General features: G+C 42.8%; 10 protein-coding genes and 1 pseudogene across 14 annotated transcripts; 7 read left to right on the top strand and 4 right to left on the bottom strand.

The window, feature by feature from the left end:
- Window positions 1-4,335: 4,335 nt before the first annotated feature.
- Window positions 4,336-5,302, top strand: LOC133896706 (RING-H2 finger protein ATL80-like). Its single transcript, XM_062337303.1, has one exon. It carries the CDS (start codon window positions 4,356-4,358, stop codon window positions 5,133-5,135), a length of 780 nt encoding a protein of 259 aa, XP_062193287.1. The 5' UTR covers window positions 4,336-4,355; the 3' UTR covers window positions 5,136-5,302.
- Window positions 5,303-12,220: 6,918 nt separating this feature from the next.
- LOC133897941 (transcription factor DIVARICATA-like) lies at window positions 12,221-17,699 on the top strand. 3 transcript variants are annotated; one of them, XM_062338776.1, is made up of 6 exons: window positions 12,221-12,511; window positions 12,590-12,663; window positions 12,912-13,013; window positions 13,247-14,452; window positions 14,540-14,980; window positions 16,690-17,699. In XM_062338776.1, exons 5-6 carry the CDS (start codon window positions 14,562-14,564, stop codon window positions 17,372-17,374), a joined length of 1,104 nt encoding a protein of 367 aa, XP_062194760.1. In that variant the 5' UTR covers window positions 12,221-12,511; window positions 12,590-12,663; window positions 12,912-13,013; window positions 13,247-14,452; window positions 14,540-14,561; the 3' UTR covers window positions 17,375-17,699. The 3 variants fall into 3 exon arrangements, with proteins under 3 accessions (XP_062194760.1, XP_062194758.1, XP_062194757.1); XM_062338774.1 differs by having other exon boundaries at window positions 12,221-12,663; window positions 13,272-14,452; XM_062338773.1 differs by having other exon boundaries at window positions 12,221-12,663.
- A 2,251-nt stretch (window positions 17,700-19,950) lies between these two features.
- On the top strand, window positions 19,951-23,644 carry LOC133897344 (mitochondrial phosphate carrier protein 1, mitochondrial). The gene is made up of 6 exons (XM_062338045.1): window positions 19,951-20,188; window positions 20,585-20,934; window positions 21,059-21,102; window positions 21,541-21,755; window positions 21,844-21,968; window positions 22,657-23,644. The coding sequence occupies exons 1-6, from the start codon at window positions 20,006-20,008 to the stop codon at window positions 22,703-22,705; spliced, it is 966 nt and encodes a 321-aa protein (XP_062194029.1). The 5' UTR covers window positions 19,951-20,005; the 3' UTR covers window positions 22,706-23,644.
- On the bottom strand, window positions 23,294-26,230 carry LOC133897343 (protein PLASTID MOVEMENT IMPAIRED 1). Its single transcript, XM_062338043.1, has one exon. It carries the CDS (start codon window positions 26,123-26,125, stop codon window positions 23,513-23,515), a length of 2,613 nt encoding a protein of 870 aa, XP_062194027.1. The 5' UTR covers window positions 26,126-26,230; the 3' UTR covers window positions 23,294-23,512.
- A 425-nt stretch (window positions 26,231-26,655) lies between these two features.
- LOC133897346 (uncharacterized) lies at window positions 26,656-29,371 on the bottom strand (annotated as a pseudogene).
- A 4-nt stretch (window positions 29,372-29,375) lies between these two features.
- LOC133897345 (uncharacterized) lies at window positions 29,376-30,738 on the top strand. The gene has a single exon (XM_062338046.1). It carries the CDS (start codon window positions 29,621-29,623, stop codon window positions 30,365-30,367), a length of 747 nt encoding a protein of 248 aa, XP_062194030.1. The 5' UTR covers window positions 29,376-29,620; the 3' UTR covers window positions 30,368-30,738.
- A 4,036-nt stretch (window positions 30,739-34,774) lies between these two features.
- LOC133897093 (nudix hydrolase 23, chloroplastic-like) lies at window positions 34,775-38,075 on the top strand. 2 transcript variants are annotated; one of them, XM_062337666.1, is made up of 7 exons: window positions 34,775-34,974; window positions 35,795-35,926; window positions 36,195-36,271; window positions 36,724-36,859; window positions 36,958-37,098; window positions 37,195-37,253; window positions 37,634-38,075. In XM_062337666.1, the coding sequence occupies exons 1-7, from the start codon at window positions 34,912-34,914 to the stop codon at window positions 37,692-37,694; spliced, it is 669 nt and encodes a 222-aa protein (XP_062193650.1). In that variant the 5' UTR covers window positions 34,775-34,911; the 3' UTR covers window positions 37,695-38,075. The 2 variants fall into 2 exon arrangements, with proteins under 2 accessions (XP_062193650.1, XP_062193651.1); XM_062337667.1 differs by having other exon boundaries at window positions 34,895-34,974; window positions 35,764-35,926.
- A 516-nt stretch (window positions 38,076-38,591) lies between these two features.
- LOC133897092 (UTP--glucose-1-phosphate uridylyltransferase-like) lies at window positions 38,592-44,526 on the bottom strand. The gene is made up of 21 exons (XM_062337664.1): window positions 44,342-44,526; window positions 44,194-44,241; window positions 44,009-44,100; window positions 43,799-43,889; window positions 42,424-42,484; window positions 42,259-42,336; window positions 42,112-42,162; window positions 41,937-42,010; window positions 41,670-41,742; window positions 40,888-40,945; window positions 40,742-40,788; window positions 40,602-40,667; window positions 40,357-40,389; window positions 40,190-40,242; window positions 40,045-40,120; window positions 39,858-39,914; window positions 39,679-39,762; window positions 39,501-39,599; window positions 39,207-39,311; window positions 38,923-38,994; window positions 38,592-38,833 (listed from the first exon to the last, which is right to left on the bottom strand). The coding sequence occupies exons 1-21, from the start codon at window positions 44,413-44,415 to the stop codon at window positions 38,807-38,809; spliced, it is 1,419 nt and encodes a 472-aa protein (XP_062193648.1). The 5' UTR covers window positions 44,416-44,526; the 3' UTR covers window positions 38,592-38,806.
- Window positions 44,527-50,139: 5,613 nt separating this feature from the next.
- LOC133897901 (histone H4) lies at window positions 50,140-50,747 on the top strand. The gene has a single exon (XM_062338728.1). The coding sequence runs from the start codon at window positions 50,230-50,232 to the stop codon at window positions 50,539-50,541; it is 312 nt and encodes a 103-aa protein (XP_062194712.1). The 5' UTR covers window positions 50,140-50,229; the 3' UTR covers window positions 50,542-50,747.
- Window positions 50,748-53,160: 2,413 nt separating this feature from the next.
- Window positions 53,161-56,540, bottom strand: LOC133897383 (inositol-tetrakisphosphate 1-kinase 6-like). 2 transcript variants are annotated; one of them, XM_062338104.1, is made up of 9 exons: window positions 56,197-56,540; window positions 55,580-55,615; window positions 54,810-55,005; window positions 54,571-54,659; window positions 54,415-54,486; window positions 54,118-54,320; window positions 53,709-53,862; window positions 53,505-53,618; window positions 53,161-53,294 (listed from the first exon to the last, which is right to left on the bottom strand). In XM_062338104.1, exons 1-9 carry the CDS (start codon window positions 56,344-56,346, stop codon window positions 53,226-53,228), a joined length of 1,083 nt encoding a protein of 360 aa, XP_062194088.1. In that variant the 5' UTR covers window positions 56,347-56,540; the 3' UTR covers window positions 53,161-53,225. The 2 variants fall into 2 exon arrangements, with proteins under 2 accessions (XP_062194088.1, XP_062194089.1); XM_062338105.1 differs by having other exon boundaries at window positions 53,164-53,294; window positions 55,580-56,066; window positions 56,197-56,338.
- An 8,047-nt stretch (window positions 56,541-64,587) lies between these two features.
- On the top strand, window positions 64,588-67,321 carry LOC133896691 (uncharacterized). The gene is made up of 3 exons (XM_062337283.1): window positions 64,588-64,749; window positions 64,994-65,098; window positions 66,842-67,321. The coding sequence occupies exons 1-3, from the start codon at window positions 64,681-64,683 to the stop codon at window positions 66,881-66,883; spliced, it is 216 nt and encodes a 71-aa protein (XP_062193267.1). The 5' UTR covers window positions 64,588-64,680; the 3' UTR covers window positions 66,884-67,321.
- The last annotated feature ends 869 nt before the right edge of the window (window positions 67,322-68,190 follow it).

Here is a 68,190-nt window from a genome sequence, read left to right as displayed (position 1 = left end):
TATATGTTTAGTGGTAGTATACGTTCTCACGGACTAAAAATATTGGGCATTCTAATCCCTTCTAACGTGCGCATGTAGAATGTGTGGTGTGTACTTAGTGTACGTCTTTATATCTAAAAAAGTGAAGAAGCCAAAAAAACGTAGAGACAGGACAAGCATCTTTATCGGAAGACGACGAAGTCTCCAATGCCAGCAGGACAGCAGAAAGGCCACCCAAGAGCTGAGCAAAAGGCCCCCATATGATGGTCGTTTTGACCGCTGAGGCAACCCAAAAGCATGACGCGCCACTAACTTCCGCTCAAGCGTTTCTTGACCTCGCGTGATTCCCGTATCTAATTTTTTTTTTAATGGGATATCGTGAATCCGATTCAGATTTTAATGTCTGTATTGTATTTAGAGTTGTATTTTGTGTGTTAATTTTTTTCTGTTAAATCATATATTTAAATCTAAGTTAGATTTTGATATCCGTGTTTAAGTAATTAGCTCAACCGATCAGCAAACCAATCACCCACTCAATCAGCTAACCACAGCACAGTGTGACTGACTGTTGACCATGGGGATGGATGAAACAGCCAAATCACAACCTTATCCTGCTCGCACTTTATCCCGTCCTTTGCTGCCCCTTTCGATTTCTAATCGTCACGATTGCCATCCAGAATTCCAGATTGCGATGACAGAAAGAAAGAAAGGTGATCGACCAACTTGGGCTCGGCAGCCACCGTGATTTGGGGCTGTTTGTTTTTTAGCCGTAACAACCAAATTAAAATTTGGTTAGCGCAAATCAAAGATACTGTCAAATTTTATCTGTCACAATATCATTTGGTTTGAGACCAAATAATAATTTGGCTAGTCAAAGAATTTAGCAGACAATTTAATCATCTAAGATTTGCCAAAAACACTCTAGAAAAACTTTAGCCGGTTAAATTTTTTTGATACATGACTAAATTATAACCTTAAACCAAATAAAAACCAAATTTTAAAACACAGCTAAAAATTAACTTAACTCGCTCCTAACCAAACAGCCGTTGAGCCGAACTGGGGCCGGCCGGCACTCGAGCTAGCTGAGCACCACCAGGCACCAGCTTCGCCAGCCCACTCCGCTTTAGTTGCCGCCGCCTGTCCGCCATCGGTGTTCGTACGGCGCACTCAGGCGAGGGGGCCAATGGCCGCCGGCGCCGTTGCTTTCGGATCACGACCACTTGCTCCTCCGGCGTTGGTGAGGGATTTAGGTAGCCCGCGGCCGTGCCGTGAGCCAGTCTTTGCCCACAAAAGCAATGCTTATTTCCAATGCCATCGTTGCCTGGCCTGATATACTTGGCTGCTCCAATGGAGCTCTCCGGATGTCCAGCATCAAGTGAAATACTAGCACTCCTCCTAGGTTGTTTCTGGGCTGGCTGGGGAGAAGTGATCCTCGTACATTGATTGAATCTAGACAAGTTTAGTATACACATACGGTTGTAAGAATCTGACTCAAATTCAGATATTTAATTTGGCAAAGAAAATTGTGGCATGCGGAACCCAACTCGAAATTGAAATGTCTAATATTATCTAGGTAACATTAATAATATTAGATAACATTATAGTCGATTAACTAAGTCATGTCTACTAAACCGGTACGAGATCCGCTATTATAGACACGGCTCAAGGATTAGATAGGCCAGACCGACACGACATATCTAGCCAGGTTGTGCTAGGCTGACGTGTCGACACATAGTACCGGCCTCACCACCCTGCCATGACCACCCTAGATCCAGATCCCCTGACTTCAGGGTATGAAGTCACAAGAAAACAGTAAATTGTGAGTAGATGAACAGTTACATGACGTCAATTACTGTAATAAAGTATTGTAGTAACAGTTACGTTAATTTACTGTATCGATTTTATTGTTCCCATTACATTGTAGCAGTGCATCTGATCCATCCACAATCCAACGGTTCACAAAAGTTTAAAGTCAGCTAACTTTACCCATCGGTAAAGTCAGAGGATCCAATTCCGATCACCCTCGCGCCACCACCTAGTCATCCCACCCCGCTCTGCCCCCATCCCGACTGCCAATTAACACGATAGCTCATGGACCGTGGTGTGAGCTACGCTTCCAGCACTCGAGCCAGTACGTACGACCCATCAACTTAACCGAGTCTAACAGATCATGTCTTAATCGGATTATATCTAGCTAGATCGGTGTCAGGTTGGCCCATCAAACCTATTTAGATAGGTCTGGATAAAACTGGTTTCGTTGCCTTCCTTTTCTTGTCTTTTTTTACTGGCAGTGACAGGTTATAAGCACATTGTGTGCAGTATAAGAGAAAAGTAGTACCATCGAATGAGAATGAACAAGGATAAGGTTGGTAAAGCATTTCCTCAAAGGTTGGTACGGTACTGGTGCCTATATGTTATCCAACCAAATATTGTACTTGCACTTTGACGTGCACCTGACGTGGCTCATTTCCAAAGTCTACATATATGTGTGCTTCAACGCTTGCATAGCTGTGTACTTGCATGCTTCTTTTTCAAGGCTACATATACAGGGTGTGTTTGGTTTGTGGCCTCCGTGAGTCAAAGTCAAAATTTAGTTATGGTTAAAGTCGAAGCAGTGCTAAAATTGAGGTTATTAAAATGACATTTGGTTTGTGGTAAATTGAGGTTATCAAAATTTTGACCCACTAAAATCGGGATGGATATTTTGGCTGTCTGAGTTTTGCCAAAAATGCTATAAATTTTTTTTGGCTAGTCAAATTTTTTCGAGATATGATCAAATTCAGACCTCGAACTAAATGAAGACCAAATTTTCGAAGTAAGGCTAAATTTTAGCTTGGCTCAAACATACCACAAACTAAACACACCCATATAAGCTGCATTTCATGGTCGTTTCCGGAGTCCTTTTCCATTGCAAGTTGCAACCGGTATACAGGTTGCAACCGGTATACGCACGTGCCGCTGTGGACTGCGCTTTGAAGAAGCAAGCTCGACCAGGGGGCGAAGCTAGGACTAAAATGAAGAGGGTGCGTAACTTCACATACGTATAGAAATATCTATAATTTTAAACTAATAAGATTAATTTTTTAGTTGTTTCAGGGTGAGCAAATTTGTATTAAAGGGATGCGTGTATGGTCGAAATGAGTTGATTACTACACCCTTTGGCATATTGCAGCTTCGCCCCTGAGCTTGATGGATGGGCTGCACCTCGGACAGAAACCGGACATGACTGCACAAGATTAGCTCACGCCTAATCTAGATAAGGACGTGCATCCAGTTGTAGCAAAAGAGGTACTGTAGCAAAGAGATTGTGACACTCCACTCAAGGAAGAAGCTTGTGAATTGTTAAAGTATTTAGTGGCATGCACCAACTATTTCACTAAAAATCAACAACATGATATCAGTTCTAGAGATCTTGAGTTCGAGTTCTGGTAGATACAATTAAAGAAAATTATAACCGACTCATATCTTTATATCTGAGACCTCAAAGAGTCTCCACATAAAAGAGAGTGTTAAATATAAATAAATTACTTATTTTTTTCTTATCAACTTATAAAGTAATTGGTTTGTGGAAGGAAGTTGAATGGTATGGGATGTTACGGGATAGTATAGGATACAATGGTACAAGATGAGATGGTACGGGATGGGATAGTGTTGGATGAGTGGTATTGTTAGGTTGTTTGGTTAGATATATGGAATGGTACGATAATGTGTTTGGTTAATATATGGGATGCTACGAAATGTTATGTATATGTGTTTGGTTAGATGTATGAGATTGTACGAGAACGTATTTAGTTACTAAAAACCATGTATTATATCTATATATAACTTAATTATTTTACAGAAATAATAATTTTTTTTGTTATTATCATGTGAAAAGATAAAAAGTATATAAATAAAGTATTATAAAAGAACACATATTTTCACCATATAAACTAAGGCTAGAAATAATTTTAGAAATTAGTTCATTACATTATGAGTACATATAAAAAGTTTTAGGATTTTTAAGCAGCAAAAGACCACTATTTTAATTTTACAAATTTTCGGGCACTGTAGCATTCGGGTTACTGTTCAACCCTGCGCGAGTGATTTTCTCGTATCAGATCGTTCGGCGCCTCTGGGGAATATGCAAGGAATCTGAACGAGGCCATCCGGGAAGAGTTGGTTCGGAAATAAATTCTATGATATTGGTCATCTGACGTATGTTACGTGTTTCTTTTTTTTTCAGTCGTACGTACTAACGATATGGATAAGACCTTATAAAATTTCTTTCAAATTGGTTCCGTTCAGCGATCCAAACAGGCACACCTCCGGATGCTACATGAGGTGATCAGGACGGCCTCCAGTTCAAGAAATCAAACACGGCCTTAGACTTTTAGATGAATACATCAATACGATGTATTATACATCTCAATATCGCCGTCTCATCACGCTATAAAATCGCCTTCCTCTTGCCTCCTTCCAATCCACCAGCTGAGCTCCACTGCACTCCACTCCAGCACCTAACTCTTGCCTCCTCTTGTGCACCTGCACGCGCGGTGGCATCGATCCTGTCCCACTCGTACCTAAGTATGCGGCACTTGCAATCTTCAGTCGAGCACCTGGCGGCGATGGCCGCCGCCACGCCGTCGCCGGCGCCCGCCAGCGTCCACACGGACACGTTCCTCATCATCGCCGCCGTGCTCTGCTTCCTGCTCTGCGTCGTCGGGCTCGCCTTCGTCGCGCGGTGCTCGCTGCTGTGCAATCCCTCGGCCTACTCCGTCGACGCGGAGCCCGCGGCGGCAATGCCACCGGCGCCGTGCAAAGGGCTCGGGAAGAAGGCGCTGCAGTCGCTGCCGACCGTGTCGTTCGAGGCCGACGAGAGGGACCAGGACCAGGAGGAGAGGCCGGAGTGCGCCATCTGCCTCGCCGAGTTCGCGCGCGGCAACGAGGTCCGCGTGCTCCCGCCGTGCGGGCACTGGTTCCACGCGGCGTGCGTCGACGCCTGGCTACTGTCCAGCTCGACGTGCCCCTCCTGCCGCCGCGCCCTCGTGGTGGTGCCGGCACAGGCACCCCCAGACCCTCCGTCGTGTTGTGCGTCAGCTCAGGCCTCGACGGAAGCAGAGTACTCCGTCGCCGTCTCCGGCGAGCGCGGCCCTTGCCAGACGCCAGATCCTTAGGCACGCCAGCGTCCATGTGCACCTACCTTGTACATACATACATACGTGCTCGATTTTAAATCTCCTTCCTGCTACAATTAGGGAATGCAACTGTATAGTGTGCAAAACCACTTGTGTCTGCCTGTGATATTTTGATCCGTACAGTATATACAAGCAAAACTTTATCACTCCTGCTGCTCGCGGTTAACCACAGATGCACGTTACAAACACGTACTGCAGAAAAAGAGCATCGAAATGTCACTTTAAAGGACCAGGGAGGTCCATCATGGCGGCGGTCGTGTCAGTCGATCTCATCGTGGCCGCCATGGTGGAATGGGATATTTTGGCTGCAGGAAGGGGAGTGACATCGAACAGGGGGAGCGGCGGCAGCGGACTAGCAGTGGACTAGTAGCAGCAGCCGCGGGCCCTGCGATGGAATGGACGGCATCGAGGTCGACTGCAGGCCGTGACGGGAGACCGAAGGAAGTCAGAGGATCCGATTCGGAGCTATGATAGAGATGAGGGTGTGTTGTTTTTCGGATGAGGTTTTGTATAAGGTTTTGTGTAGCTGTTTTTTAAAAGTAGGGTGGAGTTATATTCATTGATACATATTATATAAATATGAGTTGTTTCTTATGTCACATCTTCTTATTGCTATATTAATATTTAATAAAAAAATTAAAATTTTAATAATTTATTTACTTTTATTATTCATTCTCGTCCTTCAACATCCCGCCTCATTATCAGATACGCATATAGCACTCGTTTTACTAGGAAACAAATGAATAAATTAGAAGAAAAATTAGCAGATAATATTTTTCTTCTTTTTGAGATCTCGTGTGAAATAAAACTATGATATCGCTTCAGATTTATTCATTTGACAGTACTTTCATGTTGCATATATATATCCATACCTTGGATTTGTGTTTGATGTTATTGTATTCAATGTTTATATTTTTATTCTAACACACATGTACTTAACTAGTTTGTTGAAAAAAAGAATGTTTAATTAGTTGTATATGTCTGGATATGTTGAGTTGGGTTTTTGTTTGGTTGACTGAATCTGAGGCTGTATGGATGAATGTAAGAGTTGATATTGTGACTGATTACTTGCATGAAGATGATTTTGTGACACTGACGAGCGGGTCCACCTGCATGAGCGGATGCAGAACGAGCATCCATTAGGCCAGGTTGGAACAGTGGATGCATGCAACCAAATATGTTTCTTTCTGAGATTATAAACATCTATCGAGCCAGGCTGGATGTCACGTCCCAAAACACTAATCATGTGATTAAGCATCCATAATCATCATGGCATTATTGTTTATGCGTATTTGTTTGATAATTTGAGTTTAAACATGTTTCAAAAGTACTTGAAAATAGTTTAGAGCCCTTTCGGAAAACCCTAAGTACCTTGGGGACAAGAAAAGAAAGAAAATGCGGGGAAATTGCTACCCGTGGTCTGACCAGGACTACCCGCTGTCTCATTGTTGGGGGCAGCCACGTAGGCTTGCTACATGAATTTCTCACGGTCCGATCGAAACTTCTCGCGATCTGACCGTCAGAGCGCAGAGATTTGACTTAAGTGAATCGATCACTCTCTTTTGCTCTCTCTCTCTCTCTCACACACACACTCACTCCTTCACTCTCTTCCCCGCTCCACCTTGGAGAGAGAAGGAGAGCTCCACCTCGACGTCCACGACGACCAGATATCGACGGTGAGAACCTCTCTAAGCTTTCGGAGGACTTCCTCGAGCTCCTCCCCTCTTCTCCCTCACCGCAGGCACGCTTCCCGCACGTCACCCCCGAGCCTAATCTCTAAATCAGAGCTTCTCCGGAGTAGATTGATCCATTAGGAAGCTGCCATACACTAAAGTGAGGCATCCCCTATCATCTCTCCATTGTTTTTGAGCTCGATTCGACCCTCATATCATTTAGACCCAAGTTCAACCTACTCTAGATCCAATTCATGAGGTATTTTGGGTTTAGCTCGGTGAATATTGTCCAAATCACTCTAAAACAACTCCATTAGTTTCATAGAGCATTTTGCTACCCTTCATGATCGAAGGACTCGTCGGAGCCTTCGTCGACGACCTCACAAAGGTTCTGCCTTCAAGGTCTCGCGGTCTAACTGTCGGTTAAGAAAATCAAAACCCCAGTCGAACCTATAGTCAAGAGTTAGACCGTCATTGGTCGCTCTGACCGCAGAACCTCGCGGTCTGACCGTCAGAGACCAAAACCTTTTTGCACGCTGGTGGTTTGATCACCACTTCAACACCGGTCTGACTGCCAACCATTTAAAGCTATATACACTTAGGTTGCGTTATCCAGGGTTTCAAACTTCAGAACCCTAATCATTTGGTGATCTTTTGCCAATATTTTTATAATGTGACGCTCTATTAATTTTCAAGCATGTATCAGATGCACACTTTTTCATCATTTGATTATTTTTGCAATGCATTCTTGATTCGTATAAAGAGTGTTACACTGACGGTCCAAGCGAGTGAAGACGACACCAATCTACCGGAGTCCTGTGAGTGTTGCACTGGGAGTATCGAGCAATTGCCAGAGCAAAAAGGCAAGTATCTAAGCATACTCAACCTACTAATTTGGATCTCATATTGTATAATTTGATATTACGCTTTATGTATATTTGCATGAGTAGTGAATCCATTATCGGGTTTGATGGGTATAGCCTATGTTGATGAATTGTATTTTCTCTACCTAGAGTTGTTGATTATTCATATCCTTATAGCATTGATAACATTTTTAATTTCTAACTTAAAAATTATTCAAAATACTTAGCATTGCACAGATCCTTGGTAGAAGACGAGCAATAGTTCAACCATTGTTCGCGAGCTTAGAGCTTACTTATTGTTTACAAACATAATAACAATAATATGGGTTGTATGAGATGTGAGAATGAGATGAGATGTGGGCGGTGCTAGGGGTATCTTCTGCATCGGAGGAGTTCCAAGTGTAGTTCGGGAGAAGAGCCCGGATGCCATAGACCGCTTGCACCATTTAAGCATCGTCTGTCGGTGCAGTTGACTTTAGCACTTACCGTACTTACTACATGTCACACATGAGAACAATAAGCTAAATACCTTTATAGCTGTGCTTTTAGCGTACAAGTTGATGGTGTCATGTGTATAATAGACTTGTAGGAGTATCTAGTTTGCTCCGGGAGTGGTTCTGGATGACCCCACACCTATTGACGCATGATCAAACAGTTGGGGCTTATTGGAATAGGCTGACACGAGTAACCCTTACGTGGGTTTTTTAGATATGTGAGACGTATGGTCCTCGAGTCGTGTTGGTAATGGAGTACCCCTGCAGGGTGTAAAAACAATTCAAATTGCCACGTTTTCGATCATGAGTATGCTTCTAAGCATTTGCATCGGTCATAGAGTTTCGTATTCAGGGATGTGTGATATAAGATGGGGATGGTCGGAAATGATTATTGATTATATGAGATGATTCTAGTTACATTTATGTTTAAGTTATTGGTTACATGGTAGAAAGGTACTTTTGATTAAGTATAGAAGCTCACATGTGTATGTTAAGTTGCATTTCGCTTATGAAATTTACTTAACTATATGGTTGATTCCTTGCTAATACCTAAATGCATTCTCCTTGGAGTTAGGCTATTATATGTACCTATTATGGACTAAGTCTTGCGAATACCTTCATACTCACGCTGCTCTTCAGGTTCTACCGGTAAGGAGGAGCTCATATTTGGCTACTTTACACCCATCAATATAGGTGACGGGAATGAGTAGTGCAAACTACTCATGTAACATGTTTTTGGGTGGAGCCTAAGGGCATATGGTTGCACCTAGCTTTTGGTGTTGATAGGTGTTACTTTTCCGTTGCGTAGTTTCTTTAATATTTTGTTGTAAATTATTGTAAACGGTTGAATGCTTAAGAACTTGTAATATAATTTAATTACTCGCTCTTTCTTAAGTTTTATTGTGATGTTATATATTGGAAAGTCATTTGTTCTGATCTTAAACACAAAACACATGCTGTGACTATCAGGGTGGTATTCTGGTTAATCATCGTGGTCGTGATTGATTCTGGTGATTAATTAGAATACTATTTAGATGATTCTTCACACTAGAGAAGATTCAGGCAAAGGCAACCAAACACACCTGGAGAGCATTTGGTTGACCTGCTTGGGAACAGATTTGATGTGCCTACATGGCTACATATGTGGTTTTCAGGGCTCGATGGGTGCGTTTAGGTGAATTATTGAACTCACCCCCTTCTCGGCCCTCGGCTCGTTGGATCTACGGGCGCAAAATCAAAACCGACGTGTGCTCTATCGCATGTGGGTACCTACCGTCCACAGGTATACCCGTTTACCTGCAGGGCAGTAGTGCGCAACGGCATCTCCAGAGCGCAGAGCTGCGGGGCAAGGTTTCCCGGGGCACCGGTGATGGGGTGACGGCATGGGCGAGGGGCAGGGTGGTGGTGTGAGACATGGTAGTTGCGGGCGAGTAGCGGCCGAGGGGGGGAGTGATAGGGCATGGAACTTGGAATATTAGGGTTAGAGTAAGCTAGGTCCACCTATCATATATATAAATAGGTAAACGAATTTCACGAGTATGGATATGCCTTATTCATACCCGTTGAGTAGAGATTTGCACCCAGGAACATGCTCGCAGACAGCAAATAAGAAAAAAAACCCCGATAGGCTGAGGCAAAAAAAAGGCGAAACAGAAGAACCGAACCCTCGATATTGTTGGTTTTCTCGATGGTCGGCTCAGTTCTTGTTTTCGTGCTATTCAGGGATCAATTATTGATTCGGTTGTCAATTGGCAAAAACCGAACACCTGAACGATTCCTCATCCCACCGATCAATCTAGCAATCTCACATTTCTCAACCCACTCGCACTCCCCCGACCCTGAGGCCAGACGGCCCACTCCGCCACCAAGCCAAGCAGCCACCCCCTGTCCCTATGGCCCCATCCGCGCCCGAGCCCAAGTCGCCTAACCCTATCCACCCATCGTTGGACGCCACCTACCATCACCCACCCACGCCCGAGGAGACAAGCCCACTGCCCGAGCAGACGAGCTTGTCGCCTGAGCAAATGAGCTCAACCATCTGTGCGACTGTGCTCGCCGCCAGACGCCACCCACCCGAGAAGACAAGCTCACCGCGGTGCCACTCGTCGCCAATCTCCATGGCTTTGCCCGCCCATCCCTATGCGGCTGTGCTTGCCGCCCTCTTGAGCAGACGAGCTAGCCAACATGCGAGAGCATACTAGCTAGTCGGCAGAGAATGCAACTGGGTAAAAACCAAAACCGCAAAAACCAACATCGAAATGGGCGGTTTTCCAATATTTTATAGCATATTTGGTTTGAATATTCTAAAAACCGAAATTTTCCCGCAACCATCTTATTAGAATATTTTATAGCATAATCGAATGCCCATACCTAAAATCCAATCTAATTAGAATATTCACCCGCAAGGAAACAAATAAACAGGTAAAACTGCTATCCTACCTGTGCCATGCTCACTAACCACCAAATGATACCTACCGAACTCTGGAATGCACAACAAAGCTTATGTGCATGGAGTACGTGCTGCCGTACACTTAGGTGGGCATGGGCAACTTTGTTTTCCTGGTCGTCGGAGGAGCGCCATGCGAATTTACACGCAAGGTTAATTCGATTTGAACTCGAAACAGATTCGTTAAGGTAAGCATTACTAAGACTGTTTGTCAAGGTTACAAAGCTCTTAACTTTATATTAAATCTTGAGTTTATAAATTAAAATAAAATAATTTAAGTTTTTATTTTTAGATTAAAATAAAATAAAATGGTTCATCTAAATATTTTTGGTGTACCTACAGTTTCAATTGCACAAATTTTTAGAGTTAAAAATACTTAAGTTTAAAAAAATGCTAAACTAAAACTCTACCAAACAAATTATAATAATATGTTTTTTCATTGGCACAATAGATGCAATGGGCTACAATTTGCTGGGGACTGTTCTTGTGAGAACAGACGGCCTTCCTCGCGCGTGTTTCGCATCACTTCATCAACCTAGCAGGCTCCCTTCACCCCACCCGGTGTTAGACCTGTTCAAAGGCTGGATCGGGCCAGACTTCGAGCCGCTCGATCGAAAAACCACAAGCTCGAGTCTAGCTTGAGCCCAACCTTGACCCGATAATGTTTTTTGTTGGGCTTAGGCTTTTTTTTGGGTTTTTCGAGTTTTAATCTATTTTTAAAACCCAAGCCCAGCAAAAAAAAACTTATGGATTGAGAAGTTAAACCTGAGTCTGGCCCTATACACTGATCGGGCCGGGCTGAGTTGTACATGAGCAGGTCTACCCGGCCTACGAACCAGATGCCACGCTGTCTGGTTTCTATTTTTTTTAATTTTTAATTTTTAAATTAGTAGAAATATACATTTGTTTTAAAAATTTGAAAAAATAGATCTTATCGCCCGCCGAACGAGCCATCTATACTTGTTGCGCGCTCAGCAAACATTTTTTTTTTCTGAAAGAGGGGTGACTTTCATTAATCAAGAGAAGAACAAACATAAAATGTACAAGAACCTGAGACAAGAGAATACAAAGAAAACAACACATGTTCTAACCATGTCACCCAAACTTTATCTCTGATCCGCCATCACTGATCTTGGTCGAAGGAATTAAAGCCGCACCCTGCACAACGAGGAAGGGCCATAAGAGGCCTTAGATTTTTCGAAGCCACCACGAGTAGCATCCCGCAACCAAAATACCTTAAGACCGATGAATGCTCTGATCAAACTCGCCGATCAGAAAGGAACCTCGGCATCGCCGAATAAATCAACAACCTGAAACTGAGACCCATCACACAACCATATCCAAACCATCTGCAATGAACAACCTAGCCTCCCACTACAACAGACAAAAGCTCCATCTCTACCACGAACTCTTATTTATTTAAAAATCATAAAAATGCCATGGGCTCAGTCTCGGGCCTCGATTCTTAGCCACATTCAAGCCCGTATGGGCTGGGGCTGGATAACCTGAAAGCAGGCTTCCTTCGGCCCTGCTCCTCAAAAGCCCATATGACCGGCACGAACCCACTTTTCCTTTTTTTCCCCTTTATTTTCTTTTCCAAAAAAACAAAAACAGACGCGCAGGTTCTCTCAGTCCGTCGCCGCGGAACCCCAGGCGCCGCCGCGCGACTCTCGCCGGCTCCGCCTCATCCGCTCCGTGGGCTCATTTCGGAACATCTAGTCACGGACTCACGGTCTTGTTGATTCCATGTCGATCTAACCCACATGTTCATGCCATATGGTCGGCCTCGACCGGCCGGCGCGATCCGCGTTGCAGTATCAGCCGGAGATGGGGCAGCGCCGGGCATCGCTTCCACATCGTTTTCCGCTTCCCCGTATACGTGAGTTCGATTCGAGGCTTGATGCGCCTGCAAACTCGGTGGTTTCTGGTGAATTCTATGCTATGCAGGATGATCCAGTGTTCGGGGCGGCGCGGAAGGATGGGAATAAGGTGGTGACCTTGCTGTGGGTGAACGACTGATTGAACCCTCAGGTCAGTTTCGCTTTGTTATATGCATTTTTGCTGATATCAATCCGAAACTTGTGCTGTTGAGTGGTAGTGTACTTTGTATTTTGAAGAAGCTCTGTGGACTGGTGTCTCTTGAGTGATAGTTTACTTTGCATTTTGAATAGGCTCAATGAATAGGTGTCTTATTGGGGGTATAGTAGTTAGCTTAGCTGTCTCCGTGAAACTTCAGTGACCCGTCTGGTGGGTGAAGCTGTGTGTTTTGGATCTAGCAGGTAATTTTTCGGCTGATGAGTGATTTGAATGTTGTACCCGGTTGCAAAGCTTGTCACATTTGCCTGACCAGATGCCAAAGGAATGGACATGAAGAGATAATGGTAAGACCTGTCAATTTTATCATCGTAACAAAAGTTTATGATTATTTTGTTAATGTAACCGAACATATAGATCATGCAAGTAATGCCATTTTTGTTGTTGAGTTGGTCACTTATGAATCATGATTGTTGTCAAGCCATGTGTTCGCATGGGCTACTAAATTTATCTCCTTTGCTACAGTGTTAGCTTGATAACTATGGCGAACCTGAAAAAGGAATATTTGCTCCTCACACAGGGATGTGCTCTTTCTTCCTCTGCAGGAGAGCAAATTCATTTGAATCCAAGACATACTTCAGGAATGCTTTTGGAAGCTCTAAAAAAACTGCTTTGGAAAGTAGTTCTGCACACAACAGTTATTTGTTTTGCTAACAACAGTAGTGGTATTTTACTAAATATTACAAATATTCTTCACAACTACCTAATTCCACAACTTAATGCATCATATAAGGCAGTGCCGTGTTAACCCATGATCCGTGCAGTCACGCAACCTCATAGTTTTTTGGAGAGGGTTTACTGAATCCTCAGGAATTCATATAGGATCCATGTAGCTCATAAAATATTTAAAGAATTGACCCCAAAAAGAATGTAAGTTTAACAGTTGAAGTCGAAAAGTGAAGGATATTAAATCATTCATTACGAAGAAAGAAAGTTGAGGCGCGTCATCTCTAGCGAAAGGCTTAGTGTTTACATGTAAGCAGTATCTCCAAGAAAAATATTTGTTGGACCTTGGTAAGAGGGACACATATGAGATATAAATGGATGTCAATAAGTTTAATGCAGTATCTCGAATCAAAATCTCCAGATATATAAGTTTCAGCTGTGCACATACAATAGTTTTTAAATAAGGTGTTATTGTTGTCCAAAGAGAGCCATTCTCTGTATGTATTTGTATAAATGTTGCCATACATTATGTATAATCTTGATAATAAATTTGGACGTATTCATGTACATGCACAAAAGATGGTCCTTGGTTATTGACTAGTATGTCTCTGAAATGTTAAGCCCTTCTTGTATTCCACACATGCAATTGAGGAATTAAATGCATAACCTTTATGCAATATGGCTAGATACATTTTTTAAATGTCATGTGAGGATATTTGCACTGGAGATTGTGTTTTGATGCATTCACGTTGACGCTGAACACTAACAAAATCGCCAACAATTAATGAGGTACGAAGGTCACATGTAGCTTCATTGGAGCATTGCATGCATGCTTCACACAGTTTTGACTCCTGAACCTTATATTCTTATTTTCCATTAATCATATAGTCCTATATATACCCCCTTTTAAGGTTCAACTCTCCTTGACATAAACGAATCCCAAGCTTTCACTCTTTATCAAGAGTGAGAAGGTTACATCCTTGCTCATGGACAAGCGCTAGATGGTTTTGTTGTTCTGATCCTGATTTTTGTTTGGAGGTTGAACAAATCTGAATAAACGGTAAGAGATGTGATGAATACTTTTTATTTCTTGCCCGTACAAATCTCAGCTTTGATTTGATTTGCACTTATATAACCTTCACATCAGGGGATACAAATTCTTGGAAGTAATGGATCCGAAGGATATCCAAGAGTGGACATCCTGCGAAGTAGAGGAGTTCAAGGCACTCTTTGCCAAGATAAGGAATGAAAAAACATGTGACTGGACGGAAGTGCTTTCAAAGAGGTTCCCTGCAAAGACTATGCAGCAGTTAAACGATCAATATGTTGATGTCTTTGTGGAGATGCTCTGTGATGAGATAGATGGTGAGCCTAGCAGGGATGATGTAACCAATGATTTGCATGATTGGTACAAGCTTCTAGAAGGAGACATCCATTACTCAACTCTGGGCCCATCAGTTGAAACACCCTTGAACCAACCTTCCAAACAATTGGTGGTCGAAGCAGCGGGTGATCATGATTCAATGCAAAAATCATGCTACCAATCAACACAAAAGAGGAAGCAGTTTTGGACTGCCGAGGAACACAGGTTCTTTCATCCTCTTTTGATTGTTTTTTATTAACTTATTATTCCTTTATTTTTTAAAAGAGTTTAATTTGTTGTCTATATGGTTGTGTAGACTTATTTCCATGCCAACCTGTAGATTTCCGCTATATATGACATTGATATTCCACCAAAACGAGCCAGAGTGAGTTGAGTTCAACTGAAAAATTATTCTTTATGATATATATATATATATAGAGGGGTAACAAAAAATCTAAGATACCAGGTTTTGTGCTAGAAAAGGTTGCTAAGCTGGGAGGATTCACCTTGCAAGTTGATATGAAGAAAAGGAAAAAGAGCCACTACTATATATATCTTGCAAAAGCTTTATTATCTGCACCTTGTCACTATATTCCCCTCCAGTCTATTTTGCTTGTTGTTTAGGACATTGAATTGAATTTCATCTCTAGCCTACTCCAGCTTGTTTGGAACTAAAAGGCTTTGTTGTGGTTGTTGTTGGTGGTGGTGAGGACATTGACACTGTCTCCATTTCACACCTTTGAACTTTATTTTTCTAATTACTCCCTCCGGTTTCATATTAGATGTCGTTGGAGAGTTTTGGGTAGGGTGCTTGAAAAGCTGTCGTTTAAGGATTTTAGGGGTCATCTAGTCCATTTACCCTTGCAACTACTCCAGTCTTGCATGCACCATTAACTTCATTCAACCTTTATTGTTGTATTGAGTAACTCTTGGGTACTTGAGTTACGATGTGTAAAATGGTAAAGAAACAACCTTGTTTAAACTGTCTTGGTATCCTAAATCCCTTCTAAAACGACATCTAATATGAAACCGGAGGGAGTATATGTTAGCAAAAGTTCTAAAAAAATGAGCACCGAGGGGGAGGACGTCCCCCTGGGATTTCATTAAGAGGATGCCAAGCCTCGAACCTGGGCTGGATGATAGCAGAAGTTCTTAAAATGTATTCTCAGTGTGCATCGAGTTGATGTCTACTAATCCCCATATTGTACTTTGTACAAACCCAATTTAAATAGGGAATAATAATTAGGCAGCCGCACAAGGGGTTCACCAATCTCCATATGGAAAGTGTTTGTACCATAGCAATCTTTTGTTAATTTGGACAAGTGATATACATGGTCGTATAAGATATGTGCTAGTAAATGTTTACTTTTGATTAATTGAGTTTGAGCTACAAAAGTTTGTTTGCTCTCTGCTTCTGTATGACATTTAAGTAAATTTAAGTGATGTCTATAGTAGATGTGTTTGCATTTTATAACTTATCCTAACATCTACTTCCACTCCTGCATATGGAAAGTGGCAAGAAGTAGGAAAAAGCAAGAAATAAAGTTGAGAAACTGTTTGTAGCTAAGAGTTGTCTGTATCATAGCCATACCCATGAAATTGTCCTAAATTGAAGTGGTTGTTGATTCTAGAAAAATCTAGTAACTATTAAACCAAATAAGAATCAGGCAGCATAGATATAACCATTACTACTTCAATGTCCCTCTTTCTTCTTTGTATATCCATATGTTGTCAATAGAGCATACATGACATCATTTTCAAATTGAAACATGTACTGTGGAGATTATTAGTTTTCTCAAATTTCATTTTAGAGACTCAAATGGAATATCCTGTGTTATAGTCCTATAAAAATGTTCAAATTAATATATTAAGTTTGGAGTTTGTCACTTCATTCCCTGGTAGAATGCAACTTATCAAGCCACCTGCAAATGCAGGCAGTTTCTACATGGTGTGCAGCGTTTGGGGCGAGGTGAATGGAAAGCCATTTCTGAGTATTTTGTCCCTTCCAGGACCCCAACACAATTAGCAAGCCATGCTCAGAAGTACTTCATCAGAATGAAGAAGAATGAGATGTATAACAAGAGGCAGAGGCATAGCATCAATGATGTCGAGCTTGTCAATCATGATCTGAATGATACTGCCTGGTGTCATACTGAACCAGGTAAAGTGATACCAAGCGCACCAAACATTCCACCACCAATCTCAACAGAGGACATGAATTCTCTGCATGATCTGGCACAAGGAATGCCTAACTTTGGGCAAGCGAGTTACAGTCCAACCAACTTGGCAAGGCAGATGGGACTTCCTCATACACTGGATAGCATCGAGTGGGAAGTCTCAAGCACCTCCTCACCAAGAGAGCAGGGGAGTGTTCTGCTTGATCAAACAGGAGGAAGTGGTGCAGAAAATAGGACCTGTCCTTCCTGCAGGAAAAGCCGTGGCGCGGCCACCAATCGGAGACGCAAGAATAATAAAAGAAGACTCCCTGGTGTCCTCACTGCCCGAACCCCACAAGAAGTTCTGCATCATAGGCCTGGAAGCAACAGCACAACTAACTTTACCAGTGTGATGGCGCCCAACAGCCAGCACAACTTACACCCAACCATGGCACCATTCTGAAGCATGGTGGAACCCCTATGCATCACTTGTTAGAGCAAATGTGGGCTTTGAACTCGCATAACTGTTCCAAGTCGGTTATGTAAGGCTATAGCAGTGGCAGGTTGAACTCACATAATTGCTTGCCCGCATAATAAGGAAGCCGTATTTGGCTTCACCCGCATAATAAGGAAGCCGTGTTTGGCTTCACCGGCATCTGGCTCATGATGTGATATGAGGAACCAGCTAATGTTTGCTTTTTGGTACAATGTTATTATGTGAACATATCTAGGTACCAGTACTTTGTTTCAGACATAATCCTTTGTTACAATATTTTGCTGTTGTGTTGATTTCTTTTTATGCTATACTTGCTAATCAGTGCAGCTTGTTTTAAATTTGCCTGATACTGAACATATGAAACCCAAAGTTCGTGGTGAACTTTGATATTTTCTGATTATCAGATTCAGGTTTGAATGCTAACTTGGAACAGGACTGCTGCTTGCTGGTCACAATTCAGTAGCAAGAATGATGTTACCAAGTGTGCTGAAGCAGCAGTTTTAGTTCGGGAATATGCTTGGCAAGAATCCTCTGTCAAGGTTGCTCTAGCCATAAAAATCTTTTGGTCTTGCGGACGCAAATAACTGCTGGTTAACGATAGCAGGAGACTGATACTGGCAATTGACAACTGTTAAGATCTCAGATGACTTGATCTCTCTTTTTTTAAATGAACTTGCCTCTGATTTTTCACATGGCAAACACATCTGGTTACAGGCCGTTTTGGAATGCAGTAATTTCACAGCAAACAATTCATCTAGAAAATCATATATCCCAGACGGTGTCTTAGTTTATTACAGAAATAAAGCTGTGATCTGTACCGTCCTCTCTCTCCTCCCTAGCCTTTGTTACAAATCTGGCAAAAATCTAAAAGTAGACGACATGCTCGGTCGTATTTGTTGAAATAGATAATATATAATTATATTTATAAATTTAGTATTCATATTCGGTACCTCATTTACCGAAAATAATGAATAATATCATATTCGGTATCTACAAATACAACAGAGTATGTTGTTTACTTTTGGATTTTTTCCTATGATGATCATACAACAAATCATTCAGGTCGGCGTTAATGCCTGCCATAGCTCCTCTAAAAAAAGATTGTTCCTTGCAAAGTTGGAAATCGAGTTTTGGTGTCTCTAAAAATGTTTGGAAACTGTTTTTTTTATTTGACAAAGCAGTGAAAGTTTTTTTTAGTGAATTGCACAAAACTCCAAGTATTGTACTATTTATAATAAAAAATTATAAGTATTGTACACTAAGTTCAAACAAAACCCGATTTTAATTAGATTCACTAAAAAAAATGGTCTTTTATTTCTTAAAAAATCACAGAACTTTTTTATGTATTCTATAATCCATAGTAACCTATTTTAACTGGATCCACTAAACAAACCTATGTAAAATTTAAACTAAAATTCTTCAAAAGACCACTTTTATAACTCCTAATAATCATTAGGGTTGCACATAAAATCCCAAAAATATATTATAAATAGAGCATTACAAAGAAACTCACTTTTTACTATATAACCTAGAGCTGAAAATAATTTTAGAAATTAGGTCATCGTATAATAAGAATATTAGTGAGTTTTTTTTATTTTATTTATTTTATTTGAGGCACTAACTATTGTTAGAAGTTATAAAAATAGCATTTCAGAGAATTTAGTTTTAAATTATACATATGCTTTTTAGTGAGTCCAATTAAAATAGGTTGCATATAGATTATGGAACACGTACAAAAAGTTTTAAATTTTTAGAGAAATATAAGACTATTTTTTGACGAATCTAATTAAAATCAGGTTTTGTGTGAAATTAATGCATAATACTTATAGTTTATGTTACTATTCATAATACTTGTAGCTTTGTGTTACAAATGATACAATACTTGTAGCTTTATGTAACTCACTCAAGATTTTTTTTATCTTCTTTCTCTCCTTTTCCCTTCTCTTATGAGAGGAAAATGCACGATGCCATCTGTATCTCTTCTCTACTATATAAAATACGAGTTGGCTCACATGTTATTTTTTCTTTTGTTTTTCTTCATATAATAAAACCCCTTAAAATTTGAATAATTTACTCATTTTTATTATCTATCCTCGTCTTACAACCTCCCTAACTCGTTACCGACTCCAAGGACCTATTTTACTAATGAAAATAAATGAAAAAATTAAGAAGAAAATTAGCGGATAATCACTTGCTCATTTTTCGGATCTCATATGAAATCAAACTACAGTATCGCTTCCGACTATTTATTTGGTGATACTCTTATAACACATCTATGTCTTTATATCTTGAATTGTGTTTAATATTAACGTATCTAATATTTATATTTTTGTTGCAACGTGTGGCACTTAGCTAGTAGTATATATAGGGTAATAAAGCCCATTTCTATAGCAATTGCGGTACAGCCCATCTGTGGCCACCGCACGGCCCGGGAAGCTTAACACGCTGACTGACATGCGGGCCACCCAGCTAGGGTTTTCGCTTCGATTTGACAAGTCAGCCGTTCAACGCTCAAAAGGGCAAGCAGAAGGCACACGCGGCCCCGCTACGTGGTCCATTTCCAGTCCAGTCTCCAACAACGCCGGAGGCACGCAACGAATGGGCGCGCGTGGGGGAGAGGCGGAGGCCGCCGTGAGGGCGGGGAGGAGCGGAGCGGCGGCGCCGGGGATGAGGGTGTTCTCGCCCGAGTACTACGCGCTGTGCGCCGGCGGCGGGATGCTGGCCGCCGGCGCCACCCACCTCGCCATAACCCCGCTCGACGTCCTCAAGGTCAACATGCAGGTGAGGGCGGCCTGCTTGGCCGGGGCTCGAGTTGCAATCTTGCAGCACCTTGTTTGGCTTCGGCCCGCGGGGCGGTGCTCTCAGGCAGTTCGTTCCTGTGTTTGTGCTGCAGTAGTAATTTCCCGATGCTCTGCGTCCTGGGATCTTCTAGCCTGTGTGCTTCAACGCTGAGCGTGATACGCTAGGTTATGCGCTGAATTTACTGCTGAAAAGCTCCTGTGGTGAATCCTATCTTACCACATTTGAGTATCAAGAACCAGATAAAAGAGGAAGAAATAAAAGTAGCATGCTTGGCTTTAAAATTCACCTTTTTTTTCGGAGCAACATCACTAATTCAGATATGATCCGTAAATTTTCCTTCGTATCATTAATTATTTTCCTTTCTTTGTTTGCCAGGTGAATCCCGTGAAGTATAACAGTATATTTTCAGGACTGAACGTTCTTGTGAAAGAAGAGGGGCCTTCATCGCTTTGGAGAGGCTGGGGAGGCAAATTTTTTGGCTATGGTGTTCAGGGTGGCTGCAAGTTTGGTCTTTACGAGTATTTCAAGAAGAGATACTCTGATGTGCTAGTAGACAGGAACAAGAGCACCATATACTTTCTTAGCAGTGCCTCTGCTCAAATCATAGCTGATGTTGCCCTCTGCCCATTTGAATCGGTGAAAGTCCAGGTGCAGACACAACCCATGTTTGCAAAAGGCTTGGTCGATGGCTTTCCAAGGGTGTATGCCACTGAAGGCCTGTCTGGGTAAGCTACCATGAATAATGGATATGGTGATTCTTAGCCGTAATTGATGCATTCTTTGTATTTTTCAAAATATGAACCTTGGTCTACTGTCCTGAGTAAAGTATATTTCTTGTTTTCTTTGCAGCTTTTACAGGGGGCTTTTACCACTTTGGGGACGGAATCTTCCATGTAATTTAACCCCCTCCCCCCTGTTTATCAAATCTAATTAATACAGGATCTAAGCAAAAAAAAATTCCAGAAATGGTTTCATATATGTAGTGTAAGAATTAGTAGAAACTTGCTTGACTTCACTGATTTTTGTCAGAGAATTAAATTTCTTACCCTGTTATTAAGTGTAAGAGGCAACCAGTATTGCATTAATATATTTACTGTCAAACTTCTGTCTTATGGAGATCATGATGTTTCTGCTCAGGGAACTAGAAACTTTTAGATCAGCATCAGCAAGCAGTCTCTGCTTCCAACATTTTAAAAGTTCCCTCTATGCAATATTTGAATCTTTTCCCATTCCATTACTGTGTCAGTTCATTAATGCATCTTCTGGTTTCAAAATGTTAATCTTCTTATCTTTCAGGTTTGTCTTATTTATCATGCTTTCTTCTTCTGTAGTTTCTATGCTTATGTTTTCAACATTTGAGCATACCGTGGATTTCCTATATCAGAAAGTTATTCAAAAGAAAAGGGAGGATTGCTCAACAGTCCAGCAGCTTGGTGCTACTTGTCTGGCTGGTTACATCTCTGGTGCTGTTGGTACCATTGTTTCAAATCCTGCAGACAATATTGTCTCATCTCTGTACAACAAAAAAGCTGAAAATATCATACATGTAAGGATATAGTTGTAATTTTCGACCCTAGGAGATCATTTCCGTCAAGTTTCACCATTGATCTAATGATCACATCTTATTCTTTCAGGCTGTGAAAAGCATTGGACTTCGTAATTTGTTCACGAGAAGCCTGCCCATTCGGATCACCCTTGTTGGACCTGTCATAACCATGCAGTGGTTCTTCTATGATACAATCAAGATACTGACTGGATTGTAAGTGTGCAGTTTCCCTGATTGCTCAAGGGTATTGTTTCATATACTGAATTAACATGGTTTGAAAATATTGATAGCTTTTAATGTACAAACTGGATTTTCAATGCTGATCTATTTCATGGAGTGTATCAAGCTTGACATGATGACATCTTACTATGCAAATACAGGCATATGTCAAAAAAATTGGTACAGTATGAAGCAATAAAAAAGATGAACTGTGTTGAGATGATGAAAATGATTGCAATGTAATTTCCAACTGCAAGCAGATGTTGTCTGATTTCTTTACATGAATACCATGTTTCACCAGTGTGTTTAGCTATGTATTGATAGTGATGACAAAAAAATCCCTATTGCCATATAAATTTGATGCTAAACTTGTTCTGATTTCTGAAGGATCCTTTTTATGAAAGTTGTGAGCGAAGTTTTAATTATCTACATCCAGACACCATGTGTATCTATGTATTAACATCCAGAACTCTGTTGTCTTTATGTACCTGGCACTTTAATAGTACTAGTACTGTTTTGGCTCTTGAACGGCGTTTTGAGCTATATTATTACTTAAACCAATGAGCCCATGTCCATTTATGTTAAAATTGACATGAAGACTTATATGTCATGTTGTATTTGCATGGATTCCTGATAAATTTCTGTGCTAGTTTCGTGACTACTGTAAATCTGCTTATTTCAGGCCAACGAGTGGAGGGCTCCCCCGTGAACTGGAAGAAGTTAACATATAATCTGACCAATTTCAGATAGGTTTCTTGATACATTTTTTGGTATCATTTGGGCAAGTACCTGTCCACGGTTCTGACTATATGGGAAGAGTAAATTTTGGTAGTTTTAGGGAACTACCAACTGACCCAAGTACATCACGTCCAATATTTCTGCAACTACATATGAAAATTTTCTGCCTTGCCTTGTATGTTTTTCCTTATCTTAAGCAACAATAAACTTCAGCCCCCCTCCAGGTACAAGCGGACAGCGTTGTAGCCGGTTGGTTCTTCACCAGCGTATTCAGGATGCTTTTGTTCTAGGCTTCTAGCTCCATTTCAAAAACTGTTGTATAAGGAAAGTATGCACTTCTAATGTAAGCACGTGGCCTTGTACTGTAAATAATTTTGTGAAGGACAAAACTCTGAAGCTTAATTTCTGTGTTATGTTGCTGCTCTTGATTTTCTTTTCAATCAAACTGTTGACATATCTTGAAGGGATTCAACTTAGGTGGTAGCTGTGTAACTTATGTGTTTTCAGCTGCAATGGCAACAGCTTCCTTAACTTTCCACACTATTTTTGCAATCGTTGAACTAATCCTTTTGTTCAGTTACTGCATCAACAATGTTCTTGATCCATTGCATAGATTCTTACAATATTCTCAAACAAAAGGTAAACAGAACATAACAAATATGTACCTGATGCCTAGACAGGGTCTTATTACAATCGCAGTGCGCATGAAATTATTTTCAATCTGGAAATTCAAAATTATGCAAATTACACGCTATCTGAAACCTGGAACATGATATCTGCAGCCAGGTTCACCGCAGCTACTACTGGGAGATCTTCACATCCGGGTTGCGCATTGGCTTGAGCCACATGTCAGCCATCACCCTCGACGACATGCTCCACAGCGCCTCATGCCCTGCCTTCGCTGCCGCGGCAGGCCGGCTCTTCCTGCCGGCCTTGCCCAGCCCGTAGGCGACAAGCCAGTGCATCGCCGTGAGCCGCTGCTTCTCGCCGTCCCACACGTTGCGCCGGTCGGCCGACTTCAGCCGCAAGCCCCCGAGGTGCATATTCGCCACCTTGAACCTCGGCTCGTCGTCCCCGGCGCCGCCGCCGGCTCGTGTGGCCTGGATGATCACGACCGACGGCGCGCCGACCACCTCGTAACGGCGCAAGGGATCCCTCAGCTGCACCACTACAAGCAAGGTGACCGCGTCCGCCCCGACGCAGGCGCTGGCCCACTCCTCCGGTGGCACGGCGGTGTCCAGCAGATGCCCGACCCCCAGCTTCTCGGTAACCGGCGACACCTCGAACGGGGCCTGCTCGTCGGCCATGTCGGCCTGGATCTTGAGCGCTTCGATGGTCATTGTCTCTATCTTCTGCAGTGTGAACGCCAGGATCTCGTCGACGGTCACCGGCGCTTCCTGGGCGTTCCAAATGCCGGTGGCGATCCTGTCCTGGCGCCCATAGCTCATCGCCGCGGACATTGTCCGGAGAAACGAAACGGACTGAGCCGCGCTGGAGCTCGCCACGAGCTCCTTGCTCCGTGCGGTGATGATCGCCGACGCCATGCCCTCGAAGGCGATCTGCTCGGCCGTCTTGCCGACCACATCATCCATGGCAATGAGCGCGCCCAACTTTGCGCACAGAGCCTCGGACCCGCCGGCGCACAGGCGTTGAAACACCTCGGCGCCGCCGGCGGGAAGTTTCTGGTCCCGGAGAATGAACGGCTTGGACAGCTGCATGGCGAGCTTGGGGAGCTCCTTCCTCTCCACCGGGATGTCGAACGGGTTCATGGCGGCCAGGTAGCCGCCGTCCCGGGTCTGCACGATGGGGCCGAGCCCCTTGCCGAGGTCGGAGATGTAGCACGACACGTCGGCGCCGGAACCAGGCTTGGCGCCTGACTTGAGCGAGGACACCTGAGGAGCCGGTGACCGGGCGGTCGCGTCCTTTTCCTCTCCTTGTTCCAGCAGCAGCAAGAACTCTCTTGTCACTTCCTCCTCGTCGGCCTCCAGCCCCGCCACCTCCTCCTCCTGTGGCGCCTCCTCCGACTTGGCGGCCGCGTCCGTCACGTCACCGAGCATCATATTCTCGAGGGCCTTGATCTGGTTGGTGATCGCCTCGAGCTCATTGAGGCGCCATGTGTGCGCGCTGTCGTGCACCACCTCCTTGACCACCTCGTCACCGGCGGCGGACGAAGCCTCTTCCTCTCCCACCTTCTCTCCCTCCTTGGTTTCGGCATCTTCCTTCGGTTCATCCTTCTCTTCTTGCTCCTCCACGCCCTTGTCGACGACGTCGAACTCCGGGAACTCCGAGTCATCGGCTTTTGTTTCCTCTGGCTCGCGCTCCGGCTCTTTCTGCTGCTCCTGCTTGACCTCCACCACTGGGCTGGGCTCGTCGAGCTTGAAGTCGTCAATGCCCTGCAAGTCCGGAGACGGCGCGCCCTTCGAAGACGTTAGCAACGGCTCCAAGCGCGTCACTTTCGGGCTCGCGATGCTGAACGACGACTTGCTATGCTTCCGAGCAAACAAGGAGGAGGACGAAGAGGAACTAGTCTTGCCTCCAACAGCTGGTTGGCTGTACAACCCGACGCCTCCGTCCTCCATGATCTGGAACGCCAGCTTGACGACGAGCTCGCCTCCCTTTGCCTTACCGGCAAGCGGGAACGCCATGTCCCATTGCCGGACGCGCTCTCCTTGCTGGCTCTTTTCCGTGGACTCCTTCACGAGAAGGCTCAAGTCCACGGCGCTCCGGCCGAAGTCGAGCTCCGGCGCGTCCACGGCGACCGCCGATATGAGGAACGGCCGGGGCTCGAACCTGAGCGGCTTGCCCGTGGCGCCGCCGCCGCTGCAGTAGAGGTGGCACCGGACGAAGATCATCTCCTCGAAGTAGGCCGCGCCCTGCTGCACGCGCGATGGCATGGTCCGCACGGCGCCGTCGCGCGTCTCCTTCTTGCGCACGGCCACGGCGAGGCGCAGCCCGTTCATGGACGGCGGCAGGCCCTGCGTGGTCACCACCTCCACGGAGAAGAGGCAGCCCATCCGCTGCATGCCGATGTGCGACAGCGCGCGAATCGGCTTCCAGCTCCATATCCCCTTCTTCTCCCCGGCCACGGCCGGCGCCGTGGTCACCGCGGCGAAGCTCTGGCTCTTGGACGGCGCCGCCACGCCTACGAGACCCGGCCCCGCGTCATCGTCATCACCATCGTTCTCGTTCTTGTCCAGCTTAGGCCTCGACCGGAACGGCGACATGGACAAGCGGCGGGAGAGCGGGCGCGCCGCGGCCCGGACGGCGTCGGAGCCATCGGCATTGCCGTCGCCGGCGGAGCGAGGGAGCGCGAGGGAGGTGGTGCGGCGGTTGGTGTGCGCTTGGTAGAGGTTGTGGCTGAGCGCGTCGAGCTCCTGGAGGATTTGGTCGTTGGACTTGCCGTCCTCAGCCATGGCGTTGCATCAGTGCTCGACCTCACCTGCAGCCAGCTAGCTAAGCTCGTCAAGCTAAGAAGCAAGTGAAGGTCGCAGAGTGGATAAGAGAGGGAGAGGAGGAGACGGTGAAGTGTATGGTGCGGGACGAGAGGGAGGACGTTGACGGCGCCATGGCTGGTGACAGTTTTGGAGGGATTTGGAAGGAACGGATGGAGGAGAGGTGACGGACAGCGGAGTTCATCGGGCACACACACAGCCACACAGGTTCTAGCTGATACTTATGTGGCAGTCTATGTGGCACCCTGGATAAACAGACGTGGTCACTAATATGATCATCGGCAGGACAAGACAATCATGCAATCCAATTGTAAGTTATCATATTATTACAAAAAAAATGCGCGTGTTCGAGTCAAAATCATACTTTTATCTGGCCTTTTTTGACCCAGGGAAGTGTAGAGTCCATGCTAGATGGAATGCATGTGCAGCTCTGAAACTGAAGAAATAACAACCAGAAAAGTGACAGTAAAAGACCAACACAAGGATAACTTCAGTACATGTGTTTATTCTTCATTTTGTCAAAAGCTTTTGATACATGATATATATGAAAACGCTTGTTTGAATGAACATACAAGGTTGATACGAAATCACAAAGTGAAACAATTACAGCCCATATGCCAACTACCGTTTGGGATTTTCCTGCTCTTCCTGGTTGCCTTCGCTGCTTGTTCCTGCAAATCCCCGTCTCTCATCGGCGGATGCAGTTATGACGGGTATCCAGATGTCAGCAGTGTTGCTCAGAAGAGACTTCACCTCCGGACCTGAGGCCATGGCAGATGATTCATCTTGTCAACATTATCAAGCCGCGCTGATAGTTTGTCCAGCTCTGCAGCTATTTCTAGCTAAAGAAGGTGTTGAACATAAGGTAATGGGACAATAAGGTTAATGGTGAAGGGAACAATTACACATCACAAGAGTATTTGCACTTACCTCATCAAGATGCTTAGGAGCCTGGTCAGGTACCTTAGTGACTTGTAATTCTAGTGCTTCAATCTTAGCGCGCAACTCTACTTCTCCCTGGTTGCTCATTGACTCCACCTACATTTTTTTGAATCAAATACCCATTTTTTAATAAGTACGATCCAAGCATCAAGTACAAGTGTTTCTGTCAATCTATTACCATGACTACGAAATATGAAATAGAAAAATAAAAGCATGCATAACTGCACATAACTAGGGCCAATTTGCCAAACATAATGATGCAAAAATTCTGGCATGTCACTTGTAGCAAAATAATACCGCAAAAACACAAATATACTAGAGTGTAGCTCTGTATGCAATTGAATGGAAGTACATTGCAAAACAAACAAACTGCCCATCATCATAGGAATACATTTGGATGATAAAAACGCAGTGAATCCAATCTGGCATTTCTCACAAACTGTTATGAGAGCATTTAACTAGCCTTCAGACCCAACTCTCTACTTTGTGCATGGGGCCAGCGTCGGTGAGATTTTTACTACAACCAGCTCTCGTCACAAATGTATTCCTATTGGGCAGATATCATGTTCCAGGTTATTGGGCAAACCGGCAAAACTGCTGGCAGAGGTCCCTAGTTGTTTTCAGCCAGATTGCCTTTAGCCACAGAAGGCAAAACTGCAGATATTATTAAATCAGGGCTACGCTCCTTATTGGGCAAACCGGCAAAACTGCTGGCAGAGGTCCCTAGTTGTTTTCAGCCAGACTGCCTTTAGCCACAGAAGGCCAAAATCAACTCAGCTGGCTCTACCTGGCCTTTGCGGACACAAGCGAAACAGCAAACCATAGTTCTGATCATCCCTATTTTGTCTAGTGACACCACAAACAAAATATGATTATTGCCTTATTGTGAAAGGAAGGGTATGTTTCTTAGGAATTGCAGCGAGTTGAGGTAGTTTCGCCACCGTGTGGCTTGTTCAGGTGGGTGCAAATCACTTGTACGAAATGCAGATTGGCTTACCAGTAAGCCAATAACCATCGAGTTAAACTGCATGTTGTGATGATAGCAGCAAGGGCAAATCAGTGGGACAATCACCATAAACAGCATCGGGGTTCGCATTTTGAACAGACGAAGATGCCATTAACAGTTTACCAGGTTACTTACAAAAATGCCTAACCCAAGCTAGCATGCTCTTCCAGCTGCAGAGTACAGCTGCTAGCCTGCTACCTACTGCCACAGCTAATCAGGTTTACTGAGCTCCACGATATACCGCAACTCCCCCGAGAGAGCCACAGATCATGAATGAGCATTTAAAAATGACATGAGTTTCAACTCAAACCTGGAAAAATTCTAAAATATCTCAGAGAGCTAAACATATTCAACTAAAGGAGCTTGTCGAAAAGCTTAAGCTTCTTTTTACATGTTTCTCTTTGCAAAAACAGCTAAAACATATTCGATTAGTTGTTGTCTTACATTTTTAGATGGACAGTTATTTCTCGATCCTTAACAGCTTAACGTGAATACACTTTGCCACACCTTAGTGCATTAATTTTAGAAAGAGAAAAAAATGGATAGTTACTATCTTCATCTCAAAATAGATAGGTTTAGCCTTTCTACAATATTCAAAATGCATGACATTCTATGATTTTAAGATAACTTTAGCCTAAATTTTTTAATCTTACTCTTTCATTAAGTAATTTTTGTCACAATATAAATCTCAGTTCTCACATAATAAATGGTATTAAAAAGGGTAAGGTGATTATTTTATCATTCGCGTTAATACTTAGTGCGTCAATTCGCACTCCAAGATGTTATTGCTTCGTAGAACTAGAAATACACCACTTGTCTTTCCGTCTCATCCATAAAGTAAAGAATAATCGCACCAGCAATGCAATAAAAAAATATTTGCATATGTAATTTGGACATCATAAAAATATAACATAGAACAAATCGCACTAAGTTAAACGACAATCTTGTTTCTTTTCGAACACACAATGGATAACGGACTCGATTCTTTTTTTTTATCGGTGGATCACCGACTCTTGGTACCAATACTATGTGCCAAAAACTAAAATAAATAAACAGAAATTCAGGAGGAGAGAAAAAGAAGAAGCCGTGACAGCGTGTACCTTTTGCAGGTTGCTTCGAAGCGCACGCACCCAACCCGAAGGCTGTCCACCCGCGACACGCAACCCTCCCCGCTCGATCGCATCCGTCCGTACCCCGCGGCACCCGCGATCCAGCCGTCCGCCCCCCGGCCACCTCTCTTTATATACCCCCTTCCTAGACTAGGCGGTCCCTACTCCCTATTCCCTCTGCCTCTCTCTCCTCGTCGTCTTCTTCCTTCCTCTGCTCCCCCACCCCAATTCGGATCAAACGAATTCGTTAAATAATCTCTAAAAACACACGGTGAACGGGATCCAAGAGATTAAAACGAAACGTTCCGGTTCCCGTGATTAGGGCTCGGAGCTAGTCGTGTGATTTTTGGGGTCGTGATTTAGGGTTTCGGATTTTGAGGATTGGTTCCGAATCAGACCATGAATGAGCAGATGTTGCGGCCTCCGCCGCAGCTGCCGTACCTGATGTGGGCGGCGGCGGCGCCCCCGCCGGCGATGGAGCCTCCGGTGGGGTTCGTCGGGGGGAAGCCGGCGTGGAAGCGGGCTGCGCGGCCGGGGTGGAAGCGCAAGGCCCCGCCGCCGGCGGGCGCGAGGTGGGGGGGCTCGGCGGCCCCGCGCAACACGACGTCGTTCCTGATCCGGGCGAAGCGGGCGGGGGGCGTGGCGTCGCTGGTGTCGCCGTGCCCCGTGACGCCGGCGGTGCTGCCGACGCCGCGGCTGTCGCCGGCGCGGGAGGTGCTGGTGGAGATGGCCAAGGAGGCGTGGGGCGTCGACGGGTACGGTTCCATGAAGGGCCTCATCCGCCTCCGCTCCCAGGCCGCCGCCGCCGACGTCGGGGGCGCTGCTGGCGGGGACTCGGGCTCGGGCGCGAGCGACGTGGAGGAGCACGTCGAGGTGGAGCGCCGCCTGGACCACGACCTCAGCCGCTTCGAGATGGTCCAGCCCCCGGCCGCGGCCGCCTTCGACGACGAGGACGACGAAGCGCGCGCGGCAAGGCTAGAGGAGGAGAACCTGACCCTCCGTGAGCGCCTCTTCCTGATGGAGCGCGACATGGCCGACCTCCGCCGCCGGCTCCTCGCCGTCGAGGAGGTCTGCCGGGACCGTCACCGCGACGAGGCGGTGCCCTCGGAAAGCGTGGCCGACCTCGACGTCGCCATGGACGACTGAAGCATAGCTACCTGACCTGGCCAGGCCAACTCGGCTGTACATACGGTTTCCATTTCCCTGTGCAGATGTCGCTGTGAAGAGTAGGCAGAAGCAGCAGCAGCAGCATAGCTTAGATTCACTCCTCGTTGCATCTTGTTAGTTTGTTGTCTTGTAGCTTGATTTCATATCATGCCGCATCATGTTAGAATCAGTCAGTCCAGTCAGTCCGTGGATGACGATGAAATGTGCAAGCAGGCAGAGGCAGGAACGCAAGATCCTGGTGTCCCGCGCTCCTGCTGCGCTTGTAGTCTTGTAGATCTACCACCAACCACTGCTCACCTGTAATCTGTTGTTCGTCGTCAAATCGTGATTCAGACATGTTCTTTCTTTCATCGAATCATCGGTGCGATGCTATCCTGTGATTCAGACATGTAACCATTTGGTGATGCCGAACCGGAGGATCGGATTGATGGAATCATAAAATCTTTTAGGTGTTGCTGTTGGGTCGTGAATTCAATGCCGGCGGTGGGTTGCTCTCGTCTTGGATTGGGCCGGGGTGGGCGACTCCGAGGCCGAGGAGAATCGGGAGAAAGCTGTGCCAAACAGTGCATAGCGTCGGGGAAAGCCCTCCAATTTTCCTTTCTTCACGTCTCGGAATTTTCATTTAAAGGAAAGCCTTTGAATATATTCTCTCTCTCTAAGCTCCGCCCTTTATATTTGGCGCGAAGATTCTATTCTCGCCGGCCGCGGACTACAAGGAGCACCGTTCCCAAACTCTAGTCATGGTCAGAACATAGCCTTGACAACTTGCGTTTCCTAAACGAGCTGACCAAGGAGACAAGGCAAATAGTAAGTACAGTACTATGGTAGTAGAAGGGCACAAAGTGTGACCCAAACAAATGGTAGCAGTAGCAAGCAGCGCAGATCACAGCGTACCCAACAACGACTCAGCTATTATGTCGAAACAGCGGGCTGCACCTCATCTCTTCGGATAGAGATCACTCGTCACAAAACCGCATGGCGTAGGCCGTAGGGCCCCTGAGTAGCGGCCTCTCGACGTGCATCAGGATTCAGGAATGGCACTAATATGTACTGCAAAAATAGCAAATGTATTTCTTTCAAACTTGGTCCTCTAAGATGAATTTTATCTGAAGTTTTCTTACAAAATATATTATTTCTTTCAAACTTGGTCCTCTAAGATGAAAACTCTGAGGTACCTCAGAGAAAAATTGACCCTACGGCCTATTCCCCCCCCCCCCCCCCCCCCTTCATTTCAGAGAGTGAGAACGAGACTTGAGAATGGGAATTGATTATATAGACTACACAGGAATGAGAATACATGTTACCACAAGTACTAGGGGTGAGGTGACAATGTTAGTGATAGATGTGAAGTACAGAGTTGACCTTCCGACTCCTTACCTTTTGTTCATCTAAACAATGGGCCTTCCTTGTTGTCGCCAAGGGCAAATTTAGAAAGATTAGCATCTTATTCTCAATCTCTCGTTATTTTGTGGAGTTGCAAGTTCAGTGCCACACCCACCTGTCGAGAAAATTAACTGTCTTAACTGGGCGCACCAAGATCTATACCTGGCTGCCTGCCGCAGATGCAGCAGTCTCTCCCTTTCCACCTTCCAGGTTTGGTGCTAGAACATGTGCGAGAAACAACCTGTCCTTCTGAATCTTGTTCTGTTCTATATTGTGGTGTTGGTGTAACTTGGATAAAACTGAAAAAATGAGTCCCTTATTAACTCATTCAGACTTGATACGATGGGAGAGGTTTGGGTTAGAGTTACGAAGTTTTATTTCCAACTGAAGCAGACAAAACACTATTGTCATGTAACTTGCTTCAATCCTTCTCTCTCATCCAAAACCAAGTAGCCATAACAGGCAGTAGCTCTAAAATCCAAATCGATACTGTATTAGCAGGTCAAGGTTGCTTTTGTGGTGCTCCTACGTAGGATTGGAGCTGTGGATATAGAACGTCAAAAGGATCGGTGATATTTTAAAAGAAGGTGAATTAGGATATTTAAAAGTATTTTAATTTAAAAACAACACAGGATAAAATTATATCACTTTCTATCTATATGTAGTCTAGTTTTATATAGTGTGTCTATTCCACCGATCAAATCGCTTGTAACCTACCTAAGAAATTAAATTGCAAGAATGTAAATACGGAAACGTAAATAAGGTAAAGAGAACAAACTCGGCACACGTGATTTTTCTTGTGGTATCGATGACATGAATGTCATCCCTAGTCCACGTTAAAGCTCCACAAATGATATGTTCCCGATCGGTATCCGGTCATGACTCGTAAGCCACTAAATCACAAAGACAAAGTCTCCATCCGGATGAGCTACCAAGCTAAGGTCTCACTACTAGCCTTTCTTCCAGTTTCTTTACCATCGTGATCACTTCAGAGCTTGAGCCACCAAAGGAAGTGTCTCTGCGTCCCCGCATGATCGTCTTGTCGTCACTTCACACCAAGTCGGAGGGTAAACAAGCTTGTCAGAAACTCATCAAGACTCCAAGGTGTCGATGTACCACTTAGTATAAGGTTAGATCACTCATTGATCCACTCTCTAGGCATCAATCACCTAGCAACACTCTCTTTATACCTATAAGCACTAAACACTCTATAATCTTATGCTTAATTGTCTTAAATAATCACTTTAAATACTTTGGTGGCTTGGATGTCTTCTCAGGTGTACATGAAACTTCTCTAGACTCTAACATCTTCAAATGGCCGAGTGGGTAGGTATTTATAGCATCAAACTCGCGCACTAACTGTTAACCCGACGACTTAGAAAAGTTGTTACCACCGAATGATCCGATGAGAACAATAGTACTAACACCGGATCATCTGATGAGTACACTCTCACAAACTAGCTATTAGAACCCAACTCAAACCTCTGTGAACACTAGACACACCAGTGTATACTTCATTTTCATTATCGGACTATCCGATGAGTTATCCTGAGCCATCGAGCATTTCCTTCTTTTCTATGTAAATTGTTTCGATGTATGCATCCGGTGTGCATCACTTCATTACCGGACTATTCAGTGAGTTGACTTCAGCCAACCGAGCTAATGCAATCATTTCTGGAAATAATGTTCCGGTGTGCACAACCTTCATCACTGACCCATCCGATGCCTTAAACTTCGTTATGCTTCTTTGCACTGTTCATTGTTTGGTGCATTGCCCTGTGTTCATTCCATTCACATCGGACTATCTGGTGAGTTGAACCTTTGATCTTCAGCGGCTGCATCTTTCTTTGATAATAATGCTCCGGTGCATTCATACTTCTCAGCACCGGATTATCTGGTGAGTTGAGTCTTTTCTTTTTTTCTCTGAAAATACTAACATAGATTTTTAATAAAAAGATTAAAAAAAATTACGAGCTGCTAAGTTGCTCCAGGGAAGCAAAAATACTTCAGCTCAACCAAATGGCAATGCACATAAAACTGCTTTGCAATGAACATAATGAGTGGATTGGTGAAAGGAAGGAGATATTGGTACCTTAAAATATAGGTAACTCCGTTTCTCCGATTTTCTTTACTGTATCATTGTCACATTACCAGATGCCTGCATCGAAAATAATATTACCTACCCTTCAGCACCAATCTGCCGCTAACAGAGAAACCAGTTGCTTTCAACAAAACAGTATTGCAACTAGCATAAACCGTCATCAATACTCCCAGACCTATGCTACTGTAGCAGTGAGCTGGGTATGTATTTTTAATGTTTGCACCGAAGAATTGGTTTGTACTGAAATTTTCCCATAAGTATATATATACATATATATATGTATATACATATGTATATATACATATATGTATACATACATATGTAATTTTCTTTTTCAAGAAATTCTAGAAAATATCGAAATGAATATTAGTTATATTAATAAATCAGCTGAAAAAATCTAAAAGGCAAAGAAAAATATCTAAAACTCAAAAAAAATATGAAACAAAATTTTTTAGTTAATATTACTTTCACCTACATGTTAAAACTATATGCATGCATAAAAGTACTATTATTTTATCTATAATTAATTAAATGTGTTTAACATTAATAATTTTATAAATAAATATTGAAATATACAAAATATATGAACCTAATTTTTTTAATCTTCTTCTATCGTGCTCTATACAGAAAAATAAAAAATAGACGCAGCGTAGGCGCGCTAACCAGACTTAAACCTATCAAAGAACTCATTGCTACAAAGGCAACCAAGACATGATTTTTGTAGGGGAATAACCAAGACATGATTACACGGCGGACAAGCGAAATTGCAACATGAAGAATGAGAAAGAAGTCAAAAGTATGAACAACAAAAAAAAAAAGCGCAGAACATATAGACTGGATATAAATTGATTCTCAATTGACCCTTAATTATTATTCTTCATTCTACCTTCATAAATAACTTATTGTACAGCAGATGCATGACCACAAGAAATAAAGAAGAAAACTTGAGATCTGCATTCTGCAGCCGCCCGCCCCCTCCTCCACCGACGCCGCCGACGCTCGCCCGCCCCCCCCCCCCCCTACCCACCCGCCGATACGCATGGCGGCCTCGTCATGCTCCAACGCCAGCTCCCCCGCCCCGTCGCCGCCGCCTCCTCCCGTGGTGAGCCCCGTCCCCGTGCCACTCACTCTATCCGTCTCGTACCTGTGCTGCGATTAGGCTGCTAGGCTGCCTAGCTGAGATGCTCGCTGTTGCGCCCTGAAATTGCTGCCGTGTCGAGCCATCTAGGGCGTTGACTCGACTCCAGTGGCCGTGCCGTTTGCCAAAGGGGGAGGAAGGGCTTCCCGTGCAGCACGAAACCATAATCTGCTCACGCTCTGCTTAGTAAAATCGCAGTCTTCTCTACTGCACCACAGTCATATACCCGGTGTGTATTGCGATTTGCGTCAGCTCTCCCAAGCAGGCGTCATATATTAGACTCGCAAGCGAGTGAGCGAGAGTACTCTGCACAAGGTCTTTGATACTGCCTTTGCATGCGCAGTCTGGTGGCAAATCAGCTACTAGTATTTGTTGAATCAAATTCAAATGTAACAGGGGATGCTCATGCTCTGTTCCGTAAAATCGCAGTGTTCTGCACCGTGCTAAGTCATCAAACCTCTGTGTATGCGTATGTTGTGGCATCCGGAGCGCAGAACAGTTATTGTGTCAGTTCTCCTAAACAGCATAACTTCAACATGATAGAAATTATTTGGAGTGCGAGGGAGTGTGCGAAAGTACTCTGCATAAGGATAAAGTTTGCGATGCTGCCTTGCCTTGCATGCCCTGGCTGGCTATTTTTGTGGGAAATCAGCTAGTATTTGTTGAATCAAATGTTGTAGCGGATGGCAATGCTGAATTGTTCCTTTCCTGATATCATTATACACATTGCCTTAGCTGTTGTCTTGAACACAGGTTGTTGAATACATGTTGCACCCTTCTGCAGGTGCACACGTCAAAGATCCGCTTTTGCCCTTCTTGTGGAAGCCAGACGAAATTGGCCATACCAGATGGGGATGAGAAGATGAGGGCTATTTGTTCTTCTTGTGGAAGAGTTCACTATGAAAACCCGAAAATGGTATATACTGAACACAAAACAAAAAGGAACAGATCATGCATTTTGATTTTAGAACTAAGCCACTGCATATTACGTGATTCATATAGCTCACAATCTACTCCCAAGTCCCAACTGCTTCTGATCAGCACTTGCTTTTCTTCATGTCTTCATTACACTATTGTTGATTGTTGAAACAAGGAAGTAAAAAAACGGCAAACATGACATTTAATATGCGTAATATGTTTTATTTATCATTTTCTGCCTTTAATAATATGTATCATCTGGATAGGTTGTTGGTTGCCTTGTGGAGCATGATAATAAGGTCCTCCTCTGCAGAAGAAAGATCGAACCGGCTTATGGCCTTTGGTAAGTCGCCTTTGATGACTCCCTCCGATTATTTTTGTGGTTTTATCCTGTGCTACACTAGAGAACGACATAGCAGTACTATGATTTGATATTCTCATGCAAGAATTTTGTGAAGTATGTACAACCGATATGGAATACACTGACCAAAACTGTTTGCGTGCACTGTTTTACAGTGTGAAGCCTATTATAATGTTTCTTATTCATTGCTGCTATTTTGTTCTTCTGGAAAGGAACGATTCTTTTACAAACCACAAAGCTTTTGCTGATAGGACTCTGCCTTTTCTTGTTCTTTTAATGCTGTACTACTTATTACCATTTCCAAGTTCTTTATGCCACACTTTTTCCTACTTCTGTGCAAAGCATGGACAAATGCACTGTTTTATTGAAGAAATGCAGCAAACATTTTGCTGCTGTCCTCCATTCTAATCAAGGTTACATTAACTGTTTAACAGGACTCTTCCTGCTGGTTATTTGGAGGTGGGGGAATCTGCAGCAGAAGGAGCCTCCAGGGAAACATTGGAAGAAGCATGTGCAGATGTAGAGATAATCTCACCTTTTGCTCAGTTAGATATTCCGCTGATTGGCCAAGTGAGTGAGAAGTGGCATAACCAGAAAGTTATGCTTTACTCCATAATCCATACACCACTAAGTTGATTTTTCTTGTGTATTATGATGAGATGCAGTAGATTTACATTATTTTCCGAGCAAGATTGAAGACCCCCAACTTCTCACCTGGACCTGAGTCGCTAGAATGTGGACTTTTTGCTCTGGAAGAGATACCATTTGATTCTCTAGCATTTTCTTCAATCATCGTCACCTTGAGGATGGTATCCCTCCCTCCCATTCTCCATCTGTTTGCGCCATATTTGCTCGTGCCTTTTTGACATCATAAACTGTATCATGTTTATGCTAATTGCTTGCAGTATATTGAAGATGTGAAGACTGGAAACATCAAATTCCACTATTGCACTATAAACAAAAGGTACAGCTTTACTTCGTTGTAGCCATTGGTCATTGCCATGGTAGACAACTCTGATGACTTTTACGACTTCCAAAGTTTGCTGAACCCAAGAACCTCGCTCTAGCTTCCTCTTCACTCTATTCATATTTGACTGCAATCTTACAACGGTACTCACCCATTCAGCTTTTAAGTTGTAGCCTTCATGCTCTCAGCTGTTATCGAATCCTTGAAGTATCTGGTGACATTAAATTAGTATGTAAATGAACAATCTTGCTGCATCGTGAAGCATACTTTTGCATATTTTTTGAGCATATTGTTGCATTTGTTTTATTCATGGATGAACATATCGTTGCCCTTGGTTGCATTCGTACCATAACTTGTTTGTGCTACTATATTTGCAGGCTAGGAGCGAGTCCTTCAGATCTTTGCTGTTTTGACATTGATAACCATTTAGCTGTGTGAGGTTGGGAAGGTTCTAAACCTTTCTTTGTTGATGAGATTGACTGCGGCATACAACTGTCATAATCCACCAACACAGCACATCACATTGACTATCAATTCAACTGGTCTTGAGTGTTGAACCTGCATCGGAGCCTTGTATGGCATCGCAACGCAGATTGGAACAGAACTAAGAAGGTGCTGGAATTGTAAATGCTTCAGTTCCTTCAAGTTTGTTTTAGCCTTCTAGGAGATTCTGCATTTCTATTTCGTGGGAGGACAACTGTGTAATTGTGGAAAATCTCAGGTGTGGAATTGCGTTTCTGTATGCGATGGCTGTGACACTGAACGGGCGTCTGGCGTTGTAATATCGTGCCGTCTAAATCCCGCGAGTTGTTTTCTACAGTATCTTGCTGCAATTATAAAGTGAGTGTTGCAACCTCGGTGATATAAAATTGCAATCCCAACTGAACTCATAGAAGGCCTGCTAAAATGGCTTAATGATACCGTGTCATTTCAGAAACGTCTCCCGTTTCTCAAAGGAGTCGAAAAGAGGTGAGATAGCGTATCATTGTACGGTCTAGGTTCAGACGCAACATTTTTTTGTTGGGGCCGTGGCGGTGTGCGAGCGCTGATGCAAGAGCAGCAGCGAAAGGAAACGGTAGTGCTGGTCTACCCTACAATGGAGATCTCTCTACACTAGGATCAACAGCCCATCTCACCTGGCAGGTGCACAGAAGATGAGAAACACAGGTCTTGGCGCTGAGCAGTGTCTCCTGCCAGGCTGCCATTAACCACGCCGAGGACTCGGATTCCTTGCTCTTGTCAAGCCAAAAAAAATACCCTGCGAATGTGACCGCTCTGTGCGCGACGCAATGACCAGCAATGGAAGACTGACTATTCAGCAAGACAACATAGACGTTGCGCAAACTATGGTAGTATCATTCGATCAAAATATACGTCCCTGGCACAAAACAGAAGTACAGATGCACCAAGCTGATTACAATTATTCTGTAACAAGAGCCTCACAGTGTAATGCACATGACAGTTGCAAAAGATAAAACTCAGTGGAAGTGATTAGGGCGGTTCCTGTGACACGTCCTTGGAAAAACTAACCGGTGCCGGGTAAGCATCGCTCAAAGATCCTCGGGGCCATTGACATCCTGGAGTGAGCAAAAGCCATGCGTCAGACCGTGCACCAAATCACATAGTAGCAACTGGGAATTTCAGATTGCTGGGACGAGACTCGTACCTTGTTCTCAAGCACAACTCCATCTGGAATCTCCAACTTCACTCCAGACTTGGCAGTGATGGTCACCTTGCCCTGCAGATAGCACCAACTATGATTCAGGCACTTTTCAGTAACACAACGGCCACAATTCTCAAGAAGGGGCTAGTATGGGGTAGAATAAGCAGGTACACGCACAGAATAAACAGAGACAATTGACAATTTAGCATCAGGTCAATTTACAGGTCATAGAGTAAAGCACCAGAGATAGACCAAGAAGAATAGCCGTCCGATCACTACAAATTTACCTTGAGTGTAATTCCAGAGCCGAACCAAACGTCACCAGAAACCTTCAAGCTGTCAAGATCGACAATGCTGGGGATAGATTTGAACCGAGCCAGGAAATTGGCAACCTATATACCAATAGAAAAGCCAAATTGGATAAGCTATGGCTGAAACCCAGTTCTCTGATCAATGATTTCATCAATAACCATTCTCAATACTCTTTTTTAAAGGAATAGAAGGACCATTCTCTATACTCTTAACTGATGAAACTCTAGTGTTAGAAATGCCTTCATTATTTTGAAAATGAACTGCTTTACCTTCTTGAACTCGGGGCCAAGCTCAATAGAAGGGTTAGATGGGTTCGCTCTGGCTGGGTTGCGGATGACAAAGCCATCAACCAAGGTGTAAAGATCAGACTGTGGAGCAAAAATGAGCTTAGCAGCAGGCTTATTATGATATTAAACCAACCAAACATTGAGATGGTTTCAAAAATACCTGCACGAGCGACAAATCAGATGTAGCCTTCACTGGGAGAAACCTTGAGCGGGGAACATTAATTCCAATTGCTCTGTCGAAGAACTAATTAAAGATAAGAAAAGCATTAGTGCATGTATTCAAGGTAAACAAACAAAATGGAGGACATAGGCATCATATGATGAAAGTTGTTTGCATACCCGAATAGCTGCCCCAGCTGCAGTTTCTAGTTGCAGGACTTTCACGCCATCAACTTCCTGTAAATGCCAACTACTTAGAAGAACTCAACATTCTTAATAGCATCCGATAAAGAGTCGGATTGAGATGCTCCTATATCAATGCTATGTACAAGAGCATATAATAAAAAAATTCAGACAGATGAAATACCTTGGGGTTTGGAATAATTTCCATCTTAAGTGCCTCAGCTTCTACAAGTCTCTTGATAGCTTTAAGGTTCACCCACCTGTTGCAAAAAACTGTTAGCGGGAAGCAATTTTTTCTTAATTAAAGGAAGGCAGGTCAGGTTATATACAAATTGTTAGTGTTGAATATCTTGAACTTCTCGATTGACTTGAATTCATTCACCTGGACAGAGACAAATAAAAGAGATGAAGATAAGGTTGTGTTAGCTCCTACCCAAAACTGATGAAAACATGGAAAAGAATAATAAGCTAAATTCATGCAGAAACGGCAACATACATGCTCATCAGGTACTTGGGCAATCTCCAAAAGCTGCATAAACATAATACAAAGAATCAGCATCACCTTAATGTCTCATATGCTAGAATCAACAGGGAATAAGCATGATGGTCTGTTTCAAATAAAATTGCAACCTCCAAGTTTAATCAAAGCCTTTCTTTGATGTTAAAACCAGCAACAAGCGTGAGAACTAAGCAGCAGTATACCAAGTAATATTCAAGTTGAACAACAAACAAGCAGTGCACCTGAACTCTTCCTTCGTAAGAGATGAGTGTACCGCCTTTAACATCAGCCAGTGTTTTTGGAGTAACCTAGAATAAATAAAGTACTTAAATTTATGTTGCACAAATCCAACTGAAATACAGAACAAGATATTCTCGTATACCTCCATGCAGTACTCATTCTGGTTATTGATCAGGTGATTTAGGATCTCTGTGCTGGTTAAGGATTCAATTTATGATTCAAAGCACATGGCGATATTAAGTATTAAAGTAAGGAAATTGCACGAGCTTGATCATCTTGTTTGGATACTGATGTCAACTATAGCACCCAAGTTGTCTGAATTTGCAACAAAGACATACTCCTTGCCCTGGGATAAGGTTGGGAAATAAATAAGCAAAGGGATATGCAATAAAGAAACGAGAAAGATGTTAAGTCAAAGCTTTCCATGTGATATTTCAGTTTTTTATTGGTCCCTAAAAAAGGTTGTTGAAGTTGCATAGTTCTTCGTTTCTTAGGAAATGAGAAACACACTCAAACATTAGATTGCCTTTAGAATCAATACTACTGTTATTTTGAGCGAAAACTGGAAACCCTCTTTACCAAAAAAAAAAAAAAAAAAAAAAAAACCTCGAACAATGTAGGAGGAACTAGGTGGCATCATAAATAAGAAGAAATAGGCACCCAAATTCGCGTCGAAGAGGACTCGAACCAAGGTGGTCTAAGAGTACATCAACACCCTCAACCAACTGAGCTAGACTCATTGGAAACCCTCTTTACATAGGAAGCATTCAAGTGTCCAACATTGGAACATGATCTATAAATAAAGCATAACAATAGTACATTATAAATTAATAGATTTTTTTCTTTTGATCAAAAAAATAGGTAACCTTCCGTAATGTATAAGACATGATATGAATAGAGCATAAGAATATGTGGGCACATTTATTGATATTTAAATTTAAGTGAAATCTAACCCTAACAAAGTTAATATTCTGGAAATCATAGACTACAGAACAGTTTTTTAACCACTTATGACTCATGCTAAGTTACTAATCAGATACCAAGACAAAAGTAATGCAATTTTCGCTTACCTGAGCCAATAAGACGTCAAGTTTCCCGCTGTTGTTCAAAGAGGGGAACACATCACCATGGCCTGGAGGATACCTTCACATCCAAAAAATCACAACAAACTGATCAGATATGAGGGCATTGAATCATCCAAATAAATTATAAATGGTGTATGGTTCAAACTATAAATACAGCCTTCAGTATAAATTAGCCATGGAGCAAGGTGAGATTTCATTGGGAGTAGGCACTAAAAGAATATTGCAACTTTAGAATAATTAAGAAAATCTAACCAGCCATCCTTCCCGGTTTTCCCTTTACTTGGAAGGGGCAAAAAGTCCTCAGTAACAATGCGAGGATACTGGCTCTGTAGAAGAGAAAATGCAATTCTATCAGCTAACACTGCTTATCATGCAAAAATGCCACCTAATTCAAATAAATGAAGTATAACAGAAACAGGCTGTCAACCTGATTGAAAGTGTGAATTTCAATGTTGGAGTTGGAATACTTCTCAACAATCTTCAGGAAAAAGAAAAGGTAAGTAGCAAGGCATGTTAGTGCAAGTGCTAAGAAGTCATTGAATGTATGAAGACAGAAGCAAAGGGAAAATGGAACCTTCTGTGTGTCATCGTGAGTGTTGAAAGAGTTCATTAGAAGTAAAGGGACATTGCATCCATACTTCTTGTTCAGAGACTGCAGACAGGAGCAACTTATAAGGCACAGACCATCGCCCATCATATTCGGTCATTAAAGAAAATCGTCAGGATAAATTAAGAATACCTCAATTTGAATCACAATAAGGTCAAGGAATGTGAAGCCATTGCGAACTTCAATGACAGACCTGCAAGGCACAGAAATCTTAATTTTGCTATTTGCTTCAGGGGCTAATGTCTCAAAGATGAAGCAAGAGCTAACATTGCAGGCCTACAGCTAACATCTCAAAGATGAAGCAAGAGCTATATGATTTCTGGTCTGCTCAATATTTCCCCTCTGCATTAAACAGTTGCTAAACCAAACATGTTTTGCACTCGGCCAATCACAACATTGTTATTGATTGACAAAATTCTTCATTGATCCCCTTGGACAAAAAGTAAGAGAAGGATCATGCACAGTAGTGTGAAAACAATGAAGCTGTGTAAACAAATACAGAGCATTGGTGCCTAAGTGCAGCTAATACCTAATTGAAAAATTAAAGATGTTTCACTAGATTAAGTGAGTATATTTGACAGTTGTAGAGCACAGGGTCTAGCTCAACAATCAATGCTGTATATGCCAGGAAGCTTCATAACACCTAACTAACCAACAATTCAATTATAAATGTATTCAAGGCATCAATGGTTGAGCAGACAGAACACTACATAAGAAAATAATACAGCAGTGGCACATTATCAACTGGCCAGATAAACAAATTACCATACTACACCGAAATAATAACTATATCATGCAGGCAACATACATGCATAGCCAATAGCAAATTTTAGCCATTCATTTAATTCATATGGAAGCACAGAACGAGGTCTAAACCTATTGGAGCCACAACACAGTAAAAAGAAGACAAAAGTATGAGCATTTGAAAGCAACCACTAAAATGTTCCATTTCCATATTCTTCCGGATCACGGACATTGAGAGCTCCACAACTAGGGCCATCGAAAACAGCATCAATAAGAACAGGTCATCTATGCCATAAACCCAATATCAGTGATACATTATATATGACATTTGAGCAGGCACACTGAAATCCAAAGAACAACATCGATGCGGTATTTGTTTATTCATTTGTATGCATTAGAAAGACCAAGGTTTACCAAACCCACGGAACAACTACAAAACTAATGACCAGAAAACTAACGAACAATAACATAACCCAGAAACAGACAGCTAGAATATTCTTATTAGTGTTGTACCACGTCACAAAAACATGCGCAGGAAGATCAGCATCTAGTATGTTGTGTCGCTCAGCGCATGAATCTAACTAACGAATACAAGATCCACACATGTACAAGCTAATTAAACAGCAATACGGTCTCTCTGGTCTACCTTCGTAGTTCAACACTTGCCTCACATAAACGTAATGAACGAAGCTAGATACATGTTCCACATATCTGAGAACTGGTACAATTCAACCGGTCAAAAACAGAGGAGAGGTATGCTTACTTGGGTCCAGTGCAACCCATGGTCGTCCCGAGCCCTCCATTAAGCTTGAGCACAACGAGCTTGTCCAGCAGCTTCTTCGTCGCCTCAAGATCTGCATCACAGCAACATGATCCAATCAGTGTTCACACACAGTCACTAAAACGTCCCTGATCGGATCCACAACCACCAGACACATCTCAGATCAAATCGGAGCGGAGTGAGCGATCGTACCTTCGGAAGGCGGCGCGAGGGTGTCGTATGGCACCACCACCTCATCGGTCGGGGTCTGGATCTTGCTCCATTCGATCTGCTCCGCCTCCCCACTGCAAAAACGCCACCACAACCATCAAAACCCCCCGCGCAAGTGACAAATCGGTGGGGGCACAAAGCAGTCAAATGGAAGCTACGGGATCTACCTGAGGTAGCGCGACACGAGGCTGATGAACCCGGCCTTCTCGTTCTCGCTGCGCGGAAAAAACCACTAAAAAAATCAGCGAAAATGAGGGCGAAACACCGAGACGATCGTCCGGCGAAATCCGGCGGAGAGTGGAGCGGGAGACTCGCCTGATCTCGTCGAGCTTGGCGACCTCGGCGCGAAGCGTCTCGAGCTTCTCGTCGACCGACACGGCGGCGGCCATCGTTGGGATTCGCGAGGCTTGGAAGGGGAAGGAAAGGACGGGAGGAGATGTCAGACGGGCGGAGGAGTGCGAGCGAGAGCGAGGCGGGATGTGCTGTGTGTGAGGGAGCAGAAGCGCGGTTTCTCTTATAGCGCCCGCGGGTCCCGTCACGGCCGTGACGGAATGTGCGGGGGATGTGCGGGCGCGGGATGACGGCGTTTGATACGTGGCGCGAGGGGGCTGCGTGCTCCGTCGGCGTCGGGATCGGGCAATTAAACAGCAGCGGCGCTGAGCTGGCGGTGGTGGCGACGGACAGCGTGTCATTAGGATGCGTGCTTAGGTCAGCTCCAATGTCTGAGATAGCTGCTATATCATATTTTACAAACCCAAAGGTGAGAGAAGTGTGGAGGTGAAGATAACGGTTAGCTTTTATTTTACAGATGTGAATTTTTTTTTAAAGAGCTATCTTTTTATCTAGAGATAGCTCTAAACACAAATCAAGCACCACCTAACTAACTATATGAGAAATTGAGAATGACGAGACCCGTATAATTATTGAAAAATATGTTCTAATGGTCAGAGCTAGCAGCTAGCTCTAATCATTACAGCTGTCGTTATGATGTGTTATAATTAACTAAGATTATGCTATGCAGAGTTCTAACTTTCACTTCACATTAGATTTTGATATTATAAGTTAAAATAAAACAGTTTAAATTTCTATTTTTATATAAAATATGAATAAAATAGTTTACCCAAATACTATAAATATAATCACAACTCCAGTTCCAAAAATTATTATAGCTAGATAGCTAAAACTCTATCAAACATGTACTGACCAATCACTTTCGGCATCTAATCATCGTGAGTATGTAAGCTTTTCAGAGAAATATGTTATTTTTCAGTGGATGTACAAGTAAATTTGGTTTTCACTAACTGTATTATCGCGGGCCGTAGTCTGATCCTGTGTGCTGGTAGAGGAGCGTTGAACACTCGAGCCACACAAGTTGATGTCATATGAGATTAGGTACTTTAAGAAATGCATTAACATAAGTAACATCCTTTTCACAATAAATAAATAAATAAGCGCTTGTTATATATATAGTCGTGCACGAATATAAATATACACTGTAGGTCCGAATTCTTTAGAGGTAGAGAAATTCTACGGTCAAAATTTTACGTAGAGGCCCGAGTACGTGTGCACTAGTAAATCATGTTTGCAACTAATCTTCGTTGTTAGAAACTTAGTTTGATTATGCATACTACAAGCCTTTAAATCATCCCACGGCCAGGTTTTTGTAGCTCTGGTCGAGCCAGTTTCAAGTTCAGCCACACACATCATGTCATGCTATGATGATTAATTAGGTGTATCAATCTATTGCACAGTGGTTGCACGAAAAGCGCATGTTGCACCAAATTGATGTTCCATTCAAATCTAACATTTTTTGTTGTGTGTCGGTGCATGCAAAGAGTGGTGTACAATTTTCATAACATTTTTTTTTAAAAAAATAGTGGTGCACAAGCATGTTTGTTGCCGCAGGAAAATATGGTATTAGCATGCACAAGATGAATCGAAGAATGACCCTCAATTTTCTTTTCGAAATTGTGTTCCATAATTACTCTCACCATGGCGACACAGGCGAAGCTAGAACTTAAATGATGATCGATGTCAAATATACAATCCAAATTAACATTGGTTATAAAGTTTATACATAGTCGAAATAAGGTAATTACTACTAAAATTTTAATTCACTGTGATGCCTGTGCATCACCCTAGCTCTACTAGCTCTGCCCTGCTTGGCGATTCATATCTGACAGGGCTATCTATATCTGCAACAAATGGAGAGAGATCCAACTCATTCAGGCTAAGCACACTCACCTATATCTGCAGCCGTCGTCGGAACACTCCTCGGTTTCCATACACTCGAGCGCAGTGCTTTTCGCTTCAAGTTCCTGCCTCTTGCGCCCAACCGAATCACATCAGGTGAGGAGGAGAGGTGAGACCTTTCAGTCAGCTTCCAGCTCCAGGGGCGAAGCAGCTCAAACAAGCTACCGAGCAAAACATATTGCCCATGTATGCCCACCAAGCTGCCATGCATTTCCCCCCCTTTCTGAATCATGTTTATGCTGCTCTAAATACGGCTGATATTATCAGCAGATCAATGCTTGTCAAGCAAAGTTCATGTCTTTTTTAGATAATGGAATAAAAGCAAAGTTCATGTGGTCATCAGCTTTTTCCTTCTCATATGTACATACATGCTTGTACACAACCGCAGAAACTACGAACTGAAACGTAGGTCACTGTCTTTAGGATATGATGGGACAAGCGGCTGGTGCATGTGTAACGAGATGGAATCCTTGTTTAGTGATGTTTAAAAGTTGGCCTTTTTATGATCTTAACGTGTAAACTGCATATGGGTTTGTTGATACCGAGGCATATATAGCTGAAGACAGGCAGATAGTTCAGAGTTGGAAGGAACTTATCTTGAATTCTTTGTCCGCAAGTTCTTGGGTGACAATGCGCCGTGGTGCTGGATTCAGGATGACTGAGTGAAGTAGCAACTATCTTCGTCGATGATGCCTTTGAGTAGATTCCGAATGGATTGAAAAAACAATGGACAAAGTGACACACACAGTGTGTCCGGTACCTTTTCTTCTTCATCCTTCAATTACAAGCTAACATATATGCATAATACGATTATCTTATTCAGTTGAGTGTGTCCATATCATACGTCTAAAAACTAACATATTTTGACATGTCTTCCTTTCAAGGTCTGCCACCAGTGGTCTAACTGTTGTAAATAATGGGATATCAACATGAGCAAGCATCTTAGACACATTCCAATTAATACAATAATGAGGAAACAATCCAGTGCAAAGAAAATTGACGTATACATAAAGATACCGAGCTTATTACATAACATAGCTTGTAAGTCAATGTTGCACAGAACTGAAGCAGCAAAGAAGAGAAACAAAACTGAAATAGCTAATCTTCTTGTATCTGCAATACCAAAGTACAGAGTGGTTATATGTTAAATTGGACAATTATCTAAGCTAATAAGGCCTTGAACTCTGATCTTTCTTAACCATGCACTGTAAGAATCAAGAGTTAAAGTCTGCTGCTCGCAGTAAAATGCTAACAAAAAACAATCAGAACTGCATATGAGTGCTGCTCGACCAACTGTTGGCGCGGAATTTGGCAATTCCGTGCAACACGAATATCGCTTTTTACAACGATACGCGACTTGTTTATGAGCAAACAATTAAAAATTTCGACCCATAACCTTGTGGATCGCCGCCCAGACGATTTATAAGCAAATCGACAAAGAACTATCATCCAAATCACAAGGATTTAAAGTAGCAGCGAAGAACTACTATAAAACTATCATAATATGCATAAAAGTTATTGACGACCGAAATTGACATATTATGAAGAATTTCGGTTCTAAAAATTTTCTGGTTGATCGGTGAATAGTACCTACGACCAGTGCGCATTACTCCGCCAGTGAACAGTACTCTGACTAGATGAACAGTACCACAACCAGTTAATAGTGATTTCAAACCAGTAAACACGATTAGTAGTCATGACCAATGACCAGATGACCAGTGATCATAGTTTGTTTCTGCAGTTAGTCTCTGGACAGATGGAAGAGTTGGTCGAATCTAAGAAGGCCGAGCTACATTAAAGCGTATTCGGGTAGATATATGGGAGTTCTACGTGTTCAAATAGAAAATATATGTTTGTTATAGAAAGTTTGAAGATCAGTTAGGCATAGCCAAATTATATCTGTAAGTCTTGTTCGGTTTGAATTAGGAGTCATGATCTCTTACGGCTAAGATCTACTGCCCTTTAAATATGAGAGGGTCGTGGGCGATTGAGAACATCAATCAATTGATCAAACATAATTTACATTATCTTTTATCTTTTGCATAGCTCTTGTAGTCATGTTCCTCCTCCTATTATTACCCATTCTTGATCTCGACGATCAAGGATAAACCGTCGGCTGATCGTGCTCTGACGGGGTCCCTTTCGGGTGCGATTTGCTGACGAAGATTAATCGCCGCAGTGCCAGACTGGGCTTCCCAGGTGCTGCTCACCGGGTTAGTTATCTTTTGACGGTTTGCTCGTAAATTGGTTGCTTGTTACCGCGAAAGCGTAATAGTTATCTCCGTTGTTGAACGCCCTACACGTGGTGCTATGAATTGCACACGAGGTGCTCGTGTGTTGGTGCAAGGATCCATTTTTGTGTGCCAATAAAAGTAAAGGAAAACAAAAGGTAGATGTAATATTTGCGATTGACTGAGTTGTTATTGCAATTGGTCTTCACCCTCAACTATTTATAAGGGGGGCGCGGTCTTGATCCTAGGAAAATAAAGTATGATTATATTCTAACCCTAAACACGTTTTGTTCGGTCAAAAATGTGAAAAGAATCCAAACAGATCTAAGAATCCAACTCAAGTCGGACTCGAACTGAACACCGAATGGTCCAGTGAGAATGAACTTTTGATCACCGGACTATCCAGTATGTTCAACTCGACTGGACCCCAAACTCTTTTCCTAATAAACACCTGATAGTCCGACGTTTGAAATACACTCACCAGAGGCTATAGCCGGACTAATATTTGCAGAGAGCAAATCCTACTGTAAAAATTTGAAATACATGCACCGGAGGTTCCGACATTGACATCGGAAACCTCACCGGACTTTGAAAGGTAAATAATGAGATGTTAAATGTATTTTTAGAATGAATATAAGACAAACATTGAACTTATAGATATGAAAGATAATTAACATGAGATTAAATATATTTTTAGAACGAGGAATGGGAAAAATATTTGTATAATGACTGTTTGATTAACTCAAGTGAACGATGAAAATCGTTCGGTTCTGCCACTACTCGTGTATTTTATAAAAAACATAGATATAGATATAGATTTTTAATTGGAGCAACACAACTAATAATCTATGGTGTGTATATTCATGACCTTGTGAGCTCACATACTCCTTGCGCGCGAGGCAGAGGTAAATCTTCGACACAACGGCGAGTTGAATATCATAGGTCAAATAGGTTCCAAACAAGCCATACTTTCCAATTATGTTTACGAAGGGATATGAACTGCCAACATCAGGTGTGGGTAAAAGCATAATCAAGTATATACCGTGTGAACCATTTATAAAACTCCAGTTTTAGAAACTTCAAGTTTCTTAATCTTCCCTTCTAGTCTATGCATTGTGCCTAATCCATCTCCGTCCAAACAAGCCCTCAATCTGATCTTGCAGTCCAGGTTTGTCTCTATACCTCGTTTACTGACGGATCCGCCTCCAAGTTCAAATTGCGTACAGATAGAATACGCCTTCTAGCTCAGCTGGCAGTACCGCTGTTTACGCTTTCTAACCAGTTCCACCACAGCCACTGACATCACGGTCCCACTGTCATCGACAGATCCATCCGAAATTTCGCGAACCGCGAAGCTCCCCGCGCAACCCCTGCCATCCAGAACCGCTGGGCCCACACGCCAGAGATTGCAGCTCCCTCCGAAAACCGTCGACCCCGCCACATCCTCACAAAAGAAACACACCTCCCGCTCTCCCACCCCGCCACGTCACCGATCCATGCACCCCCGCCTCCCCCACTCCTCGCCACCCATCTTCCATCCAACGGCGTGGAGCTCGCGTCACGCGGATCGCGCCACCTCGTCTCCCCCCGAAACCTCGCTCCTATAAAAGCCAAGCCCACACGCCTCTACCGCCCGCCCAGCTCTCACCACAAGTCTTTCCTTCACGCGAGCGCAATTCTCCAATCCAAGAGGTCTAGGAGAAGCGGCGAGCGGCGGTCATGTCGGGAAGGGGCAAGGGCGGCAAGGGGCTCGGGAAGGGCGGCGCGAAGCGGCACAGGAAGGTGCTGCGCGACAACATCCAGGGGATCACGAAGCCGGCGATCAGGAGGCTGGCGAGGAGGGGCGGCGTGAAGCGCATCTCGGGGCTCATCTACGAGGAGACCCGCGGCGTGCTCAAGATCTTCCTCGAGAACGTAATCCGCGACGCCGTCACCTACACGGAGCACGCCCGCCGCAAGACCGTCACCGCCATGGACGTCGTCTACGCGCTCAAGCGCCAGGGCCGCACCCTCTACGGCTTCGGCGGCTAGGCTGCTACCTTGGGCCAGGCTAGGTGTCGAGGGAGTCGGGTCGGTGGTAGCTTGCGCCTCCCTCTCTTTGTTCATGTCGTCCTTGGTGTAGTCGTAGTAGCAGCTGTCTGCTTGGTCTCCGTGCCGTGTGGTGTGGGGATGTAAGAGCCGCTGGTTCGTTGCAATTGGAATGGATGGGATGAATAAGGAAAATCAGCAGTTTCTTACGCTTGAATTGTCGATTTGCCTGCTTCATGAATTTTGAAACTCCCTTTGTGGCGTCACATCTTAAGGTTAATGTTACTGACCGAATTTAGCCGTTTGAGCCGCTTGATAACCAGTCGGTTATTTAGTGGTTTTTGCGTTAAATTGTTTGGTTTAAGTGGTAATTGAGAGTTAAAAACTGAAGTGATTACCGAGCGATATAGACATGTTATCAATAATTATATAGAAAAATTATAAAAGATAAAAAATCAATAAATTGAGAAAAAATAGTATAGTATTATGGAATGTTTTGTAACATCAAAAAATTTGGTATGATATTTGTTATATTTTGAATTTTTTTAAAACAAATAGATAGTAATAGTAATTTGAGTATGAACATATAATTTTTCATCAAATATATACGTACATTACATTTGCAGTGTTTGAAATTAATAAATATATATTGGATTGTTCATAGTAAAACTAAAAATGTAATTACATTTCATCTATTAGTATTTATTATGGTATCCACGCCACGTGCAATCTACGAGATGAAAACTCAATGGTTAACCTACTAATAAATATTTTTATATATGTTCAAATCGCTAGCAAACTCAATTGGACGAAAATTATCAATAGTTAGCCTACTAATAAACTCAATTGAACAAAAAATATTAGCAACATTTGCACCTAAAATCGCTAGTAAATGGTCGATTATCTTGCACAAATATTATCAACATTTGCATGTATACGGTAACCAATGTAATAAGATCCATAACCGGGTGAATCAACCGTTACATCTTCCTAATCGACTACACAACGAACTGCTGCCCTTATAACACCGTTTACCGACCATAATACAAGAAACAACGCTACTAAGCGGTCGACAATCGAATGCATCACGCACTGCATCGTCGGAATTGAACGTAGACAACCCCTAACAACCCCATACACACGATTACTGACCGAGAAACACGATAAATGCCGAGTTTGAACGGTTACCGAGCTTACTTCGTCGGTTACTGACCTACGGCGGAGACGGTCACGCAGCTCGGTGGAGACGGTGGGTTACCGCCGTGATGCGGTCGGTAACCAAGCCCCAGCGCTTGATAACCGCTCCTGGAACGTCGGATTCCCGCCGGAGAGCAGCGGATTTGGTCGGGCGGGCGTCGAACCTGTGTCTTCGGTTGCGAGAAATGGCGTGGGGAATTTCTGCTGTGCATAACGCTCTCCACACCAACGGCAACCTCATCCATTCCGCGTGGGCTGAAACGGCCTATTTAACAAATCAGTCCATTTAACCGAATTCCGAACTTTGGTCGCCAATTCAGAGCTGTAAATGAGATTTGTTTCGAATTTTGTTTGCAAAGATACTCTTAAAATTAGCTCTAGTTTTTTATGGATTTTAAAAATATTTTTTTAGTTTTTAAAAATTGGTTTGAATTTTTTAAATTCAAATTTGGTTACCGCTCTAATTTTGAAAACGAGCTAGACCGAGAAGACCGGTAATTGTAAATTTTTGTCGGTTATTGACGCATTTTCCAACCGTGGCTGGGAGAAGGTGGGAGGAGCTTTCCTGGTCAGGATAGATGTGACCAGGGCGTCATAATCTGACCCTAGTCCTGTGAGGAGATAGGCAACTATCTCCTGCTCCTTCAGTGGTTCGCCGATCGACGCCATGGTGTCAGCAAGGGACTTGACCTTCTGGAAATATTCGGCCATGGACAACCCTTTCTTCTGAAGGTTTGTCAGTTGGAGCCGCAATTGCATGGCTTTCGCCTGCGAGTGGCACCCGAAGATGGATTCAAGCGTTCTCCAAACTCCGAGAGCAGATGACTGAGTCATGACCTGCATCAGGATTTCTTCAGTCATGGTGGAGAAGAGGACACCCATCACAACCTGGTCTTGATGATACCAGGTGGTGTGCACCGGATTGGGACTTGTCCGTGCATCGTCGCCGGTTCCCTGGACGACCACCCTGAATGGTTCAATGGTGGTACCGTCGATGTGACCCACAAGCTGCTGACTGGGCAGGAAGGGCATGAGTTGTGCTTTCCATACAAGGAAGTTGTCGCGATTCAGTTTGATGCTGACAAACTGATTAACAGAGGTAGCTGAGGATGAAGAAGAGCTGGAAACGGTGGACATTGCTGCGGAAGATTGGCTATGGCTCTGGTACCATGTAAAGATCTATTTGGCGTTAAGGATCACCTCTGATCCCTTCATGTTTATATAGAACAAATTGAGTACATGGTTTGTTACAATCTTGACTTCCAAGATGATATTTGGATCACGCAGAATCCCTTCGGCAACAACATTCTGTTGCCGGAAACTTATCAGACTAACTAACGTGTTATCTGAACAAACTTAACTGAACCCGGTTGCCTGATATTTTGGACTTGTTTAACAAGATGTTCATGAGCAGGTGAGTTACTGAGAACTGCACAACGAAAGCCATAACCAGGAAGGAAGGAAATTCATGAAAAGGAGAAAGGGTGTACTTATACCTGTAGTACAGCTGTAAGAGGCACACTAAGGTTGCTAAATTCTTCAATTTGAAAAACTAATGCCTGCACACAGCAAAAACTGTGATTCAGCTGCAAGAGGAAAAGGAGCAAACTCTGAATTTAAAAGGTTGGATTTGCTGTGGTTGCACAATGCGAATGCTTAATTTTCTTCATGGAAATGGTGATAAAAAGATATGATTCAGAAAACTGAGTTAACATATGGTATTATGGTCCCACATGTAAAAGAATAGAAATGGAAATACAAAAGGCAACCATATTGTGGGCATCAGCAACTCCACAAGCTACTTGTGGCTTCACGATGAGTGGGAAGGATAAATTAGCTGCTGCTACTTGCTTATGCAATTCACCATCATGAAAGTTGTCAACCTGTTTTACAAAATAGCTAGTCAGGCAACGATACTCTTGAACAGTCAAAATAGGGACCAATAACTTAAAAGGTAATCATATTAAAATGACCTTCAAAGAATATGGTGCTCGAAGTTTCTGCTTTCCTTCAGTGCCAAGTTCTTGCAATCGAACTAGAATTTGTTGGATTTGAAGACGATCAAGCAGTGGGTAAATATTTTTAAATGGATCAATGATGCAAAAATCAGGGTGCTCTTCTACAAACCTGTTTAATATACAGGATTATAGTGAATTAGAATATGCTCCAATAGTCTAATATCAGTCTTTTGATTATCGAAACGTGGTACATTAAAGATAGCTTGCCAGAAATTATGTATAAACAATTTAGAGCAAAAGAAACAATAGGATATTGCAAACAACTATTGGCATAACAGAATTACTTGGGTAGATGTTAAAAAAGATTCACATGTACACCCATTTAACTACTTTGTGCAAATCTTAATTGGCTTTAGTGATTTACCTTATAATTTCAGACATTCCTGCAGAAAATGAAATCCCTTTTGGAAAACTGGTGGAGTAGTTTGGATCAATCTTGACAATCTCATCTGTTACTTTGTGTATGACCATATCAACTTCTTGCAGTTGCGGAGTTAAAGGAAGTTCAAATGAGAGTGGAACAAAGATGAGACCGTCCTTACTAGGATGAATGGGGAATGCTCCCCTCTGCAAGCAAGGTGGAAAAAAGAAAACAATAATGTTCTAGCAGAGATCCAATACTTAATGGTTAATATTCAGTAACATGCTGTAGGAAACTTGCCCTTGCAAAATCTTCCTCACGGGATTGTTTCATTACATATCCAACCACCAAAACAGATGAGCCACCTATTTCCTAAACCAAAGAAATGGATACATTTCAATATATATTCACTCTATCATTACGAAAAATGTGCAAGTAGATGCAGGACAAAGTTACCCTTTTTATTAAAGTAGCCAAAGCGAGAAGCAACTCCTGAAGCCTTCCAACATTTAAAACACCAGCATCCTTTATGCTACATTCATTACCTGGACCAGAGAAGGATACCAGTTGCCATCAACCCTCACCAGGACACATCTTCCAATATGCAAAACGACACAGCACCACATTCATATCCTAACGAAATCCTAATGCAGAATGACCTATTCGAAACAGCATGAAAATCAAACCTGGCTTACCTACAGAAAGAACTCTCCAGTTCTGATTCCGAAGTTCAGAAATTAAAACTTTGTCAACTCTTGAAGTCACATAAAAACAAGAACTTGTTTTGCTCCATTCTAGCATTAATTCATTTGGAGAACAGTTCCCGCTTTTTTCAGGAAGTGGTATATATCCAAAGGAGTGCGAGCTTGCAATCTTTTCAAGAAAGCCTGACTAATAGAAGGAAAGAGAGGGAGTTTGTAAGCATACATTTCTTTGATCCGCCACAGCATTTTCAGAAAATCACATTTGCTAAAATATTAGGACAACAGTATTTTCATAGCAGTTTCATAGGGGAAGGTCCAGAACAGTGACATGAAATATTTGAAAGTTCAGAAATCTTTCTACTGAAGCCAACGCAAGTCTTAATTGTTCAAACTTCAAAGGCAATGTCCAAAAGAAAGCCCCATTTCTTCCAATATCAAGAATGATAATTACCATTGGATCACTTGAAAATTCAATTCTAGCTGGGATTTCACAAATAACTTGATCATGCTTTATCATGCACTTGATTTTATCAGAAATATGCTGGAAACATCAGACCATGCTTAAAGATTACTGAAGTATAGGTCGGTTATAAAAGATCTAACAGAGATTTCCCCCTAGATCAGCAGTAACCAAGTGTCTTGCCATAAGCAGTGACTGGTTTCTCATTCTTACTGGCATAGTGCCATTCTTTGAAGCACAGCCTGATAAGAAAAGGTATACTTGTGAAGATACAACTTCAAAAGGGAGGTAGATGGAGCACCTTATTAATCAGCATGCCCTCCGGGTAGCAAATTGCCTAAAAAAATGCAATATGATGCAATCAGCTGTCTATCCATTTAACATGTTGATAATGTACTGAAATAATATTACAAAGATACAGGAGACCGAAATTAAGTTATAATGTGCAAGCAGTGTGGGCTCAGTACATAAATATCTCAAGGAGCAGTGTTCGAAGTATCACGTTTAGCTGTAAAACTAGTCATGTGTAGTCAGCCATCGTTTGCTCGATTTATGAACTCTTTTAAAGTCTACTGATCCACTCACAGCAAGCATTTGAATGGTTGGGCTAAACTTGAACACAGTGAATAGCAATCCCATCAACCACAAGATGTTGAGCCCCTAAATAGCATCCTAATTTCAAAGGGAAACAGATAGATTATAGGAAGCATTCGAGTATAGGACATCACTAACAAAAAAACACGGAAAAGGTTGCGCCTTTAGCCAAATGCTAAGCTTCCTCGGGCAATCTGTCCAAAAGAAGATGGCGAGAGCATTTCATGAAACAGTATATACACAAGTAAACAAAAGATGATTTCCGCCAACTCATCCTAGGAACACTAGCAACCAACATCCACGGCAACGGCAAGACACTCATACCACGTCCAGATTGGAGTAGCGCAGCCGCCGCAGCAGCACCGCCGCCGCCGCTGCATCCCCGGTACCGCCGCCCCCTCCCACGCTGGCGGAGGAGGGCTCTAGGAGGACCGAGGCATCCAGCACCAGCCGGACAGGTCGCCCCAAGGCCATGGCTGATCCGCAGGGAGGACGCCAACAGGTGGGCTCGGTTTCTGCTCGGCGCTAGGACCTTGGGGGCTGGAGCCGCTAGGGAGATCCTCTCACGTGACCGCACGACTGAGCAGGGCATGGGAAAGAGGCGCATGGTTGGCATGAATGGCACCTGGCGGGAGGTAGGCGAACAGATGCAGCGCAGCATACACCTGTTTTTGTTCTCCTTTTCTTTGTAGTAACAAAATAAAATAAAAAACAGGTTAGTGTTTCAGGGACGATCCGTTGTCTTCAGAAGAAAAAAAGATGCATCTTTTCTTCTTTTGTTGGATAGACTGTTCTGTTCAATGGAAAATTTTACTGGTTACAAATTCTCAAACCGTAGATTTGACCATTAATATTGTTAAATCATAATATAAATATAATACATAGCTTTTAAACAACTAAAAGTGTTCTCGTATCATCTAATATATTCAAATAAACATATTCCCGTAACATCTCATATATTTAACCAAACAACTTATTTATACCATATCATCGAGAAACATCTCATCCATCAAGACAATTCCATCTCATTCGATTTTTTTTTTACACTCAACCTTTTTACTCGTAGTTTTTATTGGAGACATTTTTAGACGTGCGACACCAGTAAATCAAACTCCGATGAGCTCAGCAGCACATTGATGCTTTACCGCCACGCTCCATATATGTTTGTATTCAACTTCGTTCAACTAACCAAACACACACACTAAACATCACGTGTACAGGAATGCACATTCCCGCACGCTACTGATGCATGCAAACACGCGCATGCTACTGAAACTCCGAGACCTGGACAACCCGCGCCCGTCGCTGGCCGGCGGGAACGGCGCGTAAGTCCGAGAGACCCTCCACCGGTGCGCGGCCGTCGTCGTCGGGCTAGAGATCGAGCTCGTCGGCCAGCGAACGCGCGACGGCAAAGCAGCAGCTCTGACTCTGAGAGTGGTCGGCGCCGGCAGCGAAGTATTCCGGGGCTTCACATGCACTTTCTGCAATGATCTTGGGTAGTGGCCAACATAGCTTTACAGCCGAACCTTCCATGTCTCTGCACGCCACAACTATTCTATATTGTTCATATACGCCTTCATCAAGCGATGCATGATGCAGATTGCAGAGTTAACCGCCAACACACAAGTACTGAACCATACATTATCAATCTAGCGGTCCTTTCTTTTTGAAACAAAGCAGGAAGAATCTAACGTGGGGGACAGATGATTAATATTTGCATCTGCATAGGAATGCTTTGTAACCATCATAACTTGCTTTTATTCATTCGTGTAAAAATACCATCACCCCACAGAAACATGTCCCCATTTCCGAATTTCTTTTGTAGAACATCTCTTCGATTCATCTTTATACTACGTGCCCGCAAAGGATATTGTTAGTTCGGTTCAATTCTACAACACCCTGTTAAGGGCTTGTTTGGATCCTTAGAATTGAAAGTGATTCCATCAATTAAATTCAGTTCAGATTCTAAAATAGAATTGAATTGCCTAGAATTTGATTGAAATCCATTTTTCTTGTTTGGATCTACATACAATTCTTTTCTAGGAATCAAATTACAAATGTTGTTTGGATATTCAAATATGGAATTACAAATCCTTTTCCTATTTGGATATAAAAACAAACAAATATGTGCTCTCTCTCGGACGAGGATTAAAAACTAGTTGTATAGTGACTTGCCTGCTTCTATACATGGATTCATTCGTAGTTCGTAGCAGGTTCAACACAAGGAATAATATCATCTAGCGCAGTGTACTCTGTTGGATGAGCAACTCAGTCATCCATTGCAACACAAGTATCTAAAACAACACTGTTATGAAAGAAAGAAAAAAAGAGAGATGTTTATATCAAAAGTGGAAATCATCTAGAGCACTGGAGAGATGCAGACATGACCCAAGTCCAAGATGACATTGGATAGACAGTTGTAATGCAATATAATGTCAAAGCTGTGAACTCAGTCTGCATATGTTGTAATGCAACATAATGTCAACACTGGATGGCTTGCTGATAAATATGCAAAGCACAATCTGATTCAGAAACAGATTGTACCAAATAACAATCTGGTGCAAAATAATATTCTAAAGATCTAAACATGCAAAGCACAATATGATTATATCAAAATAACAATCACAAACTAATTGTACAAAAATCACAATCTCTCTCCAGGTACGCTCACAAGCTAGAATCTTTACTTCCTACAAATAATAATCTGATTCAAAAATAGTTCACAATCTGATTAAAAAACAAATCTAGTAGAGTTCACAATAATAATTCACAAATGTAACGCAGTTCTCAAGATCATCATTTCTTAAGTTGCTTCAAAAGCCATTTTTTTCCTCTTCTCCATTGGAAGTGCCAAGAAACACTCAATTTTGAGTGCATTAGAAGCAAGAATATCAAACAAGTCTAACTCGATATCTTCATCCAATCCTTCTACCTCTTATAGTGCGGCAAGAACTTCCTTTGATGAAGGATCTTTGACATATCATCATTAAGCTTCAAAAACTTATCCAATTTTTCAGACATCATTGAAATGAAAGAATCCTCAGATATTTGAGTGTTTCTTTAAAGTAGTAACTCTAGACATTTGAAAGAATCCTCATACATTTGATTGTCTCAACTTACCCTTCTGTCTTAAGACCATTTGTTGTTGTAGTAACTCTAGACTTTCACCTCTTGCGGAAAAAACAAGAAAGCCAATGGCTACAAGTACAAGGTTGTAAAATTTTAGGATTTAATAAGTTTGGTGTGTTGCAAAGATCATGCTAATGGGGAGGCAACAAGGATAACCGCTGAGAATTCAAAAGAAATGTCTAAGGAAGATGGTACCGCTAAAGAGCATGGTTCAACATCAACTTCAATAGGTTTTAAAAGGCAGCGGTTTCTCTCACTTCAATGATATTTGAAAAATTGGATAAGTTTATTGAAGCACTTAAATTTGATGTGCCAAAGAGACCTTCATCAAAGGAAGTTCTTACCGCACTACAATATGTAAATGGATTGGATGAAGATAACGAGTTAGACTTGTTTGATATTATTGCTTCTAATGTATGCAAATTTGAGGGTTTCTTGGCACTTCCAATGGTGAAGAGGAAAAAGTGGCTTTTGAAGCAACTTAAGAAATGATGGCCTTGAGAACTCCTCTATATTTGTGAACTCCACTTTTGTTTTTTGAATCAGATTGTGAACTGCTTTTGAATCAGATTATTATTTGTAGGAAGTAGAGATGCTAGCTTGGATGCATGCCTAGAGAGAGTTTGTGATTTTGGTACAATTAGACTGTGATTGTTATTTTGGTACAATCAGATTGTGATTTGCATATTTGGATCCTTAGATTGTTATTTTGTACCAGATTGTTATTTGGTATAATCTATTTTTGAATTAAATTGTGCTTTGCATGTTTATCAGCATGCTCATCTAGTGTTGACATTATGTTGCATTACAACGTATGTAGATGTAGACTGCATTCACAGCTTTGACATTATGTTACATTACAACTGTCTATTCAGTGTCATCTTGGACTTGGGTCATGTTTGCATCTATCCAGTGCTCTAGATGATTTCCACTTTTGATATAAACATTTCATTTTCTTTCTTTCTTTCATAACAATGTTGTTTTAGATATTTGTGTTGTAATGGATGACTAGGTTGCTCATCCAACATAGCACACTACGATGGATGATATTATCCCTTGTGTTGAATCTGCTACTGCAAATGATTCCATGTATAGAAGCAGACGAATCACTTTCCAACTAGTGAATCTGGTCAACCTGGTGATTACCAACATGTTAAATAGAAATTTCAATCCTAGTCCGTGAGAGAGAGAATATTTGGTTGCTTTTATATCCAAAAAGAAAAAGGATTTGTAATACATATTTGAATATCCAAACAACATTTGTAATTTGATTCGTACAAAAGAATTTTATGTACACCCAAATAAGAAAAAATGGATTTCAATCAAATTCCAGACAATTCAATTCTATTTTAGAGTCTAAATTGAATTTAATTGATGGAATCACTTTCAATTCTAGGGATCCAAACAAGCACTAAGAGAAATTTAATTCAACTTTTCAGTTCCTGAAAAGAAGAGGATGAGGAATTCAATTTAAATATGGGCTAAACAAATAGAAAAGGTTGGGTTGGACTGCGGGAAATTTTGAATCGGTGGATCCAAATATAGCCCATCCAAATCATTTTTAACTCGCGAGCCTAAAAGTCCTTGATGTCGACTAGAGGGGGTGAATAGTTATTTCTGAAATTTAAAACTCAGCAGCGGATCAGATAGTGTCCGGAGACTCCAGCTCAATCCGGATACTCCGGGTTTCGGAATATCCGAATTCACCCGGATTATTCGGACTATATAAGAACTCGAAATCAAAGTAAATTTAAGTGAATCTACTAAAGTCTACGAGTTACCACTGTATCTATAAGATGGATATGTTCATTTCAACATTAATCCTTCACTCAAATACTCGCAAGCAACAATATTGAGGCAAATCCTCAAATAACAATTTGAACAAATAACTTGCAAGAAATTAAATGGAGACAAGATTTATTTTCGAAGTTCGGCCATCTCACAAAGAAGTGTCTACGTCTTCATTGAGGAGCTCACAAAGAGCCGGATCTTTTTCAACCCTATCCTCACCTAAACGACCACAAAGATCGAGCTAGGGTTCTTACTCAATTCGTGGGTGTCAAAGGATGAACTCCTCAAGCAAAGATCCTGAGGGACCCCCTTTGAGATTCGGCTGGGGGATGATTCTGAATCTACCTCATACGTGAATTTAATGAGAGTATATGGGATGTAGGCGGGGCGGATGATCGGATGATAGAGGGAGTAAATGCTCAAGGGATTTTTAGACAGGTTCGGGCTGCACGGAGCGTAATACCCTACTCCTGTGTGTATGCTATAAATGCTCTGAGAATGCCTTTCTCTGGATCTCTTGTGTTATAAGGTTTTCTGTCTAAGTCTAGAGCTTCGGTCTTGGTGAACCTCTGCTCGGCTTCTCAGACTTGTGCTTGAGCTTTAGCTTCGATCTTCTAAGATGATCGTTGAACTTGTCTGCTTGTCTAAGTCCGTCCTCTTCTCCGGGGTGTGCTCCCCCTTTTATCCCGTCGAGGAGGCTTGGCGTGTCCAGAAAGGAGGGCATGAGTCCCTATGAGCCATAAATGGAAAGCAACCATCATGAGGCTGCAGTTTGATGTTACGGGGGTTGAAAATACGTCTCCGACCGATCCTGTCACCCATCATGCCACCTTTTAGTGGGTGCAGCAGGGGGGCCCACCAGGCAGCCACCGAGGAACCCCGTGTGCCCGCCCGGTCAGCGCAGGCCTAACACAGCAGGGCGACAGGCGATATACCTCGAGCCCAGCGACGATATCTCCAAGCCATGCCGAATGACGCGCGATGGGACCCGTCGCATTAAATGTCCCCACGCCTCCCTGCCAGGCGGTGGCAGGGACTGACAGCAGGCGTGGGGGGAGTAGTTGGAAGTGATAGGCCACACTCCCTCTTAAATGCGGCATCGAGCCTCTCACCAATTGACCTCTCACCGTTGAACCCTTGTGGGGTCCACCAGCAAGGGGCTTCTCAGGTTCTCGGGGAACTCTGGGTGCTCGGGGACTACTGTTTATAACCTCGAGCGCCCTCTCCTGAATATGTCTTTTGTCGGTCCTCGGGGAACTCGGGTACTCGGAGACCACTGTTCATGGCCTTGAGTGCACTCTCCCGAAACTGTGTCTTCTCGAGTCCTCGAGGAACTCAGGTACTCGGGGACCATTGTTCATCGCCCCAAGCGCCCTCTCCCGGAACTACCTTCTGGAGTCCTCGAGGAACTCGGGTACTCGGGGACCACTATTCATGGTCCCGAGCACCCCTCCCAGAACTGGGTCTTCTCGGGCCTCGGGGAGGTAGTCCCCGAGGGATGGCGCTATGTGGCATTCTGCTGTTCTGGCCTCGGGACTCGAGGATCCCTGGTTCCCATGTCACCGACAGTGGGTGATACGAACTCCCTGTGGCACTCCACAACGATTGGGTGCTCTACAGGTGATCTCTTGCTGTCTAGAAGCACAAAGCTTTAAGAGAAAAGAACGCAAATCGCAGCTTGGCAAGAACTCAAAATGCTCAAAGATTTTCTCGATGCTCTCTTAATCCAAATCTCACTCGCCAAACCAAACTCACAAATCTTAGCAAAGATTAAGCACTAGAAGAGTTTGGGAGGGCTATTGAATGCTCTAGAAAGTGTTTGTTCACTCGTGGTTCAGCAGCAATAAATGAAAGGGGATGAAGAGGTATTTATACCCTTCCAAAAAACTAGCCGTTACTGTGCTATTCAGACAGACTTGGAGTATCCGGGTTCACCCGAAGTCTCCGGGTAGCACAGAAACTCACGCATCTAACCTGTCAGATCTAGCCGTTACACTGACCCGGAGTATCCAGGTTCACCCGAAGACTCCGAGTAACACTTTGAGAAAAACCGGCTAGAACACTAGTTCAGGGGATACCCGGAAGGACCAGAAGCATCAGGACTCGGAGACTCTGGACCAACTTGGAGACTCCGGCTGAAAAACCTTGGCTAACCAAGAGCCTTTCTCGGAGTCTCACTCGGAGACTCCGGGACTTAACAACATTTGAAGTATCTAGACTAACCCGGAGACTCTAGGCTCAGAATTAAAGCAAAACTGAGACTCTCTCTTGGAATCTCACTCGGAGACTCCGAAACACATGCATAGTCCGGAGTATCTGGACTATCCCGAAGACTCCAGACTCAGAAATAAAGCCAAACCGAGAGGTCTTCTTGGAGTCTCACTCGAAGACTCCGGGACACCTAACGAAGTCCGGAGTTTCCGTACCAACCCGGAGACTCTGGAACCAGACAACTTTGGACTATTTTTTCGGTGCTTGTGAGTAATAATGTCTCTCAAAATTGGGCTTCACAAAATATTTTGAGCACTAAGGCACTACTAAGACTATAAAAAGTATCCCTCTTTATAGTACGACACTCCTAAAACTCAAATTCAAAATAAAAATGAATTGAACTCTATGAGCTTCTTCATGCCGCTTCTCCTTTCTTTTTGAGAAATATTGACTTCTTTTAATCTTTTTTAATGGGACTAAAACATGTTCATAAACTTGATAAACCCATTAGTTTCTTAATCGTTTGTCATCAATTAGCTAAAACTCACGAGAAGTCTTAGATGCACTTTCAAAACCGAGCCCAGTTTAAAAGTGCTAACATGAGCCGAAGAAACATGAAAGACAAGCATCGCGATCAGAACAGATTCTTGGCCTAACCGTCACTCCGGAGGATCTTTTTATTTTTATTTTTATATTTTGAGAAAAATATATAAGAATAGATGTCTATTTGAAAAATTGTAAAACTATATTACTGTCGTCCATTGCAAGAGCAACATTATCTATCACCCTTCCAACGATATATTTCTCTCAAAAAAAATTATGACTATTTTAATAGTATTTTAAATTTCAAAGCATTAGAATGTTGTATTTTTATTTATTTTTAACATGTCACTCGTTGAAAGGTGACACATTTATTTTTTAAACCATCGTTTCATGGATGATAGTAGCCTAGTTTTGCACATTTGTCAAACGTAGGTCTATTTTTGTAATTTTTTGTTTTTCAAAATATAAATTTTAAAAAATAAGTGGAGACGCCGCCTCTCCGTTTGGCTCGCTTCCGCCTTTCCCCTACCGCAAGTCGCCGTAGACTCGCAGATGTGGGGGGAACTAGGCCTGGGCATTCGGGTATACTCGAATATTCGGTCAGGGTATTTCGAATTTTTTGAATTTCGGTGTTCTAAAACTAATACCCAAAATATGGTTTAAAAATTCGGTCACTAAAAATTCAGTACCTAAAATTTTGGTTCAGGTACCGAAATACCCAAAATACCCGATCACCTTAGTCACATTCATCCTCCTTATCGATCACCATAATCACATTCATCCTCCTTCTCTTCTTCTTCACTAATTTGAACCACCTCATTCTCACTATTCTTTTCTGCACCATCCTGAGTCCCACCATCTCGCACTCCAATATTAACATCAGGTTCAAAGGACATCTAAAAATAAAATGAGGAAGAATATCAATTACAGATCTTGTATATAACTTATTTCTGGTATTTTGGGTATTTCGGTACCAAAGAATCTCACCGAAGCAATATACAAAATTTCGGTCATCTGGGTCCCGTTCCCAAAATACTATCCTTCCGTCTCGGTCTCGGGGATTTCGGGTTCTATTCTCGATCTCGGTTTTTTTTCCCAGGCCTAGGGGAACACGACGAGAGAGGCGGAAGAGAGATGGCGAAGTCGTGCAAGGGGTTGGCAATGGAGCTTGTCAAGTGCCTCAGTGAGACCGACTGCGTCAAGGTTGGTTGGCTCCTTCCTCCTTCCTTTTCCCCTTCCACCCACACCGCAGTTTGCCGCTGCCTGTTTCGATCCGATTAGGCGCAAGCGTAGTCAGAGGTGGTGGACGACACCCTCAAATTAGTGAGGAGGGAAGGAATCGGGAACGGGTGATGCTGATTCGGAGTCGGAGTTTTCGATGTTGCTTGAGAAGCCGAGATGGTTGTGGCCCGGGCCATTTCTAGTATCCTGACGCGGCTGTGGGCAGGTGCAGAAGAGGACTTACAAGGAGTGCGCTGGGGAGAAGGTGCCCACCATCACCAGCGAGTGCGTCGGCCTGCGAGAGACCTACTTCAACTGCAAGAGGGGCCAGGCATGTCCTGATCGCAGCAAATTACTAGTTATTGCCAGCTTCCTTTTGATAAGTTGTTTTGCGATTTGGAGTGTCATATAATATGGTGTGCAGATGAGTGTCTTACTGGTTCGTTAGAGCCATCCATTCTCCATGTGATTGGGGTTTGCCTGAATTTCGAGTCAGTGCCGCGTGACTGTTGATTGCTGATTCTTGAATTGGCCGTAGTGTTAGGTTTTATGGATGTGCCAGATAATTAGCAATTAGACATTCTTTGGGCCTGACATTACCTGCGCCTCAGCCTAAATAAGATGGTGCTCATGCTACTATGTTCATCACAGTCCATTAGTTTGTGCAATGATCAAACACACTATCTTTGATCTCAGCCCCATAGTCTAAGGGCTGATCCAATGCCAACACGGATTTCTGTGACAGATGATAGTTTAGGTTTCCATCTGTACCTGAGTTGAATGTTAAAATTGTTCAGAGATTTAAAGTGACTGTTCCATGCCCATATGCGTGCAGTGTGCATATCAGAGATTTTAAAGTGACTGAGTTGAATGTTAAAACTGTTCAGAGATTTGAAGTGGCTGTTACATGTCAATATGCATGCAGCGTGCATATCAGAGATTTTAATGTGACTGAGTTGAATGCTAAAATTGTTCAGAGATTTAAAGTGACTGTATCCAGTAACAGTTGATTGGCTACATTAAAATGAGAAAGGCACGAGGTTTTTGTTTCCAGTTGGACAAGGTTGGGCTCCTGGTTCTTATGTTCCGATGGGGCTTCGTCAGTTTAGTTTTAGTCACTTCACAGTGCTGCTCTTTTTGGATGAATCTTTATCAGTTTCTTAATTTCTATGGGTAGTACAGCTTATATCATTCCGAGGAACGGTCTGTGTATAACAAATGGTACTAAGAATAAATTACAATCTACAACTACAAGTGAAAACGAATAGTGACTATATAGTGGAGAGAGCCTAATTTTTCTCTTTGATCTTGTCATATTACTTTTTTTAGTCTCGTCATCTTGATTGGACAGCCTGAATAATAGAATTGAATCTTGGCATGTGACCAAAACCACATCTTTCTGTAAGTACTGCTGTGTGCCAACATCCTATTAATTGTACCCATCATTGTTGACGAAAGAAGTAGATTAAGCTGGAACTGTAGTATGGTAAAGTGAGTACAAGAAGAACAATGGTCAATATTATGTGAGTTCCTGGTATCATTGCAGCATATGGACACTTACCCTCAATCACTATACACCTTTTATTTATCTCGTGGATTTGTTTCACTCAGTAAATATAATGCACCCTTTTGAGCAACACCAACAAAGAACCAAAAGCACCAACCTGAAACCCCTGGTAGTCCTTTTCTATATACAAACTTATATGCAACTCTTGTGTGCATTGTGTAACATAATACTTCTGATTGACATCCCATTTGTTTCTTTCTATGGAAATATAATCATATGCATCACATTTATGAAAGCCAGATATCCTTAAGTGTATAAGTTTCTGGATGCGACATATAACCTAGCTTAGGAATATTGGACTGTTTTGGCCCTGTATTATTGCATATGGTATCAAAGTTGTTGGTTTATCCATCATATTATGCATATATGGTTAACATATTTCAGTAACATGCCTGGATAAACTTTTCATGTTCTTCCATGCTATCATTTTTCCCGTTCGTCCTTTTCTACGGTTCTTTTGCTAGTTTGAATTGATTGCAAATGTTAACTTTGCCATCCTTCCAACAGGTTGACATGCGAGCCCGGATACGTGGAAACAAAGGATATTAGTGGTGTGCCTGCAGTCTCCTCATCCAGTTTTGGTTTGTAGCCAAGTTTGTGACCTTGAGGTGTAATGATATCATAATGTAGTTCGTCTGAATTCTATTTTTGATAGGCGAGAGGAACTAAGAGCACACGGGTAGTTTCAAGTGATGAGAGGTGTATGTTGCCTTGTCTTTTTGAAAAAGTTGTTTCCTGTCATGATGTAGTTCGCCTGCATTTTCTGTCATAGAAGGCAGGAACTCAACTCGGAGCACACGAGTAGTCTCAATTGATGAGTTAGAGAGGTGGATTCCGATGCTGCTGTCTAACGTTGCCTTTCTGAAAAAGTTGTTCCATGATATAATAGATGTTCAGGTGGTGGCCTGTTGCGTTTTGTCTTGTTTCTTCTCCTGTACAATGAAGTTAATTTCCTGGACCTTTTTAGCGAGCTGCTTCATATCTTAATTCGAGGACAAGCTTGCGAGCTTCTTGAAACGAAGATTTCACATGGGGTGTGTGCGTTTTATATTTATGTGGGTAAAGAATGGCTAAGCCTGTATATCAGCATCATAGTCACAATACACTACTTGTGTTGCATTGTTTTGGACCAAATTATCTTTACAGCTATCTTCCTTCATGTGAAATCTTTACAAATGCTGTAGGAGACCATTATATGCTCAGGAAAAAAAAGGAGTTTTTTTTTTGTTGCAACAACAGAAAAAGAAGTTGGGTACTAGCCTCTTTGCCATTTCAAGTCGTGTTTTTAGGCAGGCAGACACAGGTATATCAACATCATCACCAGATATTTCCCGCTATTCTCTATGCGGAATGATGTGATGGTGTGTGCTACTGACCTGCCAGAAAATTGCTACCGCTCTGCTCCTCGATAGAAGCTAACGAACTGCCAGCCATGATTTGACTTCACCGGACTGGATCGGACGGCGGCGATCCCAGTAAAGCGGCTTCGATGCTTCTCGCGCCGATGCGAGGCGTCCGGGCGCCGCAAAGTGAAGCCGGACTTCACCGGCGCAAGCGACCCATGACGTCTCGTCCGATAATTGCCATTCCTGTTCCCAGCGACCCTGACACCGTCCCGCCCTCTGCTCCTACGCCTGTCACCGTTGAGCACATAGGCCAAACTAGAGCTCCAAGTGCACACTTTAATATATTTAAGCCTAGATTGTGCACAAGTTTAGGATTAGATCTAGACCGGAAGGATTTTTATTTGTTTTCACTGATGCTAGTGCACTCGAATGAGCTACTGTAGTTTTGCTCTTAGTTGAGCACACGATTTACTAGACCTTGCTCGTGAGAAAAAGAAAATACTTGCCATG

The sequence above is a fragment of the Phragmites australis genome, chromosome 17, assembly GCF_958298935.1.
Source record: "Phragmites australis chromosome 17, lpPhrAust1.1, whole genome shotgun sequence".
Taxonomy (NCBI): domain Eukaryota; kingdom Viridiplantae; phylum Streptophyta; class Magnoliopsida; order Poales; family Poaceae; genus Phragmites; species Phragmites australis.
This window is presented reverse-complemented; position numbering and strand designations above follow the sequence as displayed.

What these genes read in the sequence shown, in the direction of transcription:
- LOC133896706 (XM_062337303.1), top strand. Translation starts at nt 4,356, where the DNA reads ATGAATACATCAATACGATGTATTATACATCTCAATATCGCCGTCTCA.
- LOC133897941 (XM_062338776.1), top strand. Translation starts at nt 14,562, where the DNA reads ATGGATCCGAAGGATATCCAAGAGTGGACATCCTGCGAAGTAGAGGAG. An exon ending in TGGACTGCCGAGGAACACAG is followed by an intron (nt 14,981 to 16,689) that starts GTTCTTTCATCC and finishes CTGCAAATGCAG; the next exon opens with GCAGTTTCTACATGGTGTGC.
- LOC133897344 (XM_062338045.1), top strand. Translation starts at nt 20,006, where the DNA reads ATGGGCGCGCGTGGGGGAGAGGCGGAGGCCGCCGTGAGGGCGGGGAGG. An exon ending in TCCTCAAGGTCAACATGCAG is followed by an intron (nt 20,189 to 20,584) that starts GTGAGGGCGGCC and finishes TTTGTTTGCCAG; the next exon opens with GTGAATCCCGTGAAGTATAA. An exon ending in AAGCTGAAAATATCATACAT is followed by an intron (nt 21,756 to 21,843) that starts GTAAGGATATAG and finishes TTATTCTTTCAG; the next exon opens with GCTGTGAAAAGCATTGGACT.
- LOC133897343 (XM_062338043.1), bottom strand. Translation starts at nt 26,125, where the DNA reads ATGGCTGAGGACGGCAAGTCCAACGACCAAATCCTCCAGGAGCTCGAC.
- LOC133897345 (XM_062338046.1), top strand. Translation starts at nt 29,621, where the DNA reads ATGAATGAGCAGATGTTGCGGCCTCCGCCGCAGCTGCCGTACCTGATG.
- LOC133897093 (XM_062337666.1), top strand. Translation starts at nt 34,912, where the DNA reads ATGGCGGCCTCGTCATGCTCCAACGCCAGCTCCCCCGCCCCGTCGCCG. An exon ending in ACTATGAAAACCCGAAAATG is followed by an intron (nt 35,927 to 36,194) that starts GTATATACTGAA and finishes TCATCTGGATAG; the next exon opens with GTTGTTGGTTGCCTTGTGGA. An exon ending in GAACCGGCTTATGGCCTTTG is followed by an intron (nt 36,272 to 36,723) that starts GTAAGTCGCCTT and finishes ACTGTTTAACAG; the next exon opens with GACTCTTCCTGCTGGTTATT.
- LOC133897092 (XM_062337664.1), bottom strand. Translation starts at nt 44,415, where the DNA reads ATGGCCGCCGCCGTGTCGGTCGACGAGAAGCTCGAGACGCTTCGCGCC. An exon ending in AAAACCGGGAAGGATGGCTG is followed by an intron (nt 41,743 to 41,936) that starts GTTAGATTTTCT and finishes TTGGATGTGAAG; the next exon opens with GTATCCTCCAGGCCATGGTG. An exon ending in CTGATTTGTCGCTCGTGCAG is followed by an intron (nt 39,600 to 39,678) that starts GTATTTTTGAAA and finishes TTTGCTCCACAG; the next exon opens with TCTGATCTTTACACCTTGGT.
- LOC133897901 (XM_062338728.1), top strand. Translation starts at nt 50,230, where the DNA reads ATGTCGGGAAGGGGCAAGGGCGGCAAGGGGCTCGGGAAGGGCGGCGCG.
- LOC133897383 (XM_062338104.1), bottom strand. Translation starts at nt 56,346, where the DNA reads ATGGCCTTGGGGCGACCTGTCCGGCTGGTGCTGGATGCCTCGGTCCTC. An exon ending in TGGCTACTTTAATAAAAAGG is followed by an intron (nt 54,487 to 54,570) that starts GTAACTTTGTCC and finishes TCTTTGGTTTAG; the next exon opens with GAAATAGGTGGCTCATCTGT. An exon ending in TTGCTGATGCCCACAATATG is followed by an intron (nt 53,295 to 53,504) that starts GTTGCCTTTTGT and finishes TGCTGTGTGCAG; the next exon opens with GCATTAGTTTTTCAAATTGA.
- LOC133896691 (XM_062337283.1), top strand. Translation starts at nt 64,681, where the DNA reads ATGGCGAAGTCGTGCAAGGGGTTGGCAATGGAGCTTGTCAAGTGCCTC. An exon ending in GTGAGACCGACTGCGTCAAG is followed by an intron (nt 64,750 to 64,993) that starts GTTGGTTGGCTC and finishes GGCTGTGGGCAG; the next exon opens with GTGCAGAAGAGGACTTACAA. An exon ending in TCAACTGCAAGAGGGGCCAG is followed by an intron (nt 65,099 to 66,841) that starts GCATGTCCTGAT and finishes TCCTTCCAACAG; the next exon opens with GTTGACATGCGAGCCCGGAT.